Source organism: Papaver somniferum, chromosome 9, assembly GCF_003573695.1.
Source record: "Papaver somniferum cultivar HN1 chromosome 9, ASM357369v1, whole genome shotgun sequence".
Lineage (NCBI taxonomy): Eukaryota > Viridiplantae > Streptophyta > Magnoliopsida > Ranunculales > Papaveraceae > Papaver > Papaver somniferum.
The window spans coordinates 65019095-65091183 of NC_039366.1; the positions used below are offsets into that span (position 1 = coordinate 65019095).

Sequence of the window (72089 nt, forward strand, 5' to 3'; positions counted from 1 at the left end):
CAAGAAAGAAGAATTGTTCTTAAAGAAGATATGGGCTTGGCATACCCAATGCCCAAAACCCTCACCCAAGTCCATTTCCTATATCCATACCCGTTTCTCATGTAGCCGTCAGATTGGATCCATATCATTATCCAACGGTCTTTCCATCATCGCACATCAAACTCCGAAGCTCCCGCTTTACATCGCAACGCCCATCTCCATCTTGGGTCGTCCGTTTTGCTACATCCCTTCATCCGACGGTCGCTCCACGCTTACCTCCGTATCGCCGTTGGATCCACCTACCATCTTCCCATCCATCGCTCCTTGTCGCAGATCATCAAACCTCGCTGAACCCGCTCAACACCCTAATACCCCATTCTATACCCATTAGCCAAACATGTCTTAACCCTAAAACCATCGACTCCATCTTCTCTTTCCCCCCCTCTCTGCAACAGTACCACCATCTTCTCCCCAAATCACTCCACCATCTTCTCCCCAAATCACTCATCCAACACCATTCGATCCATCATTCCCCCTACTCCTCTAGCTTTCTATAACATCAATTCCTCGATCTTTTCCTCTCACAGGAACCCTAGGTTAGGGGTTGATGAAATAGATGAGCTAGAAAAGCAATTAGGGCATGGGAAGAACAAGAGAAGCATCAGGAGAAGGATTGGAGGCATGGGTCGACACTTTGGAGCAGTTGTCAGAGATTAGGTGAGTCAATTTTGGATATTTGGTAAAACCTAATTTTTCTGATTTGGGAACTTTTTGGGGAAATTGATTGTACGTCTAATTGAAGCATGGGTTAGTCTATTAGGGTTGTTATCATAGTTAGGTAGGATCTTTTTTTGATTTATTTTGTATTTTTACCAACCCCTAATTGGACTGATGTGGTCCTGTTTTGGGGATTTTTCTTATATGTATAAATAGGGGATGTATGTGAGGATGGGGATGATCTCTGGACTAGCCAGTAGAGAATTAAACCAAAATATTATGCAATTCCAATTTCAGTCTTCTTATGCAGTTAACAGTTGATTGTTGTGTGTATGTTATGTTTGAATTATTTTGCATGATGAATGTTGATGCTGTTAACATGTTTTTCATGAGCTAATTAGCAACAAGCTAAGGCTTTGATGAAGCCTTGGTGCACTGTCAAATGGTAAATTGCTAGGATAGGATGTCATATGCTTGTTTTTCTTGTGCATTGGGAAGAAAGCAGTGCTATGATTGCTTGTGATTGATTGTGTTGTCAAAAGACAGTCAATACTAAGGGTATTTCTGTTAGCAAGCTGTTTTTCTTTCCTTTCTATTGTATGCATAGGACTCAACTCAACCTAGGAATATGCTATTTGATTAGGACACAAGGTGGAATCTAAGCCTTAGCTTAGCCACAATTTCTTTCTTCAGTCATTTACAATTCCTGCTCTGCTTTTATTCACTGTTTAGTTACATTCCTTTACTGTTTTGCTTAGTTCTTGCATTTTGAAGCCTATTGTGCACTGAAGTCAGTGCACAAACTCACCTCTGCCCTTGGCTTCCAAGCCTTGGTTCTTAGCTGTTTTCTTTGCTGCTTTGCTTTACCTTGCTGCTTTGGTTCTTTACTTATGCCACTTTGTATGCCATATTGCTTTGTCTTGCTCACTGTCTTCATTGTTAGCTTAGGTTTCTCTTATAGTGCTCCCACTCCCTGTGGACTTTCCCCTGCTTTCCTTCTTTTCTATAAACTTGGCCTTGTATACTTGCAAGTTTCTGTGTGTTTTCCATTGGCACACCAAGTTTTTGGCGCCGCTGCCGGGGAGTGGTGTTGCCACTGCTGAGTTCCATTAGCATCTCTGCCTTGCAATCATTGCAGGCCTGCTTCACTATCATTGCAACCCTCTGCTTGCAAACATTGCAGCAGATCATTGCATACTTGCCTGACTATCATTGCAGGGTTGGCCTGACTATCTTTGCACTCTGTGATCATTGCAGGTACCACCTTGGCTGTGTTGCTGCTGCTGGTGCCTTCTCTGCCAAGCTGTGCTGTGCTGTTGCTGCCAAGCCAAAGCCTGCTGCTGCCAAAGCCTGCTGCTGCCAACTGGGCTGCCAACTGAAGCTGTCAACTGGGCTTCGCTGCAGATTCTGCTGGGCCTGTTTTTCTGAGTCACTTCAACTGTTGCTGGGCTTGAGCGTGAGCTGCTTAGGACGATCCTAAAGCCCAACTGGGCTGTGCAACTAAAAGGGGACTAAAAGCCTATTTTTGGGCTTCCCTCCAAAAAACAAGTAAGCCTAACCCATGAGTTAACCCACTTGGGCCTCATTTAAATTCAAATTCGGGCTTGTAATAATTAATTTAATTATTTATTTGGGATTGTAATAATTTTTATTTATTTTCTTTTTCTTTTTTTTTTATATTTGGGACTGTAATTATTTTTTTGTTTTTTTTTTATTTTTCTTTTATTTTTCTTTTTCTTTTATGGGCTTGTTTTAATTATTATTTGTTTTTATTTTCTTTTATGAGTTGTGCTAATTTATGCTAGGTTTAGTTCAAAAACTTTTCCAAAGCCCAATTTTAAACCAAAAAAAAAATCCCTTGTTAGTCCAACACCCATTCAAAACCAAATCTTCATAACCCTTGTGGGCCAAATTGTTTCCGATTGCTCTGTCTGACCAAAATGTTAGTTAAGGTACCTACTAGGACATGATTGTGACCTACAGAGACCAAACAAACAGACTTGTTAGAATTAACCCAGACGAACCTATCGAAATTCTAAGTTCTGAGGGAGACAGTCCAGATCAACCAGAAACAATGGGAGAACCCCGTACCCTCAAGGATTATATGTACCCAACTAGAGCCAGTCAACATTCTTGTATTGTGCTACCCGAGGATAATGGCCATTATGAGCTGAAATCAAGCACAATACAGATGCTTCCTATTTTTAGAGGTGTTGAGAATGAAAACCCGTACCACCACGTGAGAGAATTCGAGGAAATTTGTGGAACTCTGCGTTTCACTCAAATGTCCGACGAAACCCTGAAGTTAAGGCTTTTTCCTTTCTCCCTGAAAGATAAGGCAAAGGCCTGGCTCTATGCTTTACAGCCTCAATCCATCATGACATGGGATGACCTCATAAAGGAGTTTTTCAAAAAGTTTTTCCCGAACCACAAGACTGCGACAATTCGTCAAAGTCTGAATAGCTTTGTGCAATTAGAAGGTGAGACCTTAGCTAGATACTTGGAGAGATTCAATGAATTATTGCTCCAATGTCCCCATCATGGTTTTGAAAAATGGAGACTTGTGCAAATTTTGTATGAAGGTCTAGATGTGTCCACCCGAACAACGGTTGAGTCGATGTGTAATGGTCTATTCGTAGACAAAACTGCTGATGCTTCTTGGGACTTCTTGATTGAAGTAGCTGAAAAGACGCAACAGTGGGAATCCATCCGTGAAACCAGAAAGACTACATCCGAAGCAAAGGCTTTTAGGATTGAAGCGGATTTCGAGGGAAGAGAAAACATGGCATCAATAGTTAGGAGATTAGAAGAGTTAGAACTACATAAAAATTCAAAACCTTCCACCACTACTCTCCGAGAACATGTCGCTTCGTCTGTTTGTGCCGCTTGTAACGATCCTAGCCATCAATTCCAAAATTGTCCCGATTTGCTTGCAGTCCAGGAATCTAGGCTTGAACAGGCACATGCCATGTTTCAAAAACCAGAGCATAACCCTTATTCACAGACCTACAATCCAGGATGGAGAAACCACCCTAACTTTTCATGGTCCAAAGGCCCCACTCAGGGAGGACCATCTCAACCCAATCAGAGCTATCAAAACAATCAGGGATATCAGAACAATCAAGGTTATCAACACCCGAGAAACCCTCAACAACAATCATATCCTCAACACAATACCGACAAGAGATTATCCACCCTAGAGGAAATGTTCCAGAGTTTGATGCAAAGTCAGAAAAATCTAGATCAAAAGATGGATCAAATGTGTGAGAGAGAAAAGGGTAAACTTCCGAGCCAACCCCAACAAAATCCAAAGAGGATATTTCAAACAGGCACAACATCCTGCACTGAAACCTCACCCGATCAAGTCCATGCCATTACCACCCTCCGAAGTGGTAAGGTCATCGAGAACAACGTGGGCGAACCTAATGAATCTGATACAAATTCCACGCTGTCTCCACAACCCCAGAAAACCAAAGAACTGAGCAAGTTGGAAAATCTGACAATTCTACTGCTGTGAATGTCCCTTTGCCAACTCATTCTCCTGTTGCCCCATTTCCTCAAAGATTGATCTATCAACAGAAAAGTACCCATTACAATGAGATGTTAGATCTGTTCAAGAGAGTCAACATCAACATTCCTTTTCTTGAAGCAATCAAGCAAATCCCTGCTTATGCCAAATTCCTCAAAGACTTGTGTACTCAAAAGCGCAAGCTCAATGTGCAAAACGTGCTTTCTTAGCTGAGCAGGTGAGTTCCATCATTCTGAACAAAACTCCACCCAAGTTTAGGGATCCAGGATGTCCAACAATTTCTTGCACTATAGGAGAACACACGGTCAATAAAGCGTTATTAGACCTAGGTGCAAGTGTTAACCTACTGCCATATTCTGTTTATGAGCAGTTAGGTCTTGGGGAGTTGAAACCAACATCTATCACTCTACAACTGGCAGACCGATCTGTCAAGATTCCTCGTGGAGTGGTCGAAGACGTTTTGATCAAGGTTGACAAATTCTATTTTCCCGTAGACTTCATTGTCTTAGACACTCAACCTGTACAAAACCCAGACTGTCACATTCCTGTCATCTTAGGACGTCCTTTCTTGGCTACGTCCAACGCGATCATTAATTGTCGTAATGGAGTGTTGAAACTGTCTTTTGGTAACATGACGGTAGAATTGAATGTGTTCGATATTAGTCAACAACCTGTGAATCTTGATGATGATGATGTGCATGAAGTTAATATGATTGAAGGATTAATGCAAGATTCGTTGACTAACATTCTATCCGTCGACCCCTTTCAAGCATGTATGGAGAACTTTAACTCAGATTCCTATGATGATGCATACTGTAGTGACGTCCTATCTCTGCTCGAATCTGTACCTCAAATGGACGTCACTGAAAGGAAATATGAAGTGGAACCACCCTTACTCTCTGATTCCAAGCTTATTCCATCCATTGTTGAGCCACCCAAGCTTGAATTGAAAACATTGCCTAGTACGTTGAAGTACGCATTCCTAGGTTCTTCTGATACTTTACCCGTCATTATTTCATCATGTTTAGACACGGAACAGGAAAGTAAGCTTTTAGAAGTACTTAAGGAACACAAAGAGGCCTTAGGATGGACCATCTCAGATCTCAAAGGAATTAGTCCCACCATTTGCATGCACCACATTAACCTTGAAGAGAATGCCAAACCATCTAGGGAAATGCAAAGGAGACTTAATCCTAACATGAGAGATGTAGTCAAAGGAGAGATCCTGAAACTACTTGATGCGGGTATCATATACCCAATTCCCGATAGCAAATGGGTTAGTCCCATTCAAGTTGTGCCTAAGAAGTCAGGCATTACTGTAGTTCAGAACGACAAGAATGAATTAGTCCCTACTCGTACAACCACAGGATGGCGAGTATGCATCGACTACAGGAAGTTGAACACAGTAACAAGGAAGGATCACTTCCCGCTCCCTTTCATTGACCAAATGCTAGAACGTGTGTCTGGACACAGTCACTACTGTTTTCTAGATGGCTTTTCCGGTTATAACCAAATTCACATTGCTCCAGAAGATCAGGAAAAAACTACATTCACGTGTCCATTTGGGACGTTTGCTTATAGACGTATGCCCTTCGGGTTGTGTAATGCACCTGCTACTTTTCAGCGTTGCATGATGAGCATTTTTTCTGACATGATAGATAGTTTTCTCGAGATCTTTATGGATGATTTCTCTGTTTTTGGTTCCTCGTTTGACGAATGTTTGAAGCATCTTGCCCTCGTGATATCCAGATGTAAAGAAAAGAACCTTGTTCTAAATTGGGAAAAATGCCATTTTATGGTGAATTCAGGAATAGTTCTAGGACACATCATCTCAGAAAAAGGAATTGAAGTGGATAAAGCTAAAGTTGACCTCATTCAACATCTACCACAACCTTGCTCTGTGAAGGAGATCAGATCATTTCTAGGTCATGCTGGTTTTTACCGGCGATTCATCAAAGATTTCAGCAAAATCTCCAGACCTCTGTGCAGTCTTCTCTCCAAAGATGTTGCCTTCAATTTCGATGCTGCTTGTGTGAAGGCATGGGAGGAATTAAAAACCCTTCTCACCACCGCTCCTATAGTCCGACCACCCGATTGGAAGCTTCCGTTCGAACTTATGTGTGATGCCTCTGATTATGCTGTTGGTGCTGTTTTAGGACAGCGAGTTGATAGACTACCATATGTGATATACTATGCTAGCAAAACCCTTAATGATGCCCAACTCAATTATTCAACTACCGAGAAGGAATTGCTTGCCGTCGTTTTCGCATTAGACAAGTTTAGATCTTATCTGATAGGGTCTAAGATCATCATATACACAGACCATGCGGCTTTGAAGTATCTTCTTTCCAAGAAGGATGCTAAAGCTCGCCTTATTCGATGGATACTCTTATTACAGGAATTCGATCTCGAAATCCGTGATAAGAAAGGTTGTGAGAATGTGGTTGCTGATCATTTGTCTAGATTAACTTTAGAGTCTATTGATGAATGTGAGCTGATTAGAGAATCATTCCCAGATGAACAGCTGATGTCTATCTCAGACCTTCCTTGGTTTGCTGATATTGTTAACTACCTCGCTACAGGTAGGATGCCCTCACGTTGGTCGAGACAAGACCGCTCTAAATTCCTGGCTGAAGTCAAACATTTCCTTTGGGATGACCCATATTTGTTTAAGTACTGCCCAGACCAAATCATTAGGAGATGTGTCCCCAACACTGAACAGAAAGATGTGATATCTTTCTGTCATGACCAAGCATGTGGAGGCCATTTCAGTGCCAAGAAAACCGCTGCAAAGATCTTGCAGTGTGGATTCTATTGGACATCATTGTTCAAGGATTGCCATGATTATTGTGTTGCTTGTGAACGCTGTCAAAAGCTAGGAAGCATTTCGAGGAGAAACATGATGCCATTGAACCCCATTTTGATTGTGGAGATTTTTGATGTTTGGGGGATAGACTTCATGGGTCCATTTCCCATGTCTGACAGCAAGTTGTACATCCTAGTCGCAGTTGATTACGTTTCTAAGTGGGTAGAAGCCATAGCAACCAGAACAAATGACCACAAGGTGGTACTTTCATTTCTAAAGGAAACATATTTTCACGTTTTGGTACCCCTAGAGCTATCATCAGTGACGGCGGTTCACATTTTCGTAACAAGTACTTTGAGTCTTTAGTACGCAAGTATGGCATAACTCACAAGGTTGCTACTCCGTACCACCCTCAGACTAGTGGACAAGTGGAAGTTCTAATAGGGAATTAAGCACATTCTGGAGAAGACGGTCAACCCGTCCAGGAAAGATTGGTCATTGAGATTGAATGATGCTTTGTGGGCCTATAGAACAGCTTATAAGACACCAATTGGCATGTCCCCCTATCGTCTAGTGTATGGAAAGCCGTGCCATCTACCTGTGGAATTAGAACATCGTGCCTACTGGGCAATCAAGAGCTGAACTTTTCTCTGGACGAAGCTGGAATTCAAAGGAAACTTCAACTCAACGAGTTGGAAGAATTGAGAAATGAGGCTTATGACAGTGCCAAGTTATATAAGCAGAAGATGAATGTTTCATGACAAGCGTATTCTACGCAAATCCTTCACTCCTGGTCAGAAAGTCTTGCTGTATGACTCCCGATTACATCTTTTTCCAGGAAAACTGCGTTCCAGATGGAAGGGTCCGTACCTAGTACGCACAGTTTTTCCTCATGGAGCTGTAGAGCTGGAGGATGTCTCCAACAAGAACGTTTTCAAAGTCAACGGGCAGAGATTAAAGCCATTCCTTGAGCCATTTCCACCCGACATTGAAACAACCAACCTGGAGGACCCAGTCTATGTGGACTAAACTGGTCCACTCTTTCCCTAAATAACCAAAAAGTTTTCCAAATCTTTCCCTAAAAACCAAAATTTTCTTTTTCCCATCAAAACCAAATGTTCCCAACAAAACCAAATTTTTCCCAAAAAGTCCAATCCCATTAAAAACCAAATTTTCTTGTAGATAATGTGTTAGTTAAATTTCCTTTTGTATATATTTTGTGCTCATCCATTGTGACTCCTAATATGATGGATTTTTGCCTTGAATAACGGAGTTTTAATCGAGCTTTCGCCGTACAATCGGGTATTCTCTCTCCTTTTACTCTACTCAGCATGTTCCTCTTCATATATTGTTTTATAATTCTTTCCATATTTTGAAACATTGAGGACAATGTTTAGTTTAGGTTTGGGGGTATAGAGTAGATACCATGATAATATGCTATAATTGAAAACGAACTCCTTCTTCTTTTGAAAAAATCGAAAAAATTCAAAAAAAAATTAAAAAAAAAAAAAAATCATAAAAATGGAGCTCATTTACCTTGAAATGTTGACTCTTGTGCAAATATGTAATTATTAGGAGTCTTAGTCTAGATATTTAGGCACCCTGATTCTAGCACAATTCACATAGTGATAAGAAATTTGCACGCGCACGATCTACCAATACATGTATGGCCTCGATCTTCAAGGTGTTTGATAGGAAGTTACGATTGCCAATCACTTTAGAATACTGAACGAAACTTGACTAGCTTGTTCTTTGGTTGGTTGGGATAGAAGGTGGAGGTTACATTAAGAAAGACAACCATCGAATTTAACTGGGTGCATCAAAAAGGGCTACCTCTTGCAAAGTGTCATGTAATCTTTTGTTTCCTTTTGTATATGTATCAAAAGTGTTTCCTTGTTCAAAAAAAAAAAACGATGTATATTCAAAAAAAAAAAATATCAGAAAAATACAAAAAAATCAAGTATTTATCAATTCCATCTCTCTTGTTCCAAAAAAAAAGAGAGTAGTCAATGTAAATAAGAGTCATGTAAATAGTCATTTTGTTGTTTCATTGTAATAAGCAAGGAGGGTGTATGCCATTGATGTACAACGCGAGTAATTGTGAAATACCTCCAACTCATTCACAATTCTCGTAAAGTCCGGACAGCTAGCTAGATTTCGACCTTGGTTCTTAGCCTGAGAAACTATCTCTTGGTGATTAGTAGTCATAACTTCAGATCTTTCTTTACACATGTGTAGATACACTTTACACTCTTATCACATGTCTTTTTTTGTTATCAGTGCTAGGATTGTGCCTTTGATAGCTAGATTGACATCTCCATTTTGCTGTGAGCTTAAACTGTCTTGCACATGTCACATTTGATGGAATCTGAGCTTATATTTTGACCTAGAACTTTGTAGGTACGTTCTAAGCAAACCTTCACGAGACTTCAACTCGTCCACTAGGGACACTTAGTGGTTTAAAAGGCTTAGTGCATACGCTAAATGCATTCGAGAGACCAGCGACAGTGGTATAGGTAGGATTTCCTTAGTTTTGTTTTACTTGAGGACAAGTAAAATTCAGGTTTGGGGGTATTTGATGAGTGCCAAATATGTATATATTTATCCCTTTTTGTTGGCATTTAACTCATCTTTTGTGCATTAATTCTACATTTTATCCCATATTCTGTATTTTCATTGTTTTCAAGAATAAATATTTTTCTTACTTAATTTTGCATTTTTAGGTAATAAATAAAGTTTGGATGAATTGCGGAGCGGAAAGAGCAGAAAAGTAGTGAAAAGACGGGAAGAATTACGCAAGGAAGCCGCAAAGAATGGAGCGCACGTCCAAAAAGCTAGGAATGGGCTCAAGAAGGAAGAATTGTTCTTAAAGAAGATATGGGCTTGGCATACCCAATGCCCAAAACCCTCACCCAAGTCCATTTCCTATATCCATACCCGTTTCTCATGTAGCCGTCAGATTGGATCCATATCATCATCCAACGGTCGCTCCATCATCGCACATCAAACTCCGAAGCTCCCGCTTTACATCGCAACACCCATCTCCATCTTGGGTCGTCCGTTTTGCTACATCCCTTCATCCGACGGTCGCTCCACGCTTACCTCCGTATCGCCGTTGGATCCACCTACCATCTTCCCATCCATCGCTCTTGTCGCAGATCATCAAACCTCGCTGAACCCGCTCAACACCCTAATACCCCATTCTATACCCATTAGCCAAACACCTTCCCCAAAACCATCGAATCCATCTTCTTCCCCTCTCTGCAACAGTACCACCATCTCTTCTCCCCAAATCACTCCACCATCTTCTCCCCCCCAAATCATCATCCATCACCATTCGAGCCATCATTCCCCTACTCCTCTAGCTTTCTATAACATCAATTCCTCGATCTTTTCCTCTCACAGGAACCCTAGGTTAGGGGTTGATGAAATAGATGAGCTAGAAAAGCAATTAGGGCATGGGAAGAACAAGAGAAGCATCAGGAGAAGGATTGGAGGCATGGGTCGACATCTACCAGTGTCAAGTGATTAGGTAAATTTTAATAATTTTAAACCCTAATTTTTCTGATTTGGGAACTTTTTGGGGAAATTGTGTACGTCTAATTGAAGCATGGGTTAGTCTATTAGGGTTGTTATCATAGTTAGGTAGGATTTTTTTGATTTATTTTGTATTTTCACCAACCCTAATTGGACTGATGTGGTCCTGATTTTGGGGATTTTTTTATTTGTATAAATAGGGGATGTATGTGAGGGGGGATGATCTCTGGACTAGCCAGTAGAGAATTAAACCAAAATATGCAATTCCAATTTCAGTCTTCTTATGCAGTTAACAGTTGATTGTTGTGTGTATGTTATGTTTGAATTATTTTGCATGATGAATGTTGATGCTGTTAACATGTTTTTCATGAGCTAATTAGCACAAGCTAAGGCTCAGATGAAGCCTTAGTGCATGTCAATGAATTGCTAGGTTAGGATTCATATGCTTGTTTTTCTTGTGCATGGGAAGAGATGCTATGTTGCTTGTGATTGATTGTACTGTCAAAAGACAGTCAATGCTAGGGCATTTCTGTTAGCAAGCTGTTTTCTTTCCTTCTATTGTATGCATAGGACTCAACTCAACCTAGGAATATGTATTTGATTAGGACACAAGGTGGAATCTAAGCCTTAGCTTAGCCACAATTCTTTCTCAGTCATTTACAATCTGCTCTGCTTTTATTCACTGCTTAGTTATTCTTACTGTTTTGCTTAGTTCTTGCATTTTGAAGCCTTTGCACTGAAGTCAGTGCACAAACTCACCTCTGCCCTTGGCTTCCAAGCCTTGGTTCTTAGCTGTTTTCTTTGCTGCTTTGCTTTACCTTGATGCTTTGGTTCTTTACTTCTGCCACTTTGTATGCCATATTGCTTTGTCTTGCTCACTGTCTTCATTGTTAGCTTAGGTTTCTCTTATAGTGCTCCCACTCCCTGTGGACTTTCCCCTGCTTTCCTTCTATTCTATAAACTTGGCCTTGTATACTTGCAAGTTTCTGTGTGTTTTCCATTGGCACACCATTTTCATAGAAGGTTTGAGATTTATTTATAGTGAGAAAAATATTTTTAAATTTTGATTGTTTTCCTGTGATTGTTATTGAAATCAGAATAGATGATCTTCTGATTCATTTGTGATCTCAGTATATTAATATATTAATATTTCTGATTCATTTGTAATCTCTACCGTCATCATCTTTGGTTGATCCTTGAAAAGAGTTCAGTTCATCCTTTAAAATCTACTAATCCAATAGTCACAAAATTTAACGAATTCATAAAATTTATACCCTCCTAGTTATTAACTTGAAGGGTATTGAATGAACAAATTAACCTACTTGTTAAAAATTTCTTTTCTTTATTTTTGTGTATATTTTGGAGAGAGCACTCCCAACGCGTTACAATTCAATAAAAAGCGTAACTTGTGCTAACGAAATACCATTGTTCAATTAACTAATCAATTAAAGAATTCATACACAAATCATAACAAACCTTCATTAGACTGAGCATGGGTCTCAAGTGGTTGAAAATATATAACCTTCCCCAACTGTTTTGATTCAAAAATTTGTTCTTTAAATCCGTTGTTCCTTCAATTTTGTTGTCATTGATAAAATTAATAATTTGTATCTAGTTATTATGAGTAATGACATGACTATCTCATTCTAACACCATGATTTCCTACTACACTAAAATTTAGTACTGATAATTCATTATTCAAACCTGTTAAAATCCTCAAAATTTATTTTTGATGATTAATTTGAGACTCCATATGGAACAAAGATTTTTTTAGTTAATGATGGATAAGTGATTACTGAGCTCTCAACTGAGTTTTGGGAGAGACTTGAATAAAAAAAAAAACCCGTGGGAATCGTGCAAATGTTATGTGTTGTAATGTTTTTTTTTTTTTTTTTTTTTTTTGGAAAGAAACAAAAATAACAAAGTAAAAAGATCAAGCAATTTTTTTTCCAACTAATATGAGTAGCCGAAATATGCACCCTGATTTTCAGGGGTGCACAAATTTAGACACAACTCGCCCTATATCCTTTATTTTTGCCTTTTAGTATCTTTTAAAAAGATGAAATTTCCAATTAGTTGGAGCATGATAATTCCTACACGAGGGTGCTCCATTTGGAACATGTGCCATATTATAAATATACCCCAAGGGTATACCTGTTATCCCATGGGATGTACTGCTTGATCAGTTGGAAAATTCCTCTATGGCCAGTGCATACAATTCAATTACCAAGCATTCCAGGAGAATTACGACTTCCATTATCTCTCAATAATCGTTTGGTTACTATTTAGTAGACTCATGCATCTTGCATTGAACCTCCAATTAACTGCACCTAGAAACTTCCCCACGTAATGATAACCAGTTGGTGCACCCTTATGAATATAATCATTACCTTTACATAAATACTTCATCACGACAAACATGTTCATGTGAGGAGTTTGACCTGGATCATAGCAGCATCCCTCTCCTGTGGAATTCTGGATCAACCTCGCTGACTTTTTCTAAAACATGCATAAGTAGGAGGCAAGGAAAATCTAACTGACATTTAAACTTCTTCGGTCCATAAGTATAACTGGCATTGAAGTAGTCCTACATGATCCTTTCATCTGAATCACTATGATTTCTCCAAATGTGTTCTTTATTCTTCAAGACAACTGGGACTTGTTGTTGTAAATCATGCTTTGTTCCACCAGTGGATACAGTAACACAACTTACGCGCCGTATCATCCAAGGATAACAAACTTCTCTCACATGTATCTTCTTAAAAAATCCTCCACGGTTAACTTAAAATAATTTGCACAAATATTTTATATGTCCATCAATGTAATCTTAATATTATCATTGTATCGAGTTATCAACTTCATTCTTTTTTTTTCATTATTACTTAATCAATGTAATTCGCAATGTTATTTAAGATATGTTCATTATATACAACACAATCATTCATGTTCGCAATGTTTTCGCAAAACAGAATCAAAACATGAATAAAAATACTAAAATTCTATTAAAATGAGAATTGCTTCAAAACCTTACCTCGAAATCATTTGTGGTTCGAATAAATAAATACATATATCTTCACAGTAACAAGAACAATAAACCCTTATTACAAATTGATAAAGATCTCTCAAAATCTTTGTGATTTGATGAAAGAAAAAGTAGGATTTGGAGCGAACCAGGAGAAGGAAAACTGAGTTCTTTCGTATACATTTATTAGTATCGCGTTGAATGGTTTAGCGCGTCAACTAAAATTTCCTGGTCAAGCAGTTGTCTAATGTTGGGTCCATTTTTTATTTTTTGCTAAACCGTTCCACGCTCCTATTTTGTTTCATATTTTTCAAACCTTCAATGCCATGACAGCCCGACCTAATTCAAGGTGATGTGGATCTTAATTTGAAGCTCCATAATTTATTTATTTTTATATGAGAAAACCGGGCCCTGGCCCCTATCCGAACCGTCCAGTTGAACTGGCCCGACTGCAAACTCAACCCGCCAAACCCAACTATACAACTACCCTAATACAAATCTTTACTGTGGGTATTAAACCCATGTGACTTCCTCCTTACTGGAGTTGATGGGAAACCGCCGAGCTACAAGCTTGGACCATGAAACTCCATAGAACTCAGCTTAAGGCTTAATCCAATCGTCACCCAAGATTTAACATTCACATCCACGACACATCACCAAAACTCAAAATCCAAGCCTTACAAAAATTCAAGATTCAAGTGAAAAACGCCAAATGATATATAGTCAGACGCCAAACCATTTGGCGTCTGATCTGTCAACCGTTAGATGACCAAAAAAACTATGAACCCTACCGTCTACATCATCCTGACATTTGAATTTCGGTAAAATATTTCCTAAACGCCCAACCAATTGGCGTTTCAAAAATTTTTGGGACGCCAAACCGTTTATCGTCCCTTTGTTAATTTTATATCACATTATGATGAACAGCTGAAAGCAGGTAATTATAAAGCTATGAAAACCACAATATTCAACTTAACATAAACATATTCAGTGGCAGATATATAACTTACCTTTTTTTTCGAGCAATTTACAACATTGAGTTTCAAAAGCGAGGGCTTCCCCATGCGCATATTTTGTTGTTCCTGCACCAAAATGATAAACCAAAGTCTCCTTCAGACATTGACAAAATCGTATCAGCAGAAATACCAGATAAGGATGCTGATCCAAAAGGATATGAGGCTGTGGTCCAATTTATGATGCATGGGGTATGTGGAGATCAAAATCCCAATTCCCAGTGCATGCAAAATAATAAATGTTCAAAGCATTTCCCCAAACAATTTTGCAGGCAGACAACGGTTGATGTTAGCGGTTTCTCAGTTTACAAAAGACGGGATGATAAACGCATGGCAAAAAACAAGGGTATTGATTTAGATAACAGATGGGTGGTTCCGTACAATAGAAACTTGATTGTAAAATACCAAGCACACATTAATGTGGAAATATGCAACAAAACCCGGGTCATCAAATATTTGTTCAAATATATATGCAAAGGAAAAGATATGGCAGTCGCGGTAATTGAAGAAATCTCACAAAAAGATTCAACAGTTCCTGAGGGTGAAAATTTCTCAAACAGAGATAAGCAAAATGGCAAGGTGCAGAAAATAGATGAAGTCAGCAACTACTTACATTGTCGCTACGTATCGGCCTCAGAAGCAACCTGGCGACTGTATAACTTCGAGATCCAATTCAGAGATCCGAGTGTGGAGAGGTTGTCTTTTCATTTACCGGGTGAACAACAAATCATATTTCGGGACAACGAAAACTTGAACGCAGTGTTGAATCGAACATATCCGGAAGAAACAAAGTTCATACAGTGGATGAAAACAAATAAAAAATATAAAGATGCAAGGGAATTAACTTATGCAGAATTTCCAACAAAATGGGTCTGGGACCAGACTAAAAAGAAGTGGTCTAGAAGAAAATCGAAGGGAAGAATTGGAAGGCTATATCATGCACATCCAACATTAGGTGAGAGATTCTACCTGCGTTTGCTGCTCAACATAGTAAAGGGTCCACGCAGCTTTGACGAATTTAAGACTGAATGGATTTGTTCATCCAACATTCAAAGATGCATGTTTAGACTTGGGTTTGCTGGATGACGACAAAGAATGGCACGAAGCGATGGAAGAGGCGGGATCGATGGGGACGAAGCTAAGAACTGTTTTGTAAGAAACTTGGGTTATAACAAGGGCAGTTAGTGGACCCGGGGAGTGGCTAACCTTCTGTGAGAGAATACTTACATTAACAATGGCAGTAGACCGAAAGTGCAGGGACGACACTTAGGTGATACTCTATTTGAACATATATGACACACGGAAATGGAAAGAGATTGGACGCCAATAGTCCAAAATCATTTATTTTAATTTTTGGAGAACTACCAAGTAGATGGAGCAGACACTTATAAAGAAGGCTATTATTGGGGCGTCACACTTCAATAGAGGGGTTTCATTTGAATTTTTAATGTCCAAAAAAATAGTTATGGGATATCCTAACACATACAAAATGTCTAGCTTACCCTTTAACTAAAATAAAACTTAAAAACCATAGAAGTGATTTTACGTCCAGGTTAGGATTAATTCCAACCATAAAATTTTATTTGCATGTAGATTAACGTCCAGGTTTGGATTAGTTTCCAACCGTAGAAGCTCATTTTAAGTTCAGGTTTCTTTTAATTCCAATCGTAAAGTCCGATTTTACGTCCAGTTTTCTTTTAATTCCAACCATAGAAGTGATTTTACGTCCAGGTTTAGTTGAATTCCAACCGTAATTTTCAATTTTACGTCTAGGTTTAGTTGAATTCCAATCGTAATTTTCAATTTTACGTTTAGGTTTAGTATACTAAATTTTCCTTTCGTCAACCTAGCCGTAAAAATTGATTTTACGTCCAGGTTTCTTTTAATTCCAACCGTAGAAATTGATTTTACGTCCAGGTTTTGATTGATTCCAACCGTAGAAATTGGTTTTACGTCCAGGTTTGGATCGATTCCAACCGTAGAAATTAATTATTATCTAATTAAATTAAATAAAATTAAAATTAACTAAAGGGTTATTCGGTCATTACAAAATTATTTGAGATAATAGATTTTTAATATTATTTCTAAGTGACCCGTTTTTGTCCTATTAGGTGACACCCGTCTAATGAAATGTGACGCCCCAATGATAACCTTCGAGATGACAAAAATTAACCAATTCAACTTTGACAAATGTTCGGCATAATAAATCCTCATGAAAAATTATCGTATGCATTAAGTTTTCAATGTAATGAAAAAAATATGAGCAAATCCTCATGAGAATCGCGACAAGGCTTCTATTGGAAAGTGCTTACGATAATTTAAGTTTCATACGTGCTTTTGTATGATGCCATATGAAGGCTATGATACTGCTACATTTTAAGCGCCTACGGTATAAGCACTATTGCAACATCCGGTGCGTATGCACCGGGTTAGATGATTGTAAAAACTAAAAACTGCAACCTCCTCGTTAGACCTAAACGGCTAAACCTCGGCGGTCTGCATCTTCTCTCAAAGGTAAGGGATTCTTACTCGTTAGACCTAAACGGCTAAACCTTGGCGGTCTGCATCTTCTCTCAAAGGTAAGGGGATTCTTCCCATCTCGATATGCTTAGTTTCTTCACAAACATAATCATAACAATCTCTAGGGTTTCACCAATTCACAATCTCCTCACTAAAATTCTTCGTCTTAATATTTTAAAACCCTAGTTAGATTTCTTCTGTTTGTTTGTTGATATTACTGAACTTGATTTTGGGTTTTATTGAATTGTATTGTTAATAATGGGCGATTTTGAAAGAGAGAAGATTAGGAATATTTGTATTCTAGCTCATGTTGATCATGGCAAAACTACTTTAGCTGACCATCTAATTGCCGCTTCTGTTGGTAATTTTCTCCACCCAAAACAAGCTGGTAAAATGAGATATATGGATTATCTAGCTGAAGAACAAAGAAGAGCGATTACCATGAAGAGTTCTTCAATAGCTTTACAATATAAAGACCATTCTATTAATCTTATAGATTCTCCAGGACATATGGATTTTAGTAGTGAGGTTTCTACTGCTGCTAGATTAAGTGATGGTGCATTGGTGTTAGTTGATGCTGTTGAAGGTGTTCATATACAAACACATGCTGTTTTACGGCAGGCATGGATTGAGAAATTGACTCCTTGTCTGGTTTTGAATAAGATTGATAGATTGATTACGGAGCTCAAGATGACTCCGATGGAAGCGTATACGAGGTTACAGAGGATAGTTCATGAAGTTAATGGTATTATGAGTGCATATCAGTCCGAGAAGTATTTATCAGATGTTGTTCATTAATTGCTGGGTCTGTGAACGAGATGGGTGATGAGAATTTGGAGTCTATGGAGGATGATGAGGAAGATACTTTCCAACCTCAGAAGGGAAATGTTGCTTTTGTTTGTGCATTAGATGGTTGAGGTTTCTGTATTAAAGAGTTTGCTGAATTTTATGCATCTAAACTTGGGGCGAGTGTAAGTGCTTTGCAGAAGGCTTTATGGGGGCCTCGTTATTTTAATCCGAAAACAAAGATGATTCTTGGAAAGAAGGCAATTGGTTCAGGAAGTAAAGCGAAGCCAATGTTCGTGCAGTTTGTGCTAGAACCACTTTGGCAGGTTTATCAGGCAGCATATGAACCTGATGGAGATAAAGCGGTGCTTGGAAAAGTTATTAAGACATTTCATTTGTCTGTTCCTCCTCGTGAATTAGAGAATAAGGATAAGAAAATTGTGGCTCAAGCTATTATGAGTCGCTGGCTTCCTTTGTCAGATGCAATCTTGTCAATGGTAATTAGGTGTATGCCTGATCCTGTCGCAGCACAGTCTGTTCGAATCACAAGGTTACTCCCAAAGCGAGTGGTTCTGGATTACGCGGCCAGGACTGATGTGCATGAAGAAGCAGAGAATGTAAAGAAATCTGTTCAGGCATGTGATGCAAGTGCTGAAGCACCATGTGTTTCTTTTGTGTCTAAGATGTTTGCTGTTCCTATGAAGATGCTTCCACGTAAAGGTCCCAATGGTGAAACTGTCAATAACTATCCAGATGAAGGCGGGGTCGGTGAATCAGATGAGTGCTTCCTTGCATTTGCAAGGATTTTTAGTGGGGTTCTTCATGCAGGGCAGAAAACTAGTGTGCTTTCAGCTCTCTATGATCCATGTAAAGGTGAAGAAGCAATGCAGAAACATCTGCAGGAAGCTGAGATTTAGTCCTTGTATCTCATGATCGAGCAGGGTTTGGAAGCGGTGGCGTATGCCAGGGCAGGGAATATTGTTGCCATACGAGGCCTTGGTCATCACATCTTAAAGAGTGCAACCCTTTCATCAACTAGAAATTGTGGCCGTTTTCGAGTATGGTTTTCCAAGTTGCTCCTACTCTAAGAGTCGCAATTGAACCAACTTATCCCACGGATATGGCTGCGCTTACAAAGGGATTGGTCTTCTGAACCGCGCAGATCCATTTGTAGAGGTTAGTGTTTCTGCCACAGGAGAACAAGTGCTTGCAGCTGCAGGAGAGGTTCATCTAGAAAGATGCATAAAGGATTTGCAAGAGAGGTTTGCAAAGGTGTCTTAATGTCTCAAAACCCCTTGTGTCGTATAGAGAGACCATTGAAGGGGATGGGTCCAATTTCCTAGATAATCTGAAGGTCTTGACTGGTGGCTTGGATTGTGTTGAGAAGACAACTCCCAATGGTCGATGTGTTGTTCGAGTGCAGGTTGTAAAGCTTCCGCCAGCACTGACGAAGTTGCTTGATGAAAATTCTGATCTACTTGGAGAACTTCTAGAGGGAAAACCTGCACAGAGAAATGACAAACTATTGGCAACACATAGAGAAGAGAATTCTGTAGAAGATAATCCAATTGAAGCACTTAAAAAAGGATAACGGATGCTATAGAGGGTCACATCGTGAGTGAAAAACTCGACAAGGATAAAGCTGATGAATGTAGAAGTGTGTGGCTTCAGTTGCTGCGAAGAATCTGGGCACTTGGACCTAGGTATGTTGGTCCTAACATTCTTCTGGTTCCGCACGCCAAAGAAGAGAGTGGCGACCATTCGGTTCTTATTCGAGGCTCGGCTTTTGAAAAATCTATAGAAAAAAGTAGTTCATTGTTTATGGAAGCAGAAAGTCTCCAGAGCAGTGTGTTATCTGGGTTTCAGCTTGCTACTGGAGCTGGACCTCTGTGTGATGAACCTATGTGGGGCTTGGCATTTATAGTTGAAGCTAATGTTATTCCAGTGGAGAATCATTCCAATGAATCTGATGTTTCTACTCAACTAACAGATCAATATGGCATCTTTACTGGGCATATAATGACAGTAGTGAAGGAAGCATGTAGAACAGCTGTGCTTCAAAAGCAACCTCGAATTGTGGAAGCCATGTATTTTTGTGAACTGAACACCCCAACCGAACAATTGGGCTCCATGTATGGTGTTCTAAATAAGAGACGTTCTCGAGTTCTGAAGGAAGAGATGCAAGAAGGATCTTCTTTGTTCACAGTGCACGCATATGTGCCGGTTACTGAGAGTGTAGGATTTGCAAAGGAGCTTCGAGAAAAGACATCAGGAGCTGCAAGTGCCTTACTTGTACTTAGTCATTGGAAAGAGCTGTCTGAAGATCCTTTCTTTGTACCTAAGACAGAAGAAGAACTTGAAGAGTTTGGAGATGGTTCTAGCGTTCTGCATAACACTTGTTTCATCAGTTGGTAGGAAAACAAAAGGGGTTGTACAACTACACACACATGTCACCAGATATTCTCTAACCTAGCCTGTAATTGGGTACTCTAAGAACACATAGTACTAGGCCCCAGAAGGTTGATATCTCTGTTTTTGTAGTTCAAAATTGTAGGAGAGATTTTCATTTTTGTTTTGTTTACCCCAGGGTTGAATTTTGCATCTTTATATGATTATCGATGAGTCAGGACTCGGGCACTCTTTCAGTGTTATGATGTGATTATTTTTTTCCAATTAAACCTTCAGAGAGTAACATATGCAGAATACATACCTCTACATTTCATGTAGATTGCAACTAGAAAAAGTCTTATGTGTTTGTGCATCTACTTGAGAACTATTTGTCAACACTATTGAAGGCAAAAATGCTTTGATGTTTGTTTTTTTCAGTTTCTGTTATTTCATTACTCTTTGACGGGATTTGTTTTTTTTTTCATCCTCTTGTTTTCTTTTCATTTGGCTTAAAAGTGAGACGGTGCCTTTACAAGCAAAGTAAAATACAGCCACCACCTGTTAGCTTGTATGGATGTTGACGTAGCAGCGAATTACTAATTGTTGGAATATTTCATTCACTTGTGACTTGCAAATATTACTACTCAGGTTTACTATTTAGAGATAAAGGGATCATGCTGTTTGTCAGATTAATAATGCAGAGAAAAATCCAGGAGAGCCTAAATTGCTTGGCTGAGAAAGGAAGAAGGATTCTTGCACTTGTGGTGCCATCTGAGGACCAATAAGAACAAGGCAGAAGATCTGCATAGATAGATATGTCTGGCCCCATATTGGCTTATAAAAGATACATAAACTCGATCAATTCAGCACATCAAACAACACACCTAATACCTTCTTCAACAGTTCACCAGCCTTTTTTTTTTCTCTAACCAAAGCAAATGGCATCCATGGCTCTCTCATCCCCATCATTTGCAGGCACCGCTGTAGCTTTGAACTCGCAATCAGAATTTCCAACCAATGTTAGACCCAGTAGCATCGGAAGGATCATGATGAGGAAGACATCAGCAAAGAAGCCTGCTGCTGCTTCAGGAAGTCCATGGTACGGTCCAGACCGTGTCAAGTACCTTGGACCCTTCTCTGGTGAGTCTCCATCGTACCTAACTGGTGAATTCCCTGGTGATTATGGCTGGGACACTACTGGACTATCTGCAGATCCAGAGACATTTGCCAAGAACCGGGAACTTGAGGTAATTCACTCGAGGTGGGCCATGCTTGGAGCTTTGGGATGTGTTTTCCCTGAACTTCTCTCTAGAAACGGAGTTACATTTGGCGAACCTGTTTGGTTCAAAGCTGGTTCTCAGATTTTCAGTGAAGGTGGACTTGACTACTTGGGAAACCCCAGCTTGGTCCATGCGCAGAGCATCCTAGCCATTTGGGCAACCCAAGTTATTCTTATGGGTGCTGTCGAAGGTTATAGAGTTGCCGGCGGTCCCCTAGGTGAGATCGTCGATCCACTTTACCCTGGAGGTAGCTTTGACCCCTTAGGACTTGCAGAGGACCCAGAGGCATTTTCTGAGCTAAAGGTAAAGGAACTTAAGAATGGGCGACTTGCTATGTTCTCCATGTTCGGATTCTTTGTTCAGGCTATTGTTACCGGCAAAGGTCCTCTAGAAAACCTGGCAGATCACCTTTCTGACCCTGTAAACAACAATGCTTGGTCCTATGCTACCAACTTTGCACCAGGAAAGTGAGAATATACATGGCAGTGAGCTAAGGTGATATCACTCCTGCAAGGGTGATAGAGTTTGCTTTTCTTGTCCTTCGGCTATGTTTATTTTTGTACATTCATTTAGCTTGTGAAATTGGGTAGCCTATCTTGTAAAATGTGAAACCTAAATTTGATCGGAATACAACAACAATCATTCTTCTGTGCAAGTGCAAGATTCTTATTCTTCAGGATTTGCTTCTTTTCCATTCAGAGTGAAAGCATGTATGTTTTTAGCTGTGCAACCCTATAATTTACATGGAGATAAATGGCAAGCAGTGGTGTTAAATTGTTACTATAATTGGTTTTCAATCAACTTTCAATACAAAAGCATGAGCTCCGGTGACATTCTGCTCAAGTCAAAACGGCATAAACAAAAAGTCAAAAAGCAAGGGTTGGAAAACAAAGACACGCCATTTACTAACTTACTGTTTCATTTTTCTCCTTTTCTGACCTTATTTCATCTTTATTTTTCACAATAACGAGTTGATTGACATTGCGTCTGCTCAAAGTCAAAATGATGAGTTAATTTGGAGATTGTGTAATTTCCCCTATCATCTGCAACGAGACACAAGGCTGATCAACAGTTACCTGAAAACCACACAAATTTGATTAGAATCAAGATCTTCTGACAACTATTTAAACCAGCAAATAAGCAATTTGGTACGAGAATGAACACTTACAAAATGACCAGCACCCAAAATCCAGTAGAAATGCAGATTCTTATATGATCTGACAAATCCTTTAGTAGTTGTAGTATCATTTTCACAGTACAAAGGTTTTCTATCCAAACTCAAGAAACTTTTAAGCCCTCCCCACCTGATAAAATCAACCAAGAGAAAGTCAAATCATCACCAAAAATGGCCACACTACACGAGATAAGTTTGCCTAATCTCAAAACTTACTTGAGTATCTCAACCCATGCTTCAGTTCCCTTGGTTGAACAAATGAGATCAACCTAACAAATAAGATGGGATTACCTCAAAGTTCGAACATGAAAAATCTAGCTATTGCATTTTGTCTCTAAAAAGAGACTTGCCATTCCAAAGTGGGGGATAAAGCTAGACTTCTGTCAAGGTTCGACACTCAAACATACCTGTCCATTGTACACTGTCACATTGACCCCATTCTTTAGCAGTTGATCAACCTGTACAAATAAGTACATTTCAACTCTTTAAGTATGTGTACACCAAACAGTTTTGGATAGTTAAGAAACCATGGTTACCTCATTGATCCTTGGCTTCATGAAGTCACCGGATAGAGCAGAAAAAACACTCTCAGACTGACCTCCCCATCTGAAACATAAGAGTCCCAACAATATTTCATTTTTCTTGTTCTGAAAGAAAGAAAAAAACAAGTATTTGTTTTCAAACAACTTACGTAACATTCTTCGGGATAATCTTGAGTTTGGCTCTAATGGTAACATCCATGAAGGTATCCAAATCCCCACTCCCGCCGGGAGAAAATCTATGGGAGTTACCAAGATATGTTGAGTACTTTCGAAATGACGTTGCTGCTTTTGATGATTGTGGAGATGTAACCGTTGCTGGTGATGGATCATTCGTAGAGTCCAACATAAAATTGTAAAAATCCTGCAATACCAAAATTTAGTGGAATCGACTATCGAGAAGCATAGACACCTTGCAAATGATGCCTCTCAGACCTGGTATCCAAATAATTTACTGCTGAAATAAGGAGAAAAAGAAGGATTGAGTACCATTGAATTGCTGCCCCAGAAAATCACTTCCTCAAGGTCGCCCCATGAGTCTGTTGCATTTACAAATTTTCCAGCTTCAATTTGTCGCTTAATCTTTTGAGCTAGTCTGAAGTGCAACTTGTCAGTTGATAAAGTCATTAATGCAATAAATCAAATGGTTATAGAAAAATGTTCAAGGTTTTCGACCTTTTCGATTTTGCAAGTCCTTGTTATCGAGCCGTGATAAATCTTTAAGCAATGGCCCCCATGAGAACTGCACACATGCAAAATTTGAAAGTGTATGATTCACTGTAACCAAGTAGAATTCCAACATTTATTAAAATACTTAGAATCCATAAGATGATTACTTACCACATAATCTTGTGGTGAAATCCAACTATCACCAAGAGCAGCCCCTCCAAATTTGAGTTCCAAATGACCAGTCTTAATGGCCTTGACAACTGATAATCCAAGAGTAACAGCAAATTTACCACCATAAGATTCGCCTACAACATATAAAGGACTCTTTTGAAGTTGTTCATTCTTATTGAAGAGTTTCCTCAGCAAAGTAGTTAAATCAGCTGCTGCTTCTTCATCAGTTTTCACATATGCATTGTCATCTTCCACAAAACTATACCCACTTCCCACTGGATTATCCTTCAATCACATCAAAATCAAAGAGCTAATCAAAACTCCAAGAAAACAAACACCATGAGATTAAAAGTTTGCATACTGATGGAAATGATGCACTTACTACAAACAAGAGATCAGCTTTCTTCAACCAAGTTGAATTCCTTGGATTCAAGAAGTTGTCTACAGGTTCAATTTCTCTAAAATTGCCAACCCCAACTCCTGAGCCTCCCTGTTTGCAACCCAAAAAATCATGAACACACTCACTTTTGATTCAAACAGATTGATTAAGTGCAGAGCATACTAACAGGTCCACCCTGCAACCGTAGAATTGTAGGCCAAGGTTTTGAAGGATGATCAACTCTGTATGTACTCTTATAATGCCACCAAAACATATGTGCTTCTACAGAAACAAATGAGAATCAAGTTAAAGAGTATGAGCAAGTAGAAAAAAGATAAATGAGATATTGAGTGACAGACATACTTGGCCTAACTTGAACATGACCCCATTGTTCAGAACCATCTTTGGTTCCTACACCCATGGCAAGACCTCCATGAACAAAAACAAGTAGAGTGCAAAGGAGGAGATTAATGAAGTTCATTAGTTTTGTGTAAAGATTAACACTTCCTAATGAAATAGAAAAGATTAACACAAACACAAGTTGACAAATTAGAAGGGTTCTGTAAAGAATGAGTGAGCAGAAAGAGTGAAGCTTTGTGTTTGAATATGTAACAGAAAAAATGGACTTCAAATAGGAATGGGAAAAAAATAAAAATTCTTTGTTATACGACTTTCGATAAAGGACTTAATATCTGTACATGCGAATATCAAAAAGTTTGTTGGTTGAATGGTTGTTGATCTTGATTAGTATCATCCTAATTCAATGTTTTAAACGACATTCTTCTTTGTTTTTTCAAATAATACTGTATAAGAATCCTAGATAGACTTTTGCAGGAGACGCTTATTTACACCTGGGTATCATACCAATTTTCGCAAGTCTTCTCATGCGCTCAAAATATGCAGCTGCTTTGACAAGTCCAAAATATGTTGCAACCTTTCGGAGCTATTTACATAAGTTCACGTAGCTTACTCCCGTTTTTGTACCGGGATTAGAACACTCATTTTTGTTTAAAATCAAAATACACTGAAGTGAACGAGAGCTCAAAGGCTCTTCAAACCCTGACCAGATTCTGACTATTTAAAATGGTCAATAGACGATGCCAGTTTCAGTTTAAGCAGGCATTCCAGTTTCAGTTGAAATGCCATTTTCGTATTAAAACAAGCATCATTTTGATGCAAAAATGACCATATTTTTGGTAATTGAAACAAGCATCATTATTGATTTATATCGTTAAATTAGAATCGCGCCAATTGAAAAAAATAACAGTTACAACTTTGCAATACAAAAGCATTAGCTGAACCTGGTGACATTTTTGCTCTCTCCCATCGTAAGTCAAAATGTAAGGGCTGGAAAAACAAAGTTTATTTCTCTTTCTGTGGCCTAATTTTACCTTTATTTTTCACAATGATGAGTTAAACGATATCGTGTCTGCTCAAAGTCAAAATGATGAGTTAATTTGGAGATTGTGTAATGTCCCCTATCATCTGCAGTGATATACAAGGCTGATCCACAGGTACCTGAAAATCCACACAAATTTCGTTCATCATCATTCATTTGCTTAGAATCATAATCTTCTGACAACTGTTGGAATCAGCAAACACCAAAAGCAATTCATGGTTCTTAGTTACTTATTACACTAAAAAGTTCGGTAGGACTATTTTAGTGTCTTTTGACTTTGTGTGTGTGCATGTGTTTTGGTTCAGTAAACAAATCCATTCAGGGTTCAAAAAAGAGAAATTGAAAAATTCATGATCAACCTGCATGGGCTTGTAAACTAGTACAGGAAGGAATACTTACAAAATGACCAGCACCCAAAATCCAGTAAAAATGCAGATTCTTGTATGATCTGACAAATCCTTTAGTAGTTACAGTATCGTCCTCGCAATAGAGAGGATTTCTATCCAAACTCAAGAAAGTTTTAAGCCCTTCCCACCTAGTAAAAAAATCAACCAAGAGAAGTAAATCTGTCAGCGAATTGTCTTTCTTATACACATATTGCAACAATTAGAACCATTAAGAGACATTGTCAATCTTACTTGAGTTTCTCAACCCATGCTTCAGTTCCCTTGGTTGCACAAATGAGATCAACCTAACAAAGTAAGATAGGAAATGGTTGATTAGTTGAAAGTTGAAACAGGAAAAATCTAGTTATTGCATTTTGTCTCCAAAGTGGGGAATAAAGACTTTAATCAAGGTTTGACACACAAACATACCTGTCCATTATACACTGTCACATTGACCCCATTCTTCAACAGTTCATCAACCTGCACAAAAAAAATAAAATTTTCAACTCTTTACAATATGTCATCTTCAAAAGTCATTTCTACATCTAATACAATGAATAAATTTTTTCAAATGTTGTACATTACACAAAACAGTTTAGGATAATTAAGAAACCATAATTACCTCATTGATTCTTGGTTTCATGAAGTCACCGGACAGGGCAGCAAAAACATTCCCAGACTGACTTCCCCATCTGAAACATAAGAGTACCAACAGTGTTCATCTTTATTGTTTTTGGAAGGACAACAATAAAAGGTAGCACTGTGAATGTTTTCAAACAACTTACCTAACATTCTCTGGGATAATCTTGAGTTTGTCTTTAATAGCACCATTCATTAAGGTACGTACATCCCCATCCCCATCGGGAGTAAATTTTTGGGTGGTGCCAAGATATGTTGAATACTTTTGAGATGACACTGCTGCTTTCGATGATTGAAGAGACGTAGCCGTTGATTCTAATGGATCATTTGCAGAGTCCAGCATAAAATTGTAAAAATCCTGCAATACCAAAATTGAAATGAAAAGCATAAACGGCTTGCAGATGATGCCTCTCAGAGGTAAAGCTGGTGCTGAAATATGTCAAACTAATTTGACGGTGAAACAAGGAGACAGAGGGAATGGGTACCACTGAATTGCTGCCCAAAACAATCACGTTCTGAAGGTCGCCCCATGTATCTGTTGCATTTACAAATTGTCCAGCTTCAATTTGTCGCTTAATCTGCTGAGCTAGTCTGCAATTTGAAACAAGAATTTGTCAATTGATAAACTCATTATTTCACTGATCAACTAATTCTTAAGACAAAATGTTCAAAGTGTTAGACCTTTTCGATTTCGCTAATCCGTTGTTATCGAGCCGCGATAAATCTTTAAGCAATGGCCCCCATGAGAACTGTACACATTCAAAAAGTAAAATTGTACAGTTCACTTGAACCAGCATTTACAAAAATAATTTGACACCATACTTAAGATGATTAACTGCATAGTAATACTATTACTTACCACATAATCTTGTGGTGAAATCCAACTATCACCAAGAGCAACCCCTCCAAATTTGATTTTCAAATGACCAGCTTTCATGGCTTTAACAATTGATAATCCAAGAGTAACAGCATATTTACCACCATAAGATTCAGCTACAACATATAATGGACTCTTTTGAAGTTGTTCATTCTTATTGAAGAGTTTTCTTAACAAAGTAGTTAAATCAGTTGCTGCTTCTTCATCAGTTTTCACATATGCATTGTCATCTTCCACAAAACTATATCCAGTTCCCACTGGATTATCCTTCAATCACACCAAAATCCAAAAACTATCAAAAATCCAAAAAAAAAACAACAGTCTGATATCAAAATTTGCATACTTAATGGAAATTATGGACTTACTACAAATAAGAGATCAGCTTTCTTCAACCAAGTTGAATTCCTTGGGTTTAAGAAGTTGTCTAGAGGTCCAATTTCTTGAAAATTGCCAATTCCAACTCCTGAAGCACCCTGTTTGCAACCCAAAAAATATAAAAACAGATTCAAATTTTGATTCAAACAGAGGATAGTTATAGATTGATAAGTGTAAGGATACTAACAGGTCCACCCTGCAACCATAGAATCATAGGCCAAGGTTTTGAAGGATCATCAACTCTGTATGGACTTTTATAATGCCACCAAAACATATGTGCTTCTACAGAAACAAAGAGTGAAAGAATGAGAATCATGTTAGAGAGTGTGAGCAAGTAGAAGATTACAGAGATATTGAGTGACAGACATACTTGGCCTAACTTGAACATAACCCCATTGTTCAGAACCATCTTTGGTTCCTGCACCCATGACAAAACCTCCATGAACAAAAATCAGTAGAGTGCAAAGGAGGAGAGCAATGAAGTTCTTCATTGAAATTGAAAGAGAAAAAACAAAACAGAAACCAGAGATTGAAATTAGAATGGTTATGTAAAGAATGAAGGAAGAAAAAAGAGGGAATCTTTGTGTTTGTATATGTAACAGAAAAAAATGGACTAAAAATAGGAATGAAAAACAAAAAAAAGTGAATTTTGAGGATGATGAAATCAAAGATATGAACAAATCTACTTCCCTATACTTATTATTATTAACTTTATTACTACTATAGTAAACGTGTGGGGGATCAAATCAAAAGAGTTTAAGACAATGCAAACATATGAAAGCTGTCTTTCTAAAATAAAATATATAAATATTATTCTCAAAAATAAGGAAAAATATCATAAAAAGAAAAACACTGTTGATTTTGTTGGTTGTTGATCTTGATTATCATCATTGAAAAGCACTCAACAAGATATTAATCATCTTAATTCAATGTTTTTTTCATCATAAACAACATTGTTATTCATGTTATTATGGTTTTTAGTCCTTTTCTTTTGGTGGTTATTGAATGAATTAATATAAAGAATCCTAGATAGATAAACTTTAGCCCAAACGAAATTGTGTGGCAAATCTTATGTTTCAAAGATTGCGTGTAATTTTGTAACAAGAAAATTGATATATCATCACAAGGTTTACATATAAAAGGTAGAGAGAGATAGATTGCGTATGGATAGCAAAGGACTACTTCTGTTTGCAGCAGCCAGTAAATCTAGGAGCAGTCAGCAGAGTATATATATATCTCTATTCTCTCCTGTGTATAGAGAGGGGGGACTGTTTGCACCTGTGTATCATCCGAATTTTCGCAAGTCGCATCGCATTCCTTCAAAATATCCAGCTGTTTATGGGGAATCGGCAAATTTTGCTCACGCTCGAGAAATTATTTTGCTCCAACATTTTTGGTGTCGCAACATCAATTGGAGATATCATATTTGCTGATTTTTCTTAAACATTTTTTTAATATGATAATACTCGCTAAAAACCTAAAACGCTTAGGGCAATTCACATGGCCTATGTTTTTTTGTTGAGCCACGTGGACAAACAAACTGCGTTTTCCACCGTGGAAAACTAGAGCAAAATGAACAGATTTGGTTTCCAGGGCCCATTAATATTTCTTTTTTATATAAACTATTTTGTAGGATAAATATAAAATATAATATGTAGGTGAGATAAAATAGGATAAAGTGAGATAAAATATGATAAAAAAAACTAGTAAAGAAATCGGTTGTTGTACTTGGCGTGAGTGGAAGAGTCGCGGGGGTGTGAGGAAGAGCCACGGGCGTGTAAGGATGCTCCGCACGTTTTTGGTACAACCGCCAACGAGTGTTCCACAATCGTCCGACCTTCCATCACAGGCACGTCTCTTCTTCCAACTCACTCAACAAACCAACAAATCTGTTTGTTGGTTTGTTCATCCGTTTTTCATGTTTGTTGAGTCCATAATAGGATCAAAATAAACAAATCCTTGTTTTGTTGAGTCCATAGGAATTGCTCTTTGTAAGTAAAAACAATCAAGTGAATTTTGTTGATTAAATGCCTTTCGTATTTTCCAATGGTTAGTTGTGATGCAGCTACATTAGAAAATACTTGAGTTGTGCACCAGCAAAATGTTCTCCAACCCAGGCGGACGGGCAGATAAGGGTGTCCACCGTTATAAAAGCAGGTTAAAAATTAAATGGTCTAGTTTTTATCGAGTGGGCATCAAATGCGGTTACAAAATACTGAGTCGCTCTATCGAGTGGTCAAGTCTTCACCGCTAAGTAGGGAACTGACCTCGATAGGTAAATGTGTAAATTTTCTTATTTTCCCATCAGATTTTGCCACTTTACCTAATTCTATAGTGATGAAAATTGACAAAATGCCGACATCATCGTAGTACAGTGGTAAAGACATTGGGCGATGATACAAGCGACTTTAATTTGAAACTCGTTAGTACCAATTTTTTAACAATCAAAGAAAAAATTTTTTGGCAAATTGTGGAAGTCTAAAATATGTTGCAAAATTTTGAAACTGCCTAGTAAATTCATGTAGCTTACGCCCAACTCTGGACCTGATCGGAAGGCTGATTTTTTGGTTCTGCGACTAGTTACACTGGTATATTAGAATATAATTGTCATAAAACTTAGAGAGTTATTTTGTATGATGTGGACTTCCAATGTAGATGCTAGATTCGAAGCCCATAATACTGAGCCTCATAATGAAAATAAATAAGAGGTCAAAGGCTCTTTCAGTCCTAACCAGATTCTGACTTATTTTTTGAATGGTTAATATCTATTCGATTATAACCTCAGCCAATGAAGGCAATGATAAATGTCATCATTGTCATGGCTGCAATCGCAACTTGTAAGGTCCCAAAATGTACTACACTATTATCACAGGGAATGTAGTTGAATTGTACTATAGACCTATTAATTGAAGTTGCTTTTTAAAGCTCTATGACTTTTCTAAGAATCTGTGATCTATCTCTATCCAAGGATGAATGATGGAACAACGCTGTTGCAAAAATCCGTGAGAAAGTAAAAAAACTTTCACTAGAAACAATTAGCTAAAAGTCCGAAGATATGAATCTCTTTTTGTTATCTACTCTATCTATGGTGTGTGTGGATATCGTGAGAGGGGCAATCAGAATTTGTTCATCCTTTTCAGAGTTAGTTTTTAGATGATCCCATTAAAAGTTCATCTTTTTTCCATTAAAACTGCAGGCAACTGTGAGTCTGTGATCAAGTGGTGGGTCTTCATGGCAGCAACGTATGTAACCCCACAAGCTTTGATTTGATGCCATCATGTTAACCATCTTCTTTTTCTTGTTTTTTCGTCATTTTATGCGGTATATATCATGCACATATTTTATCAGCATGGAAGAATATTGTCTTTGCTGTTATGGCTTTGGGACCTAAAAACAAAATCATTTTTTGTGTGTGGTCAGACAAACAATAATTCTAAGCAAATCACAAGAATGAACGAACATCAATATACAGTTTTAGGGGTCACAAAGGTGTTTGTGAAAATGCCACTGTGAAATATTTACAAAGTCTAAATTTCCTGTACTTGTAATCTTGGTTGTTTCTTACTTAACATTGTGTATACTAACTTGTCTCCTGTATTGTCACTTGGTATATTTTCTAACAGCTTTCTGGAAATCCGCTATAGAGTGGCGCACCATTATTCTTGAGGTTGAAATTGCCCTATCCTGTAGGAAAAGCTAAACAATCGATTCAATTGTCAATCGTGTTCATGGTTCACCCTATATTTTGACAAAATAAAAGTTGAAATCTATCTATTCATTTGAGGCCAAGCCTATGAGGTTTGGTCAAGACATTTGTGTGTCCAGAACCTAGAAAAGGAAATTTGGCACATATCAGAAGTCCAATAATCACATCAAGGGACACATGGTCCATGTTCTTATCTATCAATCTTCATGGTCCTTCTACATTAAGTCTTCCACTTGACTTAAAAAGTTAAAAATCTTCATACCTCTTGTACTTGGGAATTCAAAACATGTTCTCGTGTCAGTAATTTCATTTAGAGACTTGGGAAAATTAAGGTATGAAGGACATGTTCCCATGTCCCTATTGTTTTTGGATCATGACATGAGTCTCTAGTTCATGCTCTAACTATCACACAGTTTGGTTTGAAAATTGTGAGCAACATAATGTTTATTTACCGGCCTTTTGCGAACCCATTTGTGTCCAAATTTGGTGTGTCACAATTATGAATTATGCCAGCTTAACTGGTGAATGTTGTTCATTTGGATATTATAGTTTATTAAATTTGTGATGATATGATGATCATAAACATCTATTCAGTTTCCTTTCCAGCACATGTTGCTATCATATTATTGCTTCCGTCCATCAGATGCACTTAATTTCCTCAATATCGTTCTTGTTTTGTCTTTTGCTTTGGCCTATGCAATTGATTGATGGGCAGTTTTGAGCATACTTGTCAATCCATAACTTGGTGTCGGTGTGAAGATTTTGATTACTGCTGAACTTATAGTTTGCAATCGGTTTTTGTAACAACCTGGTGCTGTGGTGTAGTCGGTTATCACGTCAGTCTTACACACTGAAGGTCCCCAGTTCGAGCCTGGGCAGCACCAATTTTTTTTAACCTTCGCAATTTTAGAAGTTGAACTTTCTTCTAATTGGTCGTTTAGGGCCATGAAGTTGAGGCGACTAGGCGTAGCCATTTCTGTCACTGTGAGGCCAGGGTTGGCCCAAACAGAGGCTCATCTATATGAAGCCCATAACGAAGTAACATGTCGTATACGTCGGCAATATAAGTCCAACCTCAACAGAACATTTTTGTTGGATTTATCCTTCAAACTATGTACACTGAGTACCCGCAACATTTTGATTTTGATGGAACTCAATGTTAGTAATCGTTCTCTTCGTGACATTTTTGATTCAGAATCTAGTCACACTGCTGGACTACCTCAGCAGCTGGTTAAAGTTTGTGGCCCTTAACCTCAAGGCGAACAAGGTCCAACCATTACTCTTCTATATATGCATGCTGCACGCAATAAAGTCTATTAAATGTGGAATTCTATATCTTTGGTTTTGGCAACTTTCTCTTTCAGTAGACTGAGAGGGAAAGTCGGTTGGTAATGACCTTACCTTCAAGCCATTATTTCCTCCCTTTCTTTGCAATTGTTTGCATAGAGCTAAGAAAATACGGATTTTAAGTGCTTTGGTGATTTAAAGTAATCAGATAATGACTACATATGTCACTATAGTCTGAAGTAACGTGGTAAAGTCATTGAGTGATAAATTCAGTGATGTGAGCGCAAAATTCATCGACAACGCGGTCACTATGGACCAAGATAATAATTGGGTTATGACTAAAGCTTCACGAACAATAACAAATGAAGAATGTCTGAAACAGAAAAAAGTTATCCGACAATCCGGCAAAGTTTCGCACTGCTGGAAACCCAAACTGAAACGCCTGGTGGCGTTCCGCCAGCGAATTCATCACTACTGTAAAGTGCAGGTATAGGTCCTTTTCACACATAAAAACTGTCTAACCAAATCCCGCCACCTGGCACCCCTGAAGCCCACGTGGAAATGACGTCACTCCCAAACAATAACAGGCATCATTTTGTAAACCCTAAAATCAAGTTGGCTTTTGCCGACCCTGTGAGTTGTGAGTGAGGAGGCTTAACCAAACAGACGCAAAGAAAAAGCCAAATTATATAAAAAAGAGAAAGGTTTTGCGTAAAGCGCCAAAAAAAGAAAAAACCAATTCCCCCAAATTTCCTAATCCACTATACCATCTTTTTAATCCTACGGCTGTTATTCAATTCAACCCCATCACAATCAGTCTCATCCCTACGATGATCAAGTTCCCTAATTGACTTCTAGCTAGTAGTAGTATTACTAGTCCTAGAGAAAACAAATGAAACCCTTGGTTGTTGGTTGAATTTCTAAGTTCTGTGCTGTTCAGCATTTTTCTTCTCTTTTTCTCTGGTACCTCCACATTTATGATTTTCTCCGTTTCTGAGCCACCAAGAAAATTCAGTCAGTGATAGTGGATCGGTTGTTCTGAGCGCATTCAATTCCGTCCGTCGACTCGCAAACCTCGAAAAATGGTAACATTGTAATGAAATAGATAGATAAGATAGTATGTGTACCCACATTTATGTTCTTGCTATGTATTTTTTTCTTCTCAAAGAAATTGCAGAAAAATGTTGTTAAAATGTGAAATGTTGCAGGGTGATGAGTTGGTGTCGGAATCGACAATGTTGATTCCACCGTGGTTAGAGACATTGTTGTCGACAACAAATTTCTTCTCTATATGTCGATCTCACGAAGACGCTGCTCGGAATGAATGTAATATGTATTGTGTGGACTGCAATCTTGATGCCGCATTTTGCTTTTGTTGCCGTTCCGCGGATCATAAAGATCATAATGTTATTCAAGTATGTTGTTGTTTGTGTCTTTCTTTCCATCTCATTATGATGATAATTTTGATTTCTTACAAATTTTGATTAATTTTTTTGTGTTTTGTAAAAATGGAGATTTGATCAGATAAGGAGATCATCATATCATGAAGTTGTTAGAGTTAGTGAGATAGAGAAATTCTTCGACATTGATGGAGTTCAGACTTATGTTATAAACAGTGCAAGGGTTTTGTTCCTTAATGAAAGACCTCAACCAAAAGGAGGAGGAGGTATTAGTAAAGGAAGTGGTAGTACCAGTGGAGGATCATCATCAACAGCAGGCTCTCACATTTGTGAGATTTGTGGTAGAACTTTGTTAGATTCATGCAGATTTTGCTCTTTGGGTTGTAAGGTAAACTAAACCTCCTTGATTTAAACTAATTCATCACTACATTGTCATTATTTACATTTTTGTTTAATTTTTTTTTAATTTTCCTTATTTTTTTTTTTAGGTTGTGGGAATGAGGAAGAATAGAAATGCAAGTTTTGTGGTAGATGAAAGAAAGCGTGAAGTAAAGGAAGGAGAATTTCATGAGGAGAGTACAAAACAACAACAAAAACAAAATGTGTATCCATTCAAATCCCCAATTGCAGCTACAAATATCAACACCACTCCAACAAGTAGAAGAAGAAAAGGTATTCCTCATAGAGCACCATTTGGGTCCTAGCTAATTAATCAACCTAATAATGTATTTACTTTCTTGAAAACAACTATACTTCTCAATGGAATTTGAGAAGATCATCATCATCCGTTTCGTGTAAGATACTGCTTGCCTAAATACGGTTCGAAAGATTAATGTCAAATGCGGATGAATACAAAGAAACGTGCCGAATGGAAAAACCTACTACAACGACAGAGTTGGTAAAATTATGAGATGTTGATATTATAATCGTAGTGAAAGATTTGTGAATGTGTAAACCTTGACATAATTCATTAAACATTCTCGAACTGTGCCTCTCTGAGTGTCATTCTCTTTACCCCATTTTTCTAATGTCATACTCTTTGTATTTGTGGAAGAAAAACGAAATCAATGATGTTGAATTATTGTTGGGTCTACATGTAGATTAAGCTAAATGAAATCTAAATTAATGGCAAGTTGGGTACTTCTTATATGGTTTAGACTTTAGACCTCTTGGGAGTGGGACTAGGTCCACCACCAAGGCACCAACCACATGGGTTAAGAGAAAAGTTATAAATCTGTTTTTATGGAGAATATATAATGGCTTTAATGGTGGGAAAGGCATATTTTTTAATCTATTCTTTTAATAGATGAAATTCACAAGAACCAATCAGCTTTCTATAGATTGTGACTGGCTAAATTTTGGTATGAAAATTTTGGGGATTTCTTGCTTGTATGAATATCCAATGTACTTCTTTCCAGGGTCCACTTTTCTCAATTTCAAAGGCATGAAACACTTTCCTTGAACCACTCTAACAACAAGGATAGTGTAAATCTTTCATGGTATGTATACAACTCTATGTGCTATGAGACCTTTTCTTTTTCTCAGTATGGATATATAATGGAAAAACTTACTCATTATGGATTGGATATAATGGAAAAACTTACAAGAAAAGCTTGCTAAAAGTAAGCAAAGAAAATCACCAAAATTTTACATGAGGACCTAAAATTAACGAAACACCAAGCAGACTAAACTTACAAAAAACCTCAAATATCAAAAAGAGATAAACCCCGAGGAAAAAAAAATCCTCAAAAGAGATTAAGTTACAAAAATTGACTCATAAAGTTCAGAGATATGTCATCAAGAAGCTCAGCTTTCTTACACGAGAAGTAAACTTGAGCCTTCACTTTCTTGATGACTTGTAGCACATCGGAGTTGACCCTAATGAAAATTAACTCATTCCTGCATTTCAAAATTGTCCGAGTGATGGCCATGAGAAGAACTCGCCACAAAGCTTGGCCTCTAGAATTTAGACTTTTAACTTTTCATCTCTTAATAATCAAGCCAATACAACTTGGCATAACTCAATCAAAGTACGTGTAGTGTAAGACTTGGCTCAAACTGAAAGAGTAACCAACAAAATCAACAACATCATATATCAGTGAAGTAAATCTACCTTTAGAAAAAAAAAGATTATTATTTTTCTGATCGGCATTAGAAAAACAACTATTAAAGAACCCTGTACAAATTTATTCTTGTTCGAAGAATATTTTCAAGTATAATGATATGGATTCCATATCACAGACAGTCGTCAATATGGCCTAATTTGAAGTGGGTTATTCGTGATTTGTAAGAAAATACAAGGTGGATTATTCGTTCTAGTGAGTCTATTTCAGTGTGGTGCGATTCATGGATTCATGTGAATTCCATTTCTCATTACTTCCCTGATAATAGATATATAGCTCCGAACAAAAATATGAAAGTAAGCCAACTAATTGTGAATTGTCGTTGGAAGATTCCTGAAGATATGGTGCCTTTTATTTCCTCATATGATATGTATGTTCTTTGTAATGAAGATAAGATGATATTGTGTGGTGTTTAGTCTGGGAAGTTCTCAATGGCTAGTGTGTCTGTTAGAGCATTGCTCGGTCGAACTCGCAATGTTTCAAGGTGAAAATAATAAGTGGATTTCGCATTATAGAAAATCTACTATCTGGCTAGGCATCAAAAGGATCATGCACATTTTGGACGATGAAACAAGGTGGTTAGATGGCTTTGGTAGTTTTTTTTTCAGTTTGGAATGATAAATGACTATGAGATTACACCCTTCTTTGGTTCTTAGGAGATAATGTTGATATTTCTCGTAAAAACATGAATATATATGAAAGTGCAGGATTTGATTCATGATAGTCAATGGCCTATTTCTGCCACTTTGCAGCTCAATGATTGCTCCTGTTATTTTTATGTTTGAAGACAAAATAATTTGGAGTGGTAATAGTTCTGGATGCTTGACTGTCTCTGATTCCTATAACAAGGTAAGATTCAAGTGTCCTAGTCTAGATTTCTTCAAATTTTTCCGGAAAAGATGAATACACCCTTCGATTTTTAGAAATTTGCAAGAGGTATTTGTACAACAAATTAGAACCTTTAAAGAAGAGGTGTAAAATTTGTTTTTAAATGACATCTTTGTACTGCTGCTCAGCAATCCCTGGATCATATTTTGTAGCATTGTAACTTTAGTCAAATTCTTTAAAAGTGGCTTAGAGGTGTCTTTCATTTATAGAACCCTATTTTTTGCTGATATTCCTAGAATTTTGCAAATATAAAAGTTTTATTATCAAATAAGCGTGAATTCTTGATTCCTTTTTATGACTTGTGGAGATTTGGTGTACAAAGATTAAACGCGTGTTTCAAGATATTACTCAATCCATATATAAATAATCATAATATAATTATCTAAGTGACTCATGATGGAAGTATTCACATTAACAGGTTGTATGTGAAATTTCAATTATGAGATATGTATTATGAAGATCTTCAACATTCAGCTGATCCTACCGTTAGTCTGCTTGAAGGTAATAAAAGTATTGGAATGTTATTTTAGTCTGCTTGATCCTACTGTTACACTTATTTGATGTAATTGTAATATCTCGACCCTCCACCAATATTGTCCCCACTTAACCACTGCAGTTATCTGGCACTGATGGATTTTCGTCGGTCACTACTGCAATCATCCAACATAAGCTTCCCAGGGGGTCACCCATCTCTAGATCACTCGCGTTTGAACATGCTTAACTGCAGAGTTTTTTGCCATCTTTGGAGCCAATTATGCTGAAAAAGCCCCAGTGCTTGTAAAGGTCAAAGCACTACTTACATTTCGTTCGGCGAACCCTACCTACCGAGCTGGGGTATTACAATACCACCACCTTAAATTGGAGCCGTCCTCGACTCTGGAATCCTAGATCTCCGACGTCCCCTAACCCTCATAAACAAGTACATGGACCAACCGACCAACGTACCTTCTCATCCTCGGCAGGTGCCCCTTCGTCGACTCTGATACCATTTGTAATGACTTGAACCTCCACTGATAACGTCCTCACTTAGACATTGCGGTTAGCTGGCAGTGTGGGACTTCAATGGGAACCGTTGCGTTCATCCAGAAACAGCTTCCCAGGAGGCCACCCATCCTTGGATTACTCCCTCCCGAACACGCTTAACTGCAGTACAAACTTTGGAGCCAATTGTGCTGAAATGGCCTCGATGTTAATAAAGATCAAACCATTACTATATTCCATCCAGCGAGCCGTACCTGCTGAATTGGGGTGTTACAGTAGTTAATAGTGATTCTAATTGTCATTCAGGAATGGCAGGTTGTGGGTTCATTTACAGGGATAATTTGGGTTCCTCTGTCTACGATAAAACTGGTGTCTGGAGATAGCATCAAACTATGTAGCTGGAATTCTTGCTATAATTAAAGCCATTGAATGGGAAATACAATACATAATTATGAAATTCTTAGTTGAGTCTGATTCTAATGTCGTAATTACCAGGTTCAGTTCTAGAAAGATACTTTTGTTTATTCAAGCAAGATAAACAAACGCTACTTCTCGAATTCGCTACTTGAAAATCTGACGTAGCTTCAGAGAAGCCAATTTCTCGATAAATCATTTTGAGAAGAAAGGTTCCAGGCCCAAGGAGAGGTCAGGTCATTCAGTTTCAAGACACACATGATTCTCTGACAAAGACTTGAATGACCTTATGATACTTCAGATTTTGCTAGGCCGTTTATTTCTTTGTGATTCCTTTTTGGGATTTGATCTCTTTTCTGCTTTTTTGTTGGGCTTTCTGTCGGTTTTTTGTGACCTTTCTGGGCTTCTCTTATTATAATTTTTTAGTCATCTCAATAAACTTGTTATGGAGTAATTTTTTTGGTCCATCTCAATAAAATTTTCGGTCAAAAAAACAAAAAAAAACAAGAAAGAAGAAGCAAATACGACTGTGCTGATGATTCCACTCTCATCTCATCTCTCATCTCAACTACTGCCACTAGAAATAACTGGCTTTAATGGTGGGAAAGGCATATTTTTTTAATCTTTTCTTTTAATAGATGAAATTCAGATGAACCAATTAGCTTTCTAAAGATTGTACTGGCTAAAATCTGGTATGAAATTTTTGGGGATTTCTTGCTTGTAATCTTGTATGAATATCCAGTGTACTTCTTGCTAGGGTCCACTTTTCTCAATTTGGAAGGCATGAAACACATTGCTTGAACCACCGTAACAACAAGGACCGTGTAAAACCATTTTTTCATGTATCTATACAACTCTATGTGCCATGAGACCTTTTCTTTTTCTCAATAAAGATCGAGATATATTGGAAAAACTTATAAGAAGTGAGCATACAAAATCACCCATACTTTACATGACAGGCCTAAAACTAACAGAAACATCCAGAAAATTAATTGGTAAAAGACCTCAAAAATAAAAAAAAAAGTGACAAATTTATAGGAAAAAGAATCCTTAAAAGAGATTAAGTTACAAAACTTAGTCTCAATCAGATTTCACCATGTTTAGAGATATGCCATTAAGAAGATCAGCGTTCTTACATTAGAAATAAGCTTGAGCCCTCACTTTCTTGATGACTTTCTAGCACATCGGAGCTGACCCTATTAAAAGTTGAACTTGTTCCTGCATTTCCAAATTTTCTTACTGATGGCCACGAGAAGAACTCGTCACAAAGCTTCGCATCTGGGAGCTATACTTTTAACTTTTCATCTATTAATAATCAAGCCAATATAATTTGGCATAACCCAATCAAAGTCCATGTAATGTAAAACTTGGCTCAAACCGAAAGAGTAATCGATAACATCAGCAGTATTATATATTAGTGATGTAAATCTACCTTCTGTTTGAAAAAAATTATTATTATTTTGACCGACGTTAGAAAAGCAACTATTAAAAAACCCTTACAAATTTACTTTGATTCGAAAAATATTTCCATATTTAGAGATAAAAATGGTAATTGGAATTCATTTTACAGACATTTGTCAGTATAGCCTGGTTTAAAGTGGGTTATTCATGAGTCTAATTTAGTGTGATATGATTCATGGATTCATGTGAATCCCATTTCTTATTACTTCCTTGATAATAGTTACGTAGCTAAGAATAAAGATATGCAAGTAAGTCAGCTAATTGTGAATTATCATTGGGAGATTCCTTATCTGGTCTACTTGTTCTTTATAATGAAGATAAGAAGATATGTTATGGTGCTCAGCCTGGGAATTTCTTAGTGGCTAATACCATCGAAAAAATCAGAGTTAGATATGCTAAGCTTCACTGGTACAAAAATATTTGGAATCCTTGTGTTTATATTTTTTATTGTCAGCAATATTTGGAAGATAACTAGAATTTTTTATGCAACTTACGTGAATTTTAAGAAGAGGGGTTTCGATTTATCTTCTAGATGTTACGTTTGACATGCAAATTAGGATGGCACTAAGTTCGGCCATCAGTTACTGAAATGGTCTCAACAGTTTATCAGTTATTAACATTCTTTCTTTCGATAAACACAAGATCCCTGTTAAGATAAAATTATGAACTAGCTATTTTTGCACCATGGTGGAAATATGGTTTGTGAGAAACAAAATCTTCTTCGGAATGGTTCTTGAAGTTTTTAAAGCTCTCAAAAGAGAATTTCACATCTTACTCATGATTGTAGTTGTTAGAGCATAGCTCGGTTGAACTCACCAAGCGTTGGTATGTCAAGTTTGGTTGTCATATTTTAGTGATGCAAAACTCATTTAGAGTCGCTTGATTAAATAATAGAGTCAACTTTGTTTAGGTTAGACTAGAAAGTCTAGGAATGTTGAGACATACAAGTATTACTCCGAAGACCTGAAGAATGTGAAGAAGAGAGAACTACAACGACGACATCATCCTTCCACTTGAGGTTAGTAATATTGACTTGAATTGTTTCATTCCTAACATATCTTTCAAGTCGTGCATATTGAAAACATAACTGCGAAGCTGTATGTACTGTACATATTGTATAATACTCTAGTGATGTGACATGATCATAATAGATGATCATAGTATTAGGGAATTAAACTACGAAATATAACACTTATCTTTTGAACTTCATAGATATGACAGTGACATAATCTTATATATATTGTTATGATTATGTGAATGGGTTATGGTGAAGATTTCATCCTAGGAAACATGTTTTACATTTGCTTAAAGGAAGTACATTCATGAACTTGTTTCGTGAATCGAAAGAGAAATCATTAGGCTTATTGGCTCGGATATTCATCGTAAATCTTTGGATGACCAATATGTGTGAGATGGTAGAACCGATCTTAACTTATATTATGTATCTTGGTATAACTAATCACAATGCCTGACTTATGATTTGGTATGACTAGTTGTTAGAGCATTGCTCGGTTGAACTCGCATGTGTTGCTATCTCAAGAATATTTGTCAATGTTAGTGATCAAAACTATATGTCTTGATTTCTAGTTTACTTATGACTAAGTCTCGGTCTAGGATAGTTAGGTACAGTTGAGCTCCAGACTCCATGGCGATTATCTTACGAAGACGAAGAACTACTCAAGGAATCAGTGGAACTTCATCCGGCCAAAAGGTATGTGGAGACTTGAACTCATCTGTCACTCAAAAGTCTATCTACTTTATCTCCTAGTCTTGATACAAAAGTCGTATAAGTATGACAGTTTTCATACATACACATTTGCTATTTCGAGCCGATTTTACTCGCCTATCTTTTTCTCGAAATATGTGTTGGTAAGCTTTTGCTTTAACCATTTTCATCTTTACACGTGACGAAAGTCATGATGACGTTTCAATCTTGAAAATAGCTTTGATGACGATAGTCGATTCTTTTTGTCTAACGACTATTATAACATTATAGAAGAATGTTTCAATGATTGAAATGTGGAGTTGAGATTACGTAACCAACTATGGATATAAGCATATATAGTGTGTTCGCACATTAGTGTATAAATCCATGTGCCGGAAACCAAGTGAGTGCATATGTGTGCATGCGGTATTGGTGAAGGATACAGGTAAGGTACGCGTACCCGTACGCGTACTGGCGGAAGTTTTCATACCGAAAATTTATGCTGTAGTTTGTGAAGTTTGTAAACTGAAAATCAATCACCTAAGTATGCGTTTCCGTACGCATACCCACGGAAGTTTTCAAACCGAAAATTTCTGCTGAGTTTCCAAAATCAAGTCTGGTAGCTATGGTACACGTACCCGTACGCGTACCTAAGCTGGTTATATTTCTCAAATCGGAAGTTCATGAACTTAAACAATAAATCAATAAGGAATGTAATCTTTGCAAACCGTGGCTATATTGTTCATGAATTGATTCAAGTGAATCAAACCGATTTTGTTTCAATTGTGTCTATGTATAAAGATGTAAGCAATTGAACAACTCTTGAACTAGTTCTTATGAGTCATTTGAACTAGTTATGATAAAGATGAATACGATTAATATGAAAGTGCTCATATGGCTAACCATTGGTTAACTATTTGTGAACCAACCCAATGTACACGTTTAAGTACGGTTACTCAAACCTAAATGAAATACATTTCATTTGTGTGTGAGACAAGCTAAGTTTCGATCTAACGGTTGAAAGATATTAGCTTGAATAAGTCAGGTTTTTCATCTAACGGTGAATATTGAATGCTTTGTTACCAAGGTAACTTAGATTGAAAACCCTGATTTGAAAACTATATAAGGGCGACGTCTAGCAACTGGAAAAACTAATCCACACACCTCCTGTGTGATACTAGTTGGTTTTGCTAGAGTCGATTCTCATTTAACCGTATGTTTCTTCTCGAGACCCTGTCGGTTAACGACTTAAAGACTTCATTGGTATTGTGAAGCTAGACGAAACTAATTCTCTTGTAGTTGAGCGATCTGATCTCTCCATTTTCTATCATACGAGTTCAATTAAATAATTGACTTGAGATTGTATCTCCGATAGGGCAAGATAAAAAGAAATCACAAACATCTTCGTCTCATCGTTTGTGATTCCGCAATATCTAGTTTCGCTATCATACAATATAGATTATTGTGAGGTGATTGATAATACTAGGCTGTTCTTCGGGAATATAAGTCCGGTTTATCAATTGGTTCCTGTTCACCTTGATTTTTATCAAAAGACGGAACAAACTTGTAGGTTTATCTGTGGGAGACAGATTTATCTATTATCGTAGACTTTTCTGTGTGATACAAATTTGTTTATTAAAGTCTTCGACTTTGGGTTGAGCAACTCTTGGTTGTGGGTGAGATCAACCAAGGGAATCAAGAGCGTAATATCCTGCTGGGATCAGAGACGTAAGGAGCGCAACTGTACCTTGAATCAGTGTGATATTGATTAGGGTTCAACTACAGTCCAGACCGAAGTTAGTTTGTAGTAGGCTAGTGTCTGTAGTGGCTTAATACAATGTGGTGTTCAATCTGGACTAGGTTCCGGGGTTTTTCTGCATTTGCGGTTTCCTCGTTAACAAAATTTCTGGGGTCTGTGTTATTTCTATTCCGCATTATATTTTGTTATATAATTGAAATATCACAGGTTGTGCGTTAAGATCAATCAATTAGAATATCCAACCTTTGGTTGTTGATTTAAATTGATTGACACTTGGATATTGGTCTTTGGTACCATCCAAGTTATCTCTCTAGTATTTGATAAAGACTCGCAGATTTCCATTTGCTTGAGTATAGATCAAATCGAGAGATTGAGATATTAACTCTTTGATATACTTTTATTTAGATTGAGTCTGACTTTCTACTTGATTCTCTAGAAAGTATATTGGAGTTAGTCCATACAGATTGCTAATCGAAATATTGGGTGAGGTTGTTAGACCCCCGCATTTTCACTAGTTTTTATTAATTGGTATAACCGATCCTAAGTAATCACCACGTGATGGTATGGTCGATCCTTGTAATTGGCGTGACCGATCCTAGTAATTGGTATGACCGATCACTAGTGATATGTGTAATATCCTTGTAATTGGTAACCGTTCCTGGTAACTGGTGTGACCGATCACAAGTAATACCGTGTATAGTTGGTAACCGGTCCTGGTAACTGATGTAACTGGTCGTGGTAACTTGTGTGACCGATCAAAAGTGTTTTCAAATTAGGTATAACCGATCATAGTGATTGGTAGAGACGATTGAACCCATGTATGTAATTTGATATTTGATCAATCACATAGTAGTCTTGGAATACTAGAGAACCAATTCTAAACTTGTTTAGAAGTGTGGTATAACCGATTCCAAGAATACAAATCCATGTAAATATGAAATAAGGATTTGCAGTGAAAAGATGTCAACATACTTTGAACACGGACAATAAATCTTATCATTTATTATTCAGAGGTATTCCATAGTACTCAAGGTGATCTTGTGCCGAAATATCTAAGAATCTTTTAATTAGGGTTTTTGATTTTATATATATTAATTACCAGCAATTAATGTGTAGCTCTAGAGAAATAAAAATTAGTAATGTGCATTTATTGGAATTATGAAAACAAAATTTTGATATTCATTGCATATCTTGAGAATATTTTCGGTTTTGGAAATTCCTTGATGTCCAAACATCCATGGTCTATAAATACCTAAGTTTGAATTTCTAGCAAACTTTCCTAAGAGCCAGATAAACTTCATCTTCTTTGTTGTTTCTGGTGGAGCCGTTTATTCAGAGAGGAAAATATCCTAATTAGGTGAAATCTCTTACGGTCGCTCATTTAAAGACTTCTGTGGGATCAAGAAGCTCTACGAGTACCGTTGCTGGGAAACTAGATAATTCTAGTGTTATTAGTTTTCGATTTGATTTGATTGACTAATGGTTGTTGAAACTTTGATTGCACCTAGTTTGTTTATTCTTGAGATTTTTCGCTTCTGATAAAAGATTCACTCAAACTAGATCAGAGTATCGACGGGATATTTAGAACTGTTGTTAGATCTAAAGACATCTTATGATAATCCATTATGAACAGACTCCGTTCTGTGCGTGATTGATCATATGAGATTCAAGTGGTGTTGTGCAAGTTTTGAAAAAGATTAAAGAAGATGAAGAAGATTTATTATTGGTTTTCGTATCTTGTGAACATTGTGTGCATAAACCTTGATCGCCTGGGATCCAACTATAATCAGATTTATTCGATTGATTAGTTGCGTGAGATCGACATTCTCTGTTTATCTCTTGATATTTATATTGATTGACTGTGAATATAAACTTGACTATTTTGGTAGCTAAAGTTAGATTGATCTAACCAGACAAAGGAGTTTATTAGATTAAACATAATAGCCTTTGTCAAAAACTCATTTATATCTTTAACAAGATTGATTAGAGTGGTTACCAAACATATTCTTCATTTGCTGTTTGGAATACGATCCAAAGGACTTGCTATTCACATGCGTGACTCTAGAATTCGAAGGCACATGGATACTGAGGGAACTAAGTATCTAGGGTAGTCTGCTTGGTCTCAACTATACAAAGTTGGTATTATATTTTGTATAACGACTTAATTCTGATAGTATTCAATTCTTGACTAGGTCCCGGGGTTTTTCTGCATTTGCGATTCTCCCTCGTTAACAAAATTTTGCTGTGCCATTTACTTTAGTTTTCCACAATATAATTGTTTTATTATAATTAAAGTAAATTGCACTTTACGTTAACTCTGCATTACTTGATAATGATCCTACCTATTATCAAGTACACTCTTTGATTGTCATATCTTCTCGATCTTGTATCCATAATAATCACACAAGTTATCTTGTAGTCGTATTGTCTCGATCTCGTATGCATAGACGATCACACAATGTGTGAATACCGAAGTTGTTGTATTGTCTCGACTTTGTCCATAGACGATCACACCTGATCAGAGGACTTATAAGTTGATAAATAAAAGATTGTGGTGTATTTGGGTACCATCGTCTTTTCATTAGTGTTAGATTGAAGGAACCACGTGGGATTCTCCTTATGATTTTAAAATTTAGAAGACACTTAACATTGAAATGATACCTGTCAAGTCATTCGAAGTTTTGCAGCCTTTCTTCTTACTTCCACATAAGCATACTACACTTTTTTGTTGTGATGGTGTCTCTAGAGGTAACGAGGACTTGCAGGCAATGATTTTGTTGTCAAAGATTATTTGGGTCTGGTGGAAGGTGTTGAATACAAGTATTTGGGTGTTGATACTAACTACATCGCGGAAAAAATGGATGTTATTTGCGCAATAGAATGGGAAACGAAAACGTAGGGGTCCAAGTACACCATCAAATTTTTCGTTCGGCAATCTGCATAGACAATACTTAATATAATAGCACTATTTAGACCAACTTAATGATCGTTTACAATGTGTACAGATTTTATATCTCAATCATTACTCAATCAGTATGTATACATACTCAGAGTCTTTGAACCTGATTGTTAAGCAGAGTACTTGGACGATCACAAAAATCAATATCCAAGATCAATCTAGTTGTATCCAAATAATCCAATCGGGATTCCGCCAAGTGATTAAACTTGTTATCTATCTTTCAAGATACGAATTCTATGAGAAACAAGTCTAGTAATCCATCACAATTAAGAGGATGTATCTATTTATATTGAATACGTACTAACTTTGTAAATCCAGTTATAAAGATAAACAATATAATGCGAAAAAGGAAAAACACAAGACAACATAAATTTTGTTAACGAGGAAACGAAAATAGGAGAATAACCCCGGGACCTCGTTCAGATCGAACACCAAACTGTATTAAATCGCTACAGACGCTATCATACTATCAGACTTCAGATGGGAATTTAGTTGGGACTGAATCCACCCTCCAAGCAAATCAGATACATTCGTGCTCCTTACGCCTCTTGAACCTCGCAAGGCTCTACGAAATTGATTCCCTTAGCTGACATCCTTTATAGCCTAAGAGTTGCTTCAACCGAAGTAAATACTTTTGATACCAATCCTTTTTTTTTTTTGAAGCATGCATTTTATTAAACGAAGATTATGTTACAATTTGGCGTGGTATGTGGTATCCACGGAGTCATGATAAACAATTTGACTAATAAAATCTGGGATTGCCTGGTCCTAAATTTTGTGTGATAAATTCCCCATTTGACTTCCATCTGCCGTAACATTTGCCAAGCCATCTACTGCTTGATTTTCTTCTCTGTAATTGTGTCGTATAATAGTCTGCGAAATTTGTCGTATCATATTCTTTATTTCCTCAATCATCCCTGAGATATTCCAAGGGGTGGGGTGGGGTGGGGTGGGGGGGTATGGGATGTGATGAAGCACAGAAGGTTCTATGAGTCTGTCTCAAGGAGAACTTTTGGGCATTGCCTATCTGTTGTTGTTCTCGATGCCAAGAGTAGAGCCCAAGTTTCTGCAATTAAGGCCGTCTTAATTCCAAAAGGTTGAGATAACGCCATTACCGTTTGTGGGTCGGAGTCCCTGCAAATGAAACCTGCACCCGCAAAACCCGGATGATCTCTGGCCGCTCCATCAGTGTTAATCTTAATCCAGTTCATGTTCGGAGTGGACTATCCTACCGATATTGTTGAGATCCTTTTGGTGCTTCTTGAGTGGTAGAGTATCGGTGAATCTCCCGGTAGGACCGGAGGTAAGATTGTATCACCATAGAATATTCTTGTTGTTGTTTTTGAGCCCAAGTGAAGATTTCTGCTGATGTTGTTTGCTTTTAGCGGTATATTAGATCACTTCTAGCTAACCATAAGGTCCAGAATAGAAAACAAAAAGAAGAGATGACAGATGTTGGTGCTGGATGTAGGATTTGGAATATGGTTGTATGAGGCGTTAAAGCAGATGTGGGGGCGTTGTTGGAGTTTGATGTGGTTGGTGGTTGAGATAGTAGAGTGTTCCAAGATGTAGTTGCAGCTGGACAGTGAATTAGTAGGTGAGTTGCTGATTCTGGATCAATGTTGCATCTGGTCCAAATGTCATGAGTTGGTCAAATGGATGTGATGGAGGATAGAGAATGCCGACAACCCTTCATTGATTGCTTTCCACAAGAAAAGCTGAATTTTTTGTTGGACACGGTAAGGTCCATAGGAATTTGGTGGGTGGGAGGGGGGTATGATTAGGTTGATTATGGGTTAGACATTTGTATCTCGATGAGGTAGTGTATTTTCCGGATTTTGAATGTGCCCGGATAATTTGTCCTAGGGGCTATCTTGGGGGAGGTGGATGTTTATGATTTTTTGGGCTACAAGATTGGGAAGTGTGTTTAATTTTTCTTGATTCGAGTAATGGGAGATTGGATCAATGATATCAGCTACCTTTCGGATCGGGTAATATTGAGTCGTATCAAGGTTTGGGGAATGTGGAATCCAGTTGGCTTCTATTGGTGTTGATAACCCATTTCCAATACGATGAAGTATCAGTTGTTGCATGGTAGGGACAATTGATGCCAATTGTCTCCATTGGGCGCCGAAGGAAGATGGTATATTAATACCAATCTTCCTCTAACAGATAAGCCTATTTGATTTCCGTTTAGATCAAAAATCAAGGTTAGGAATTCTGTTTGCAATAGACAAAGCTAGCAAACCTCACAATCTGGAACGCTTACACTCACTTAGATGAGAAGCATGGATATTTTTACCACCTCTAAAAAACAATCTTCAAAAGACCAATTAAACTTGTTTTCAGATATATATCTTGAGGAATCACAAAGTTTAAGATGAAGAGAACTTTGCGATTAATATCTATCTTTCCTTAGAGAGATTAAGAAAATATCGATAACAAAAAAGAAAGATCAGGATACACGAACTATACCTTCATTTAGATATGGGTAACCGTACCCAAACGTGTATATTGAGTTGGCTCAATAATAGTTAACCAAAGTTAGCCATATGAACACTTTTGTCTTAATCACATTCATCTAACACATCCAGATCAACTATGATGATCAATCAATCATGAAATATAATCAAATGAATCTAATTGTGTTTCATAGAGTTGTTCAATTGTTAACAATCACATAGAAGTATATATGATCCAATTGAAGCAAAATCGGATTGATTCATAATTGTATAAAGTACTTATACAAGAACCAATTCATGAACATTTAAGCCACGGTTTGCAAAGAATTCATTCCTTAATATATATTATATTTGTTCATGAGTATGAAATCATACTTAACCGATTTTAGAACTTGAACCACTTAAGTTTGCAAATGGGTATGCATACTTAAGTTCCGGACATTGGTCTTGACCAACAATTTTCAAACGGGTACGCAAACTGTTGTTCCGGATCTAACTCAGGTGAATGAGTTTGCAAACGGGTACGCAAACTTAGATCTCGGGCTTCCACAGTTAAACCAGTTCGCAAACGGGTATGCAAACTTATTTTCCAAACCTGAATCATAATCACACAGTTCGCATACTTGTATGCATATTTTGATGTATTCCAGACATGGTTGTTAGTTCTAAACTCCCATTTCAATCGTTGAAATATTCTTTGAAGACGATAATGGTTGTCTCACACAAACATTAGCTAATAAGAAATTTTCAAGTGATCGAATGATCAATACGAAACTTTCCAAGTCGACATCAAATGACTGTCTCACACAAATCATGTAAGATGTTTCAAGGCAATTTTCACATGATCATCTTTTGACTTATTATTTAGTTTCCAACAAATAAATGTTTTCCAACTAAACTTGTCAAGAATCATGATGAACGTAGCAAAGATAAAAAGCTACCAACACATATTTCGATAAATAAATAAGCGAGTTATACTCAGCTCGAAATAACAAATGTGTATGACATGAAGTTTATATATAAATACGACATTATCTCAATATGAGATAAAGAAGAATATAATATACTTCTGAATAATAGATAAGTTTTAGTCTCCACATACCTTTTGTTAATGAAGTTCCTCCGAGTTCTTAAGTAGATCTTCGTCTTCAGTTGTAAGCGTCGTGAAGACTAAAGCTCAAATACACAATATATCCTAGTCTGAAACTCCTATAAGTAGACCAGAAATCAAGACTATAGTTTTGATCAACTAAACTTGACAAACAAGCTTGAGATAGCAACGGTTGCGAGTTCGACCGAGCAATGCTCTAACAACTGGGTTAAAAGCTTTTGTTTTGTTTCTACCTATCAAAAGAGTAACACCAAGATATTTATCTGTATTCTTCATTTCAGTCATTTTTAGTTCTTTTAAAATCTTGACACTAGACTTACTTGAATTAAGCATTTGACCTGAAACATTACTAAAATACTCCAATACATTCATAATACTAGCAATATTGTGCATGTAAGCTTTGGTAAAAATAAAATATCATCTGCAAACATTAGATGGGCAATACCTGGAGCATTCTAAGCTGCCTTAACTCCTGAAATCAAATTATTAGTCTATGTATTCAATAAAAGTCTACACAAATATTCCATACAAAGAATGAACAGATAAGGTGAAAGGGGATCACCTCGTCTAATACCTCTAGAAGGAGAGAAACTATGAGTAGGAGTTCCATTCAAAAGCACAAAAATTTGAGTAGTGGAAACACATTGCTCTATATAACCACAACTTTTCTCATCAAAACCAAATTTTCTAAGAATAACCAACAAAAAAGGCCACTCAATTCTATCAAAATCCTTAGAAAGATCAAGTTTTAAGGCTATGATTCCACTGTAACCTTCTTTGTATTTCATTGTATGAACCATCTCATGGGAAAAATAATCATGAATATCGCTTCCTGGAACAAAAGATGCTTGGTAAGGAGATATTAAATGTTTTAGATGAGACATAATTTTATCATCAATAATCCTGGAAATAATCTTATCAAATAGTGTTAAACAAATCGAAATCAAGAGATTGATCTTTCAATGTGGGTCTTTGTATTTCTTGGTTCAAATTTCAAAAAATTTCATTTGATTTATTTGGAGGATGTTTTGGATAACAGATAATTGATTTATTTTATGTTTGGCTTGTGCTTTGCACAAGGATATAAAATAATCCTCTTCGACTTTCCTTATGTCCGCAACAACATCAAACCAAGAGAGCTGTTTTTTTTTTTTTTTGTTGAGAAAGCTTATGACCCATGGTTGATCATGAACTACAGTAAAACCTCTGTATAAGAATATCCTAGTGAACACAAGAAAATATTCTTATTGGGAGGCTATTCTTATATAGAGGTCTAACTTGAATAGACCAAAAGAAAAATTTTCATATGTGTATTTGGGCATATTCATGCATATGTATAGGAAACACAAAAATGTATCTAAGCATACAAAAACTATTTAAACGAGGATTTTTTTTATATATTTATGTATATACAAATTTTGTAATAAAAAAATTCACATACATCTCAATTATCACGTCGAAAATTGAAAAATGAAATCAAATGAGTATGAAGATATTCATATTAAGTTGTGCATGAAAAAGAATATCAAAAAATCCATTTTGAAGCAAAATGAACTTGTAATATGGTTACAAGAATCTCTTCGTCTTAATTTTGATATATGACAAGTGCAAAATATTTATATTATGATGTCAATTATTCTTATATGGAGTTAGGTTCCTTAAGACGGGACCAGAAAAAATTATGACTTACTCTAATATGAAGTTTATTATTAAATATAACTGGCCCAAGCCGGGACCACAAATTTTTATTCTTATATAGAGTTTATTCCTATATGGAGTATTCCTCCGGAGAGGTTTTACTGTATACTACTCCACTTATATCAATGAGATTTCCACAAGGATATAAAATCATGCTAAACTTCTCATGCTATGTCAACACACCAATAGATATTTGTGTTCTATATCATTTCATAGTGACCATATGTCAATATAAAGGTTTACTGCACTATCATTCCATTACTTACAAGATGTTTGGAATTCAAATCAATTACTTAGTAGTCACCAGATTATCAGACAACTTAAAATTCAATTTGTCTTCACTTAATATTAAAACCAACCAAATTTGTCAGAGAAATGTTTTTCCTTTTCTCAATCCTGTGGGTTGGGTCCTGGGTTCGCGGTTCCATGATCAGGCACCTCTTGCTCTGTATCAGTTTCCTTAGCTTTCGCATATCCAAAGAGGATGAGGCTGCCCAAGTTGTTTTTTGTTTTTTGTTTTTTATTTTTCTTTCTTTATCATAATGAGACCGCTTTGTTTACCTAGCACTAATTGAAACATCAATGCCGTCACTTATCGCTTGATCGAGCCTCTTCTAAATATCATCGCTTGAAGCACAACCTCTCAAGTTATATTCGTATTTCTATCTATGAGACTTTTTTGCATAACTAATTAGACTATCGTAAGCATATCAAGAATTTTGAGTCAATTTTATCTTGTAATTAGTCCTCAAAATATATATGACTAAGCTTAATGAAAATTTGTTCATACTTGATGAATTTCGGTTAAGAAAAACTTATTGTTCGTAATCTAAATTATAATTAAAGATTATAATTCGAAAATAGCCTGGAATAGTGATATATGTCATTGATGTTATTTGGGAATGTTTCGAGTTGATCTAGAGATAAATATAAAACTACTATAAATATGGATACATGACAGTATGCATACCAGTTTCACAAACTGGAAAAACTTTTATAGGTCCGGAGCCATAGTATATGTACTGACGAAGCTAAAGTTCGACAATGACTTAGTGATACGCATACCTGGTATCCATACTACAAAAATATGTGAAATCGTGAACCTGGAATTGTACGCATACCTAGTATGCATACCGAAAAAGAACTGTTGGTTCTGCAACCGGTGTGGTATCCATACTCGGTATGCAAACCAGAAAAGTTTTGTATATTCTGGAACTTATATTTGTCTTAAGGGTACACATTCCGGGTACATTTAACATGAAAAATATAGTCACGGACAAGGCTGAAGTACACGTACTTGACCTGTCTAATATTTTCAGATGCACACAAAGTTATTTCTGTGAGATAATTATCATTTGAATAAATCTCTAAGAACACTATATAGACATGATTGATCACATTATAACCTATGATTGTGATTCAAACTTAAAGTCTTAAGTGTTTATGAATAAAATTAAGCTTATAGTTTTATCGGTTGGTTTCGGCTAACCATTTATGAATGTTATCTTTGTACATGGTTCAGTTACGGTTCATCCTATCCAGAGTGTATATCTTGATATGTAAATCACATTTACAAGATTCGCCTAACGATGGATATTTTTGCTTGGTTCCAAAGGTATCTTAGCTTAAACTCAAAGCAACCTATGCTTTGAAAGTCTATAAAAGGGGAACCTCAAACAACCAGGATCTTTGAATCCCGACACTACTTAATTTTTTGGTGTGTCCTAGTTGTAAACTAGATTCATCCTCTTCCTAAAACCATTTCAGGGTTTAACGACTACAAAGAATTCATAGGGATTCGTGAATCCAGGTCTAGCTATTTTTATCTTGATAGCTTGAGTATCCTGATCTTAATCGATTATTGAGCTTGCTCCATCAATCATGATTGATAGAAATCATCAAATTTCTCTTCGTATCAGACTTTGTTGATTCCACAAGTTTAATACTTGTGAGGTGAATAATAATCTAGGATGCTCTTCGGAAAGCATAAGTCCGGATTTTGAGGTTAGCTAGACTTTGTCTACTGCTGTCGATTTCTAGTCTCACTTTGGTCTACGATCAAAAAGGAAATCACACATATAAGCTTATCTATGTGAGGAAGATTGATTTAAAGTCTTCAATTGAGTTGAAGCAACTCTAAGGCTGTAAAGTACGTCAGGTAAGGAAATTAATTGCGCTGAGTCCTGATGGGATTCAAGAGGCATAAAGAGCGCGACTGTAACTGAATTATTGTGAGGGTTTAATTCGGTCTCAACTACATTCCAGTCTTAAGTTAATTGGTAGTAGGCTAGTGTCTGTAGTGGCTTAATACAATTTGGTGTTCAATCTGGACTAGATTCCGGGGTTTTCTGCATTTGTGGTTTCCTCGTTAAAGAAATTTCCGGTGTCTGTGTTATTTCTTTTCCACATTGTATCGTTTATCTTTATAATTGAAATATCACAGGTTGTACGTTAGTCAATCAAAGTAGATATATCCATCCTTGTTTCTTGGATACGACTTGATTGATTCTTGGATATTGAATTTTGAGATCGTCCAAGAACTCTCACACGCAAATAAGGTTCACGGACTTGTTTCTGTAAACTTTCTAAAAAGAGATATAACTGTTTCTGTAAACTCTCGGACTTCACAAGTCCGAGAGTTTGAACCTTCATTACTACAACCACGAAAAATCTTAAATCATTTTGGCGCCGCCGACGCGGATTTGTGCTTAGGTAGAATTTTTTTTTTAGGTTTATTATTTTTTTTAGAATTGTTTGTTCCTTTTTACGTTTCTTTATGTCTTTATTTTGCAGGTTCAAAGTGAAAACTAAGGACTTGGAGAGGAAAAATCTTAAAGCGAAAAGCGAAAAGAGAAGAAAAAAAAGGACAATTTTAGGATTTAATTTTTAATTTTTTTAGAGTGTGTGAGGAAAACTGTAATTTTTTATTTTTTTTTAATTTATTTATTTGTACTTTGGACTTTAAACAATTGGACTTTATTTTTTTTTAACCCTACGGAAGGGTATTATTAATAAAAAAAATAAAATAAATTATTATATAAACTGTGTGCAGGGAAGGACGACGATTACTATATCGTCTCGACCCCTCGGGTTCGCACACGGCATAGGAGTCGTGTCCCGAGTCGACGGCAACGGTTCATCGCCCGTCTGGTACGGGAGGTAAGTCCAATCGAAACACCCGCGAATCTCCTGCAAGCGGGTTACTGTCTGCCTTAAGGTGATAATTGTTTGAGGACGAACCGGACTGTCTTTATTTTCCTAGTAAAGGGCAAGGCCTGGCCTAAACAAGATAAGGGTTCGGATTTCATCACCGTTCCCTTCTTGCCCGCCTTAGGAAAACGAAACCTAACGCGAACCCAAGCTTAAAATTTGGAATAGAACGAGACCGATAAGGTAACGAGCTTAATAGGAAACTCGTTCGAAAAATATTGGTTTCTCTTTAAGCACACTCCAAAGTTCATGAGGGTTTCTGTGAGTTGAATGCGTGACTGCGCCGCCTTGTGATATCGGTGAGGCCTTGGGTATCAAAGATCCACTGAGCTTCCCTCGCCTCAATTCAACTTACTTTGACTCGGATTGATTCCAGAGGGGTTTGCTCAAATTGCAACGAATTCCCTTTCGAAAGATAGAAGCTGGTCTAGAAACAATCTAAGTGGAGCCATCATGCTTTTTGTTTGCTAGAAATCTTTAGGTTTTCTTTGGTGGAGTCGAGTCGGCCTTGTTTGTGATTGTATAGAATCCCTCTGTAGTTTATATTTCTTCGGTGATGAATCCTTTTGAGGAGACGCCACATGCGATGATGTTGCGAGAATATATGTCTAGAAATTCTCGTTATCAAGAGACGTCTTCGGAAATGACTCTTGGTGAATATATGCGTGGGCAGCGATATATGGATACTCCAACTTTTATTGAGGAATCACCTCTAACGATCTATGAGAAATATTATAAACATAGACCATGTAGTTTGGAACAAAGATTAAGAATTCTTGAATTTCAAAAATTGTATCATGATGATGAGGATAGTGATGATGAAGAATCTGAAATATGTAGGCAGAGTAATCAGGAATTTGTTTCTCCAATTGAGCCTTATAATGATAATGTTATTTCTAGTTCAAATCCAAATAATTTTAATAATTATTCACCTATTCAAAAGTACGAGGATTTGACTAGAGATACCACAGTTTTAGACGAGGATTACGAAGCCGATAATGGTCTAGAGGAACGAGTTTATTCTGAGAATATTGTTTTAGAGTCTAACGATTTAGAAACATTAGTCTTAGACGAAGAACATGAACTCGTAGAGATTTTAAATATGAGTAAAGATGCACCACTTGATAATAACTTAGAAGAATCAATTGACCATTTTCAAGAATCTAATGATCCAGAAATTAGGGAGATTGTGACTAGTCTAGCTAGAGATACTGAAAACTCTAAGTTTGGGGGTGATTATCACCTTCCTAGTGCCTTACCTTTAACTCTTAGAAAGGTCCCTCACTTGGGACTTGACATATGTGCCTCAACCATTTTACAAGATTACCTTCATACTCGTGTTCCCGAACCTAATGATGTCCAGGAAGAAGTTCAGTCGTTAGAAACCCATCCTCTGGTTGATGTGGTTTCCCCAGGCTATGATCCCCAGATTGACTTTGTTTTCCCACCAAATAGTTTTCTTCCAACTGTGGGAACGTTTATATTCCAAATGTGTCGAATATTAAGTTGTGAGACTAAACCTAAATTCCTTAGGAAATTAGAATCGATACATTTGCTTAAGAATGACCACTATTCTCACTGTGGTCAATTTTGTAAGTCATATCTGATTGACTTAGAGGATCCGCAATTATTTAGGTTATTACTTTGTGATTCCAAGTTCTTATTTGAGTTTTTCCAGACTCTAGGACCTAATAATTTGGATCAAACCTATGAAGAAACGCAACCAATGAAAATATTCTATTTAGACCCTTTCATAGAACCTGAACCTGAACCACAATTAGCGATAGTTATCAGGAAACTAGGTAAGGGCATGCTAGTGTTGTTCATTTCGTTGGTTCACTGTAGTTTCCTTTTGTCAGCTCTTTTTGGTTTTAAAGACCCACAGTTATTCCGGCTACTGTTATACGGTTCGAGTTGACTAAACCTTTTCTAAGTCTGGCTGAAGACTTTAAACTTAGCACTTTTTGGGAGGTAACCCAATCTCATGCAACACGGTAATATCCTTCCTTAACTCTTTTGCTTCAAATAGTAACCGTTTCTCCTTGTTCATGCTTTTAGTTTCATCTTTAGAATATTGAGGACAATGTTAGATTTAAGTTTGGGGGTATGGGAGAAACTTTTTAGTTGCAATAAATAAACTCCAGAGCCTAAAAATTTACGCCTATTAAGGATAGCACTAACCAATCTAAGTGGATGGAAACATTTTTGTTTTAGGAGCTGAGGAACCAATCTGACTAGATGGAAACATCTATAGAGTCTATTCATAAAAGCACAGAGCTCAGGTGTTAGAATTAATATGATAGTTTCGCCATATCTCGTCGAGTCCTTTTCACTTTCTATTTTTAGTTTTCTTTTATTTCAAGTGATTTGGTGGGGGCAAACGATTCAAGTTGTTACCTTTGCTAGGGTGAAATAGAGTGACTGAGTTACCTTTTCAAAAAAAAAAAAAAAAAAAAAATTTAGACCGGACCAGTTAGACCAATCGGAATAAGTATTAACACTTGGATAGCAATATGCGTGTGTTCTCCCTGTTTCCGTCGCCTAAGCAAGCGTGGAATGCAGGACCTGTGGGAACTATCGTGTAATCTGCTGACAAGAAGCATGCGCTTGGATCAAAAAGATCTATTCATGCCGTTAAGTTAAAAAAAAAATAAAAAAAAATGGTTATTGTTATGTGTAGTCAACTGCTGGTTCCCTTGTATTTGCCAGTTTGTTGATCTAGATTTAAGTTATTGACCACTGGTTCCCTTGTATGTGCCAGTGTGTTAATATTAGTCAGACCGGTATCTCAGTCATTTAGGTTAGGTTCATCTTGGCAGAGGCCTTCAGACAGATATGGGAAACACCGTTCGCTTTTCAACCATCTACATTTTTCTTTTTCCATCTTCTTAATCTTTTCATGTGATTAGTCTGACTCCGAGTATGATGTCCATCGTGAAACTATCTTAGTAGAGCTCTGTCACTTATATGAATTTTAGTATGCTTGAGTGCAAACTCGTATACAACAATTGGAATTTCGCGTCAGGGTACTTCCTCCTGTAATTAATAAGTATGCCAACCAAGGAGGTTCTTTAGTGCTTTCCAAGATTTTTCGTAGATATCTAGGGTCTGGAGTATTGGTTTTTGTGGGTACACCTCTGATAAACCCACCCGAGATTAACTCGGTCACTTTTCAAGAATAAAATTTGCTCGAGGACTAGCAAATAATAAGTTTGGGGGTATTTGATAGACACATTTATGTGTCTATTTTCATCTCTTTTGTGTATTTTGTTAGTACCCATTTGTTCTTATTACGGTGTTTTTATGTTTGTTTAGGTGTTTTTGGAGAAAATACCCTTCTGTGGAAAGAGTTGCTCAAAAAGTGATGATTTACATCCCGGAGAAAAGTACTAAAGGCACCCCAGAAATGCACCGGAAACGTCCCAGAAATGTCCGGGAGGAACCCAGAAAAATTACTATTTCCACCCAAGAATTACTATTTCAGCCCAAATTGCTAAAGGGACACCCAACAGTGGTTAGGGGGACACCCTTCTTCACGGTTTGAAATAAAAATTGCCGGGAATATCTTTTTCACGTCTGCATGAATTTGCAGAATTGAATTCTATCGATTTTCTCGGATTTGATCAGCTTATTTAGATTGGGAATGATCCAGCACATCGAAACAGGGAAGGAAATAGATTCATGCACGCGAAAGATGGAAGATTTTGTGGATATCATCGAAACAGGGGAAGAAAATATTTCGAATATCCTGTTTGATTATCTAGCGTCTTTTCTGGGATTTTACGAGTGTTGGGAAGATATCTTTCCTGATATTTGATTCTATCTAATATGGAGAAGCTTTACAGCTCATCAAACGCGTGAAACAGAGAATAAAGAAGAAAATTTCGGAGATGAATATGTGAACAGCAAGAATATTTGGGAGTTATTGCAAAGGATTTCGTCTACCTGTTGAGTATAAAAAGACTTCTGAGGTAGAGTAGAAGGCGGTCGAGAGTTGGGAGGAGAGAAGGAACGGACTACGCTGCAGAATCGAGAACCATGATTTCTCTCTGCTGCTGCTGCCGCCATTGATGAAGATGAAGAACACGAAGAACGGACTCGCAGCAGCAGTCGTTTATCAACAATGTCTAAGACGCACACTCGTGGGTCGTAGTTAGTCGTACAACAACAGTTATCATTTATCGTTCTTCTTGTAACAGCTGAACAGCGCCTTTGCAACAGTTATTTCTGTTGCGATTTTTCTGTTCAATTGTTTTATACCTTTTCATCATTTGTAAACCACTTTTTGAGCAATAAATAATTATTTTGAGAGCATTTGTACTATGATGACCTAAAACCCAACACTGGGACGACGGAGGAGGCCAAACTTCATACTTGGGGTAATTTCATTAATTCTTTTTAAGACTTTTGCATTAATTTAAAATTGAAATATGATTTGAATTAATTGGTTGTTATTTAATTTGATGATGTATGCTTGGCTTAGGTGTTTTGATACATCATGCTTAGGACTTACAATCAATGTTTTGAAAATCTACTTTGGCAAAATAAGAGTCCATATAATTTATGTTTTGAGCGATTATTGTTGAGAATAAATCATTGAGCCCTATGTTATGAAAATTGGCCGAATCATTAGTCCCAGTACTCTTGCCCATATTTTTAATATTTTTTGTATATATTTATTTTTTATTAAGTCTAAAAAATTATCCTTCACAAGTCCGAGAGTTTGAACCTTCATTACTACAACCACGAAAAATCTTCAATCAATTGACAAATGTGACTTCAACATCCCAGTCTAACTCCAACTTTTTCAGTGTTTTACTAGTATAATATAGATTGGAAAATGGACTTAACAAAAAAAAAATATTAGAAAACAAAGAAGATAAAAAATAAGAAATTATTTTCTCTATATATAATATTTGGAGATATTGTCTCAATAGAAATGTTTCAGTTGACCGATTGTCCATGATTATCATATATGCCTCACACTTGTTTTTGAAGAATATATAAGAATCAATTCTATACGATATTTTTTGTTTATTTTTCTGGGTGGAGGAAGGAACATCCATTTTTGTTGGAGGGTTTATTTTAAAATAAAAATTGGGCTAGAATTTGAACTCGGGGAAGCCCCAACCTGGCCTAATTCGTATCGTATTCAAAAAATTCAAACAGAAGACACACTTGATAGTTGATACAAACAATCTGAGGGAAAATGGAGAAATTACGGAAGACACGAAAGAGATGATGAAAGAAACTCATCGTGATAGGTTTGAATTAGTGGAATTAAAGACAAGTTTACCTCTCGTTTTTTCACTTGATGTAGTTTTAACTACTTCTTGAAATTAAGAACGGGGTTGTGATGTTTGATTTAGCTAACTTGAATATAGAGTCAGGTAAGCATGTAAGCACCATTTTTAATACCGTCAGAATTTCTGATAGAGGTGAAAAGCAATTATGGAGCTAAGCATATTAGCAACAAGCAAAAAGGATAGCGTATTTTTGTAAAAATCATAGAAAGACAAGAGAGGAATTCATCACATCTTGATGAACAAAATAAGTTAATAGAAAAGTTATTGTTAGTCATTGAAGGGCAATCCACATTTACCCAGTGAATGCACTTGTTATATAATGGAAAGTTAGGGGCTAAATGCCATTGATGAATTTGACAACTTAAAGGAACTTATGAGGAAATTCAAACCATTTATAGGGGTAAATAAAAAAGGGGAAGAATATGGATTCAGATAAGCCCCAACCTAAGCATATTTAGTTTTTATTAGAAAAATTCAACCAAAAAACATATTTGACTAAAGGAAATCTGAGGAAAGAACGAGAAATTATGAAAGCCACAGAAGAGGCGATGATCAAAATCATCATGATGTTCAAATCAGTGGAAGTAGAGTAGGACGCTGATATAAGTTTACCCCTTATGATTTAGATTTTCGATAGATAAAACGAAACTAGTAGTAGTAATATTCATATCAAAGCCCGAGAGTTAAGAACTCATTTACCGGTGCCATTTCATTTTTCTTCTATTTTGTTCAACACTTACCATTACACTGCTTTCAATTGCTAAGAATATCTTTCACTACTTTGAGCATAATGAGGTTTGTTTGTATATACATGAATCAAAGAAAAATCAAGGTAACACTGTAAATCTATTGTATTATATTACTTGATTTACGAAATATAACCTTTTCATATAAATAAATAAACAAATCAACTTTTCTCTTGACATTTATCTTTTTATATTAAATTTATAGGTCTAAAATGTTTCCCCACAGATTATTTAATACGTAGAAAAAAATGAAAGATTACGATAAAAAAAGAAATTTGAAGATGAATCATCCAAATGATGAAGAAAAAGCCCTTTCTTCATTTCTCGTCACATCCATTCAAGAAGTTTTCCACCGTTCTATGGTAACATTCTTTCTGGCTTTGTTACCAAACATTTTACAAATGATTATACTCTAGTAGACATAGTGTTAAGGAATTAGAATACGAAGTATAATGCTTATCTTTGAACTTCGTATATAAGACATCGACATAATCGTATGAATGCTATTGTGATTATGTGTATGGGTAAAGGTGAATATTTCATCCTAGGAAACAATGTTTACATTTTTTTAAAGGAAGTACATTCATGAATTTGTTTTATGAATCGAAAGGGAAATCGCTAGGCTTATTGGTATTGTTATTCATTGCATATCTTTGGATTACCAATATGTATGAGTTAGTAGAACCGATCATAACTTGTTATGTATCTTGGTAAAACTAGTCACAATGCCTGACTTATGTATTTGTATGACTTTTATTAGTGTAACCGATCCTAAGTAATCACCTTAGATGGTATGATCGATATTTGTAATTGGTGTAACCGATCCTGGTAATTGGTATGACCGATCACAAAAGTGTTGTAATTGATCCTTGTAATTGGCGTTACCGGTCCTGGTAATTGGTGTAACCGATCCTAGTGACTAGTGTAACCATCACAAGTAATACCATGAGAATATGGTAACCGGTCCTGGTAATTGACGTAACCGATCCTGGTAAATGATGTAACCGGACCCAGTAACCATATTAAGGTAGAACCGATCCTTGTGTTTGGTAGAACGGTAAAGTGTATTGATATTTGATCAATCACATAATTCTTGGAAGTCAGATGAACCAATTCTAAACTTGTTTGGAAGTCTGGTATAATCGGTTCCAAGGATTTACAAAGAATTAAGATGTCGACATACTTTGAAGATGTTCAATAAATCTTATCTTTTATTTTTCAAAGATGTTCCTTAATAACTCAAGGAGATCCCGGACCGAAATAAGTTGAGAATCTTTTAATTAGGGTTGTTAATTTTATATGCTTTTAATTACCAGCAATTAAAATGCATATCTCTGGAAAATAAAAATTGGTAATGTGCATTTACTAATTGGAGATATTCTAGTGAGATTTCAGTTATTTTGGACAGAGCATTTCCAGGAATTATGAAAACCGAATTTGGAAATATATTGCATATCTTGAGAATATTCGGTTTTGGAAATTCCTTGGTGTCCAAACTTCCTTGGTCTATAAATACCCAAGTTTGCATTTCGAGCAAACTATCCTAAGAGCCAGCAAAACTACATTGTTGTGTTGTTACTGGTGGAGCCGTCTATTTGGAGAGGAAAGTACCCTAATTAGGCGAAATCTCTTACGACCGCACGTTTAAAGACTTCTGTGGGATCAAGAAGCTCTATGAATACCGTTGGTGAGAAACTAGATAATTACAGTATTATTAGTTTTCGATTTGATTTGATTGACTAACGGTTGTTGAAATTTGATTACACCTAGTTTGTTTATTCTTTAGAATCTTCTCTTCTGATATAAGATTCACTCAAACTAGATCGAAGTGTCCACGGGATCTTTAGAACTGTTTGTATATCTAAAGACGTCTTGTGATAATCCATTGTTAACAGACTCCGTTCTGTGCGTGATTGATCACAAGAGATTCAAGATGTGGTGTGCAGGTGTTTATTGAATATCTAAGAAGATTTGAAGACAAAGAAGATTTCTTAATTGTGTTCATAGTCTTTGGTGTGCGCAAAACTTGATCGTCTGGGATTCAACTATAATGGGTTTATCTTTGATAGGTTTGATTGATTAGTTGCGTAGATCGGCATCATCATATAATGTCTTGGTAGATTCTGTATTGTTGATTGCATATCCTAAACTCTGCTATTTTGGTAGTTGTTGGATAGATTGATCTAAACCCGACAAAGGAGTTTATTGGATTAAACAGAGCCTTTGTCTAACTCATATCACTGAGATTGAATAGAGTTGTTACCAAACAGATTTGTTGTTCCTTTACTGTTTGGAATACAAACCAAAGGAACTGTTCCAGTGCGTGCACTTATTGAATGTCGGAAGCGCAGGGATAATGAAGAAACTAGGTGAACTATAGGTTTAGTTGTTTGGTCTAAACTATACGAAGTTGGTTTGACTTTGTATAACGGCTTAATTATGAGAGTATTCAATCCTGGACTAGGTCCCAAGGTTTTTCTGCATTTGCGGTTTCCTCGTTAACAAAATCTTGCTGTGTTATTTACTTTTGTTTTCCGCAATTATAATTTAAAGTAAATTACACAAACGTTAACTCCGTATTACTTGATAATCCTATAGAGTTTGGTTAAGTCTGAACCTATTATCAAGTAATCACACTTTGATTGTTGTATTGTCTCGATCTCGTATCCATAGGCGATCACACAAAGTGTGAATACCGATTCGTTGTATTGTCTCGACTCAGTCCATAGACAATCACTTTCGGCAAGAGGACTTATAGGTGGAAAAGTTTAAGACTGTGGGATATTTGGGTACCCTCGTCTTTTCATATTCAGAACCATTCATAGTTTTCGAAAATCGATAAACAGAACATTCTGAACATTGTGGGAAAGAAAGATATCTCCTTCTGGACTTCCCCACGTAAAGAAAAGTTTGATACAAGGAATAAGGAAATGCTCCTCTTCTCTTGAGAAACCACCCGATCCTTTAGATATGATTCGGTTAACTGGTGTTTATGGGTGAAAATCGTTTCTGCTGATTTTGGTAATTTCGGTGAGTGGGTGAGAAACAAATCTAAACCCTAAAAAAATGTACTACACGGGAGTACTTTAGATTCGAGAGATCAATCTATACAAATCTGGCCTAAACCAAGAAATGGCCGTTCCGGATTTGCTTCGGTCACAAAGAGGAGGAGAAGGGCTGGTTTAGGGAGGGAAGTGAAGAGAGTGTTGAGACCAGAGCAGTTCTGGAAGAGTAGTACTTGACTTGTATCAGAAGATAAAAGCTTTGAGAAAGCTAGCAAGAGCCGCCTTTCTGAGTGTTGTATTTCTCCCTGACCAAAACTTGTGTCTTGGTGGAAATAGGTAAAACCTATTTATACAAGTCCAAGTGAAACGTACTCTGGCCCCGTAAGAAAAGAAACAGATGAGTTAAATGGGAAGAGGTGGTAACGCCTGGTATTGATGGAATGTGATGGAATTGATGTTCCATAATGAAAGAGCGTTTCACCATTACTTCCTGCATTTACTAACCGTTTTATTCTTATTACACTTTCTTGAAACAGGCATGTATGCCGCACGCTGTAGACCGCCAAACCAAAACCCTAATGAGCATCCCCCAGTTTGTGACATACGTTTTGATGTCTCGAGTGTTTTCGTGGAAAACATGTAGCATTTCGCTGGTGTTTGATAAGTTGAGCTTGAGAGACTTGTCGGCTCAGTGGCGACCTTCGACGGTCGAGATTTTGTATAAGAGGAATCGTGGCCTTTGATGTAGGCGCGACATGCTAAAGTGCAAGAGTTGCACGGCATGTGCCAATGGCATGTGTGGCATGCCTTTGTCCTGGGTAGCACGTCGGGTGCAAGTGGAAGTGCCAAAGTGCAAGTGTTTCTCGGCATGTGCCAATGGCAGGTGTGGTATGCCTTGTCCCTGGGTTGCATGTCGGGTGCAACTGGTAATGCCAAAGTGCAAGTGTTGCACGACATGTGCCAATGGAAGGTGTGATATGCCTTGGCCTTGGGTTGCATGTCGGGTGCAAGTGGTAATGCCAAAGTGCAAGTGTTGCACGGGATGTGCCAATGGCATGTGTGGTATGCCTTGGCCCTAGGTTGCACGGCTTGGCATGCCAAGTTGCAAGGGTTGCATGGCATGTGCCAATGGCGTGTGTGGCGGCTTTGGCCCTAGACATGCCAAGTTGCAAGGGTTGCATGGCATGTGCCAATGGCGCGTGTGGCGGCTTTGGCCCTAGGTTTGGCGTGCCAAGTTGCAAGGGTTGCATGGCATGTGCCAGTGGCGCGTGTGGCGGCTTTGGCCCTAGGTTGCACGGCTTGGCATGCCAGGTTGCAAGGGTTGCACGACAGATGCCAATGACGCGTGTGGCGGCTTTGGCCCTAGGTTGCACGGCTTGGCATGCCAGGTTGCAAGGGTTGCACGGCATGTGCCAATGGCGCGTGTGGCGGCTTTGGCCCTAGGTTGCACGGCTTGGCATGCCAGGTTGCAAGGGTTGCACGACATGTGCCAATGGCGCGTGTGGCGGCTTTGGACCTAGGTTGCACGGCTTGGCATGCCAGATTTCAAGGGTTGCACGGCATGTGCCAATGGCGGTGCGTTTTGGATTTTTGGCATGGTTAACGTGATGATTGCGCGTTGCTTTGTGGTTTGGCGTGGTTGCCATATTTAGAGCAACGGTTGCGCGTTATTTGTAGTTTTGGCATGGTTGCCATATTTTGCACAATGATTGCATGGTACATGCAATTGCTATGTTTTGTGTGATGAGTGCACGGTGCGTGCATTTGGCAAGTTTGCCATGCTTTTGCGCAATGATTGCACGGTACGTGCAATTGCTATGTTTTGCGCGATGTTTGCACGGTACGTGCATTTGGCATGTTGCGTGACATGTGTGAGTGGCATGATTGCCATGCTTTTGCGCAGTGATTGCACGGTACGTGCAATTGCTATGTTCTGCGCGATGATTGCAAGGTGTGTGCATTTGACATGTTTGCCATGCTTTTTGCGTAATGGTTGCGCGGTATGTGTGTGTGAAACCCTAATTTAGTATTTGAAAAAGGGTACCCTGGTAATTTTGACATAAGCGCGTTAAATGCTCTAATAAATGTGCTAGTGTCACCGGTGATGTCACGCTATACGCGAGGTTTTACGGTTTTCTCTCTTGTTCAAAAACCACCATCAACAACTGGATTATTTCATTTAGGAATAAGGTATATTTCATTAAGGTACGGTTACCCATATCTAAATGAAGGTATATTTCATTTGTGTGTAGCAAGCTAAGATCATCTAACGGTGGAAATTGATTGCTTTATTTTAAAGCAGACTTAGCTTGAATCTTAAATCAAGTTTTCATCGAACGGTGAATATTGAATGCTTCGTTACTAAGATATCTTAGCTTTAACTATAAGCAAACCCCGAAGTTGAGTATGTATGTATTTCCTATTTTTTAAAAAACAAGAATAATTAAGCCCCAACTTGATGAATAAAGGGAGAAAATCTTCCCTGATATTTAGTGCTAAGTCTTCCCTTAATGCTTGGTCTACTGAGGAGAGCCACTAAAGTTCCTTGCAAACCAGGTATGCAAACAACAGTTCCTTGTGAACACAGAGGTTTGTTTCTCATACTCATGAACTAAACTTTTATGAATTAAGGAATGCGATCTTTGCAAACCGTGACTTAAAGTTCATGAATTGATTCTTATATAAGTACTTCTAACAACTGCCACGTATAGCGACCAATGATTCATGATGAATATTGCTTCCTCCGTCATCCCGGTAGTCATATGACTTGCATGAATGAATTTTATGGTGGAATCCTGAGACTCAATTTCTCGTAACATTGTTATCATCTTTGTTTAATTGCTATCTTAATTATATAACTTAAGTCTAAAATCAATCTTCATACGTCTGAGTTGAACGAATCTTTACAACCACTATTCTACAACATTCCAAATCACATCACATGGGGATAAAAGAGAGAAATAGAGATCGAGATGAATTTATAATCAAGATCAAAAGTTTGATATTTTACGGGGATCTATTCCAAATTGGTTTAGATACCGCATTTTCATGAAGTTATATACGCAATATGTATGTCTTATAAGACCGTAATGGACTATTTGGCTAACTTTAGGCATGTGTTGGGCTACAAATTGTAATTATTGTTTTCTTATCAATAAAATTTTGAGCCTTTCACTAAAAACTAAAAAGAAAAGAAAAAGCAATACCTAGAAAGAGGAAAACAGAGCCCGAAATAGTTCACACTTCACAGTGAGTGTCGAGATGATTGATGAAATTATTCCTAGCAGACTTGTTCCATGTATGTCCAGCCAGGTCTAGAAGAAAACCAACACCACCGGTGATTTCCGGTTGGTGTTTGCTGTAGGGCAAAGCTGTTCTGCGAAAGTATTGGGCTGCAGAAGTAACCCAGTTCATTTGGTTTTACAACAAGCGAAGCCCAGTTGCTTTCCTTAAATGAACCTTGTACTGTATTCGACGTTTTTACTTACGGTAAAATGAAGCTCGCAGCTACACTAAATTCAAATTTTGCACAATTGAAAGACAACTGTTTAAATGTATCACTATTGTTGTATCATAATTTTGCATATAGAAAATACAAATGTCACTTAAAAGATCTAATTGGTTAGCTTTTGTAATTCAAAGCGTTTCTGAATGCATAACATCATACCTTGGTTAGATATCTATGATACTATTTCTCGAACGAAACGCAGGCGCAAGGAGGGAACAAAGAAATTGTTGGCCTCAAATGCCATGTTTTTTAAGTTGTTGCAGGTGGACCGATCCAATTAACTCAATGCCTTGCTTAGTTGTGATGGAAGAAGGAATGGTAGGTTGTCAAACTTTTTTGCCTCTGCTGCACTGCACTGCAGGCCCTATGTTCAACTTGTACATACTTGGTAATACCTCTTGTTGTTGAACAAAGATGCGCATTCCCAAAATTTTACTTGTAATGTATCATGTTCAGAACCAAGAACAATATTCAAATTCGGCGGCAGACTCTCGGGCCCTTATGTCTTCCAAGGCTCCAAAAATCAGGGACCGAACCATTACTCAAAGAACAGTGGCATTAATTGAGCGAACGTTTTCAAACAACTTCCATAAAGATAAGAGTTATAGCTTCAGTTGGAAAGAAAATGAAATTTTCCCACGTAGATGAGTACCGACTTTGGATTAGTTTAGTTTGCCACATTCAGTTTTTATCATAAACACCACACGTTTGAATCATTTATCTATCCTGGCTGGCTCTGCTCCTGCTGCGGCCCTTTACTCAAAACCCTTTAAGCAACATTGTATTCCGCAAAATTGATAACTCTGTTGACATAGAAACATATTCCTTTTTTCAGAAATGTAGACAAATTCAGTAGAAAGAACAAATGTGTACACTGTACAGTGTACACATCCAATCAAAGAATGAAATTTTGACAGAAAACATAGCCACGGCAAGGGGGTCCTAATTTTGTTGTAAATTCAGTGCCGTCAATGTCACATGGGTCCTAGCAAACTGAGGTACAAAGATATTTTAAATAAGCAGCATTTAATCACATAATTAATTTTGAGAAACCAAATTAAAATCATCAACAACCCAACTTTTTTGTTTTTCCTCTTGCTTTTAGACTAAGTCACAGTTAAGTGAATAAGAAGCAAGACCCCCATTTTTAGCTGAAGTTGGTGAAGGGTTTTATTCAGAACCAACTATTGTGATTATGGTATCCTATGCTCTCTATCTGACCACTCTTTGTGGAGGGATAATGGAGTCTTAAGAGCAAGACATAGAGTAAAGGGTTCGCAGGTTGGAGAAAGCTTACACATTCCGCTTTCTAAATCCTTCTGAAAGGTGGTAAGTTAGAAAAATAAAAATCGGTTCAAGAAAAATATAGATTTATAATATTCTCCGATCTGAATTCGAAACTCATCGGTATTGATTCACCGCTTAAAACCAAAAGCCTATCAAAACTCACCAAATTGTACTAGATAATCCACGCACACAAAAGAGAAGAGACCCCACACTAAAAATATGACCATTGTAGGCTTCTGGCAATGGGAAACTCAATTTAAAAAGGAATCCGATCACAATATGGAAATCGTAAAACCAATTAGCAAAGAAGTCCTATACTCAGAAGAAGTTTGTATCTAACCTAACTCGAACCTAATTAAAGAGTTTATTTATATACAAAGAAAAAAACTTCAGTAGTTAAAGATAAAGAAATACAGAAAATTGTGATGCTCTCTCTATCTTTTTTTCCTACCACCTTCCCTTTCTAAGCTCTCTACTACTACCTTCTTAAGCAAGCCATTGAATTGTCCCCAACAGTCTCTCCATATATATTATTAAGTTAGTTCTTGTTAGCTACTTGTTTGTTTTTTCTTTTTACCAGTACTTTCATGATGATAACTGCTACGGATAAGGAATTCCGGCTATCCAAAGTTCGTAAATCTCGAAGAACAAAAGAGGTTGATCAATTACAAACAGGAGATGTCGCTGACATTGATACGGATCACGACATTGATCATGGGACGCATTACGAGGGTGATGACGACGGCCATGAACGCCGAACACCTACATCTAAGGAACACGAGATTCCAGTTCCACGAACTTGTCCACCAGCACCAAAAAAAGTTAGAAGAAGAACTGCGAGCACTGCCATTGCTTTGTGCAAGTCGATGAACGGTATTACTAGTCCTAATAACGACGTGATCGATAGTAATGGTTGCAGTAACGGGTCAATTGAGTTGTTAGATGGTCATGAATGCCGACTACCACCATCACCACCGCAAACTGGTTCACCGGTGACTCCAACTAGTGTTGTTTCAAGTCCGAGAATTATAAGCAGTTGTCATGTTGTTACTGATAAAGAAGTAGGTAATATTACTGGTGGTGCTGAAGGAACTCAATTGATAGATGATCATGTGAAAGAGGAGGAAGACTGTCGTGATCATAGTAACGGTGATGATGAAGATGGATATATAACACCAACATCTGAAGAACATAAGATTCCAGTTCCAAGAAGTTGTCCTGGCGCTCCACGAGTAAAACGAACTAGAAGTCGGAGTCCTATCACACCGGTGTCTGCTGTTGTTTTCTTCAAGAGAAGTATTTATCAACGAGAGAAGTAAATTTAGTCATTGAATCATCTAATCTATTACAATGTAGTTGATATCTGCAAAATTCTGATGAATTACATATTTGGGTTCATGGGTATGAATTATACCGTATGATGAGCGGAGCAAGAAAATTCTGATCAATCGTGACATTGCTAACCTTGTTACTTAGGAGGTTTAACTTTTGATTTTGGAATCTATTTGATTATTTCACTGAGCATTTTAATTATATTTTTTAAGGATTCTTTTATTTGATAACAAAAGATTTAATTCTACAGGTTTTTTATTTTGGTCTGAAATCGATTGATTTTATTATGTTTCTTGTTTTATTATTTTTGATCATGTACTTTGGAGGGGTCGGTTAACTGTTAAAAGTTAGTTGCAACCGCAAGAATAAGTTCAGTCAGCAATGATCTGATTATTTCTTAAAGGCCATGTTTGGATGGTCAGAAGGAAACTATTTATTCCTAAACAAACTCCCTCATGGGTTCTGATTTCCTCTTCTTCTTCTTTTTTTCTGGAAAATTCCTAACTTATATTAATAGCTCGATTCGAGATCGGGATGGTTACAAGGCGACTCAGTTACATAGTCAACAAAATTCAAAACAGTTACATTAACATCACCAATTTTTCAGAAAAAGAAACTCAAAGATCCAACCATTTCTACCAACCCTAGCTTTATAAAAATTTAGAACAAGGCAAACTATAAGAACAAGGTAACAAACCAATAACAAGTTTAAATGACCTGTAATCTGTTGCTGACAAGACAAAACAGAATAACGCTTCAACAAAATGAAGATGTGTTAGGATCATCAAGTGATCCAACCATTTTTCGGGGTTTTGAATCACAAAAAAGTTACTGTCTAAACTAGTATAACATCTGATTTCTGGATTTGTGGGAACTGATCTTCGGTGGTCTGAATCGGACAAAATCTTTGATCGGAGTCTTCGTATTTGTTGTGTGTGTATATTGTTGTAGTGTCTTGTGATGTTTCTTTTGAAGGAAATCCATTTAACAATAACCCATGCTGAAATTTATGGCGAACATCTAGAAAAAACAGGGAAAAAACGATGTATAAAAACAAAAACTGTTGAATAAAATAAAAAAGGCTTTGAGCAGAAGGATTTAACATGAGAACATTTAGGAAGGTATGTTCTTCTCAAATATACTCTGAAGGAGCAAATCTAAGCAGATGAGTTTTCACGGTGCTAGGGTTTCAATAACTAGAGAGGATAGCTGTTAGAGCATTGCTCGGTCGAACTCACAAGTGTTTCTACCTCAAGCTTGTTTTCAAATTTAGTTGTCAAAACTATATCTTGATTTCTAGTCTACATTTAGTCAAGTCTCGGATTAGGATAGAAGTGTGTAGTTGAGAATCGGATATCACTGCGTTCTACCGTTTGAAGGAGAAAATCAACATGAGCTCTGGAGAACTTCTTCAACAAAGGTAAGTGAAAACTGAACCACTTATTTCTCAAGTTTTCACCTTTCTATCTATGAGACATTGTCGCATGACTAAATTAGACAGTACATGGATAACCAAAATTTCGAGTCAAGTTTATCTTGAATATCGTTCTCGAAAT

The 72089-nt window shown here is 37.1% G+C and overlaps 3 protein-coding genes, 1 long non-coding RNA gene, 1 other non-coding gene and 2 pseudogenes across 6 annotated transcripts; 4 read left to right on the forward strand and 3 right to left on the reverse strand.

Moving 5' to 3' along the window:
* Positions 1 to 13547: 13547 nt before the first annotated feature.
* LOC113308203 lies at positions 13548 to 14865 on the reverse strand. Its single transcript, XR_003339569.1, has 2 exons — positions 14601 to 14865; positions 13548 to 14517 (listed from the first exon to the last, which is right to left on the reverse strand). It is a non-coding gene; the product is annotated as an uncharacterized LOC113308203 (long non-coding RNA).
* A 2139-nt stretch (positions 14866 to 17004) lies between these two features.
* LOC113309730 lies at positions 17005 to 20556 on the forward strand (annotated as a pseudogene).
* Positions 20557 to 20910: 354 nt separating this feature from the next.
* LOC113309733 (chlorophyll a-b binding protein of LHCII type 1-like) lies at positions 20911 to 22359 on the forward strand. The gene has a single exon (XM_026558243.1). The coding sequence runs from the start codon at positions 21236 to 21238 to the stop codon at positions 22046 to 22048; it is 813 nt and encodes a 270-aa protein (XP_026414028.1). The 5' UTR covers positions 20911 to 21235; the 3' UTR covers positions 22049 to 22359.
* On the reverse strand, positions 22345 to 26012 carry LOC113309731 (annotated as a pseudogene).
* On the reverse strand, positions 25700 to 29390 carry LOC113309732 (serine carboxypeptidase-like 51). The gene is made up of 12 exons (XM_026558242.1): positions 28556 to 29390; positions 28373 to 28467; positions 28176 to 28283; positions 27793 to 28077; positions 27615 to 27682; positions 27419 to 27524; positions 27080 to 27291; positions 26917 to 26986; positions 26724 to 26774; positions 26547 to 26599; positions 26308 to 26443; positions 25700 to 26027 (listed from the first exon to the last, which is right to left on the reverse strand). Exons 1-12 carry the CDS (start codon positions 28674 to 28676, stop codon positions 25962 to 25964), a joined length of 1371 nt encoding a protein of 456 aa, XP_026414027.1. The 5' UTR covers positions 28677 to 29390; the 3' UTR covers positions 25700 to 25961.
* Positions 29391 to 32701: 3311 nt separating this feature from the next.
* On the forward strand, positions 32702 to 32775 carry TRNAV-UAC. The gene has a single exon. It is a non-coding gene; the product is annotated as a tRNA-Val (tRNA).
* Positions 32776 to 34097: 1322 nt separating this feature from the next.
* Positions 34098 to 35682, forward strand: LOC113314181. 2 transcript variants are annotated; one of them, XM_026562948.1, is made up of 4 exons: positions 34098 to 34263; positions 34387 to 34593; positions 34703 to 34966; positions 35067 to 35679. In XM_026562948.1, exons 1-4 carry the CDS (start codon positions 34261 to 34263, stop codon positions 35280 to 35282), a joined length of 690 nt encoding a protein of 229 aa, XP_026418733.1. In that variant the 5' UTR covers positions 34098 to 34260; the 3' UTR covers positions 35283 to 35679. The 2 variants fall into 2 exon arrangements, with proteins under 2 accessions (XP_026418733.1, XP_026418734.1); XM_026562949.1 differs by lacking the exon at positions 34098 to 34263 and having other exon boundaries at positions 34530 to 34593; positions 34693 to 34966; positions 35067 to 35682.
* Positions 35683 to 72089: the final 36407 nt, after the last annotated feature.

Bases quoted from the DNA above. Each gene is read 5' to 3' on its own strand.
- LOC113309733 (XM_026558243.1), top strand. From the start codon at position 21,236: ATGGCATCCATGGCTCTCTCATCCCCATCATTTGCAGGCACCGCTGTA.
- LOC113309732 (XM_026558242.1), bottom strand. From the start codon at position 28,676: ATGAAGAACTTCATTGCTCTCCTCCTTTGCACTCTACTGATTTTTGTT. The intron at 28,078-28,175 runs GTAAGTCCATAA...GTGTGATTGAAG, and splicing joins AAGCTGATCTCTTATTTGTA to GATAATCCAGTGGGAACTGG. The intron at 26,987-27,079 runs GTAAGTTGTTTG...CTTATGTTTCAG, and splicing joins ATTATCCCAGAGAATGTTAG to ATGGGGAAGTCAGTCTGGGA.
- LOC113314181 (XM_026562948.1), top strand. The intron at 34,594-34,702 runs GTATGTTGTTGT...AGATTTGATCAG, and splicing joins AAGATCATAATGTTATTCAA to ATAAGGAGATCATCATATCA. The intron at 34,967-35,066 runs GTAAACTAAACC...TTTTTTTTTTAG, and splicing joins TTTGCTCTTTGGGTTGTAAG to GTTGTGGGAATGAGGAAGAA.